This window comes from Cibotium barometz, chromosome 4, assembly GCF_041138505.1.
Source record: "Cibotium barometz isolate CiBa-2024 chromosome 4, ASM4113850v1, whole genome shotgun sequence".
Taxonomy (NCBI): domain Eukaryota; kingdom Viridiplantae; phylum Streptophyta; class Polypodiopsida; order Cyatheales; family Cibotiaceae; genus Cibotium; species Cibotium barometz.
In genome coordinates this window covers 12,755,624-12,827,712 of record NC_141049.1, presented here as the reverse complement: position 1 = coordinate 12,827,712, position 72,089 = coordinate 12,755,624, and the positions used below count along the sequence as shown (strand labels likewise).

At 40.1% G+C, this 72,089-nt stretch overlaps 2 protein-coding genes across 4 annotated transcripts; one reads left to right on the top strand and one right to left on the bottom strand.

Annotated features, from left to right (window-relative positions):
- Positions 1-2,128: 2,128 nt before the first annotated feature.
- LOC147638922 (pentatricopeptide repeat-containing protein At3g16610-like) lies at positions 2,129-7,220 on the top strand. 3 transcript variants are annotated; one of them, XM_086785638.1, is made up of 2 exons: positions 2,129-2,264; positions 2,538-7,220. In XM_086785638.1, the coding sequence occupies exon 2, from the start codon at positions 3,275-3,277 to the stop codon at positions 6,719-6,721; it is 3,447 nt and encodes a 1,148-aa protein (XP_086641764.1). In that variant the 5' UTR covers positions 2,129-2,264; positions 2,538-3,274; the 3' UTR covers positions 6,722-7,220. The 3 variants fall into 3 exon arrangements, with proteins under 3 accessions (XP_086641764.1, XP_086641758.1, XP_086641772.1); XM_086785632.1 differs by having other exon boundaries at positions 2,183-2,264; positions 2,408-7,220; XM_086785646.1 differs by having other exon boundaries at positions 2,193-2,264; positions 2,715-7,220.
- Positions 7,221-27,311: 20,091 nt separating this feature from the next.
- NAP7 (non-intrinsic ABC protein 7) lies at positions 27,312-43,826 on the bottom strand. The gene is made up of 6 exons (XM_086785623.1): positions 43,446-43,826; positions 43,304-43,354; positions 42,932-43,153; positions 42,685-42,807; positions 27,758-27,934; positions 27,312-27,646 (listed from the first exon to the last, which is right to left on the bottom strand). The coding sequence occupies exons 1-6, from the start codon at positions 43,749-43,751 to the stop codon at positions 27,557-27,559; spliced, it is 969 nt and encodes a 322-aa protein (XP_086641749.1). The 5' UTR covers positions 43,752-43,826; the 3' UTR covers positions 27,312-27,556.
- Between the last annotated feature and the right edge of the window lie 28,263 nt (positions 43,827-72,089).

Here is a 72,089-nt window from a genome sequence, read left to right as displayed (position 1 = left end):
CGTCCACAAAAGCCTATGTGAATTTCTCAAAGAACTCCACCAAGTCAACAAGTGTGGATACCAAAAAAATTACTGCAAGCACAAGGGTACTACCAAAGTAATACCAAAGCTTGGATTCCCAAGCACATCAAAAAGTCTCCTAAGCATGTTCAAAGAAACAAACCTCAGCACCAAAGGCATCAGCCACCAATTTATAATGTTCATCAAAGATGGGTGCCTGTGAACGTACTTCAACAACAAGGATACTATGATGGTAATCCCATCATATGGTTGCCAAAATTGAACAAAGTGAAGAAAGCCTCACCCCCACCGACTTTCACCCTAACAACTTCACTTAAAGTTTGACAAGAATGGAGACCCAAGCAACACCAAGCAACCACTCTCATGTATTCAGCACTTACACAAGAGCTTGTGTGTTAAAGCAACCCCAATGGTAACCAACCAGCAATCTTACCTACCACCTCAACAACATTTGAGCCAAAAATTTAAGAATCAATTCTCACGTCTACAATGGAGACTTATGAACGCATCAAAGACAAACTCACAATGCTCTTTTGACCCCTCTGGATATGAAGTGTAAGTGCAGAAGCTACGCGACAAACATAAGAACTTATTCTCTCAAAAAGGAGAGTAGCCACAAGAACTTGTTACTCGCAAGGTGGTAACCAAAAACAAAAAAAAAAAAAGCACACAAACACAAGGAAGTCGCACATATGGCTATGGCCTACTAAACAACTCCCAACAAGGATCTTAAATAGCCATTCCATTTTTGTTAAGCTTATAGCTTACTATTCTTTTGGCTAAGTTAATGTAGTAGCTGCTCCATGAGTACATATCCATACTCATGCACTGGAGGATATTTTGCACCAAAGCCTTACCGTTCAACAACTTTCCAAGTATATCTTTAGATGGAGAGGCCATGGTGAGCGAAAGCCTGGTCAATGGTATAACCCATCGCCTGGAATTTTCCTTCAAATTACAAACCTTTCCAAACGATTCTACCACCTTCACAAATCAATGATCTCCAATCCTTAGTGAAGATATCTATATTAGCCTCGCAAGTCAACGTAACTCTTTCAATCCTCACCAACAAGTGGCTTCTTTAATGCAAAGCAGTTCAATAAGAGTCTATCTGACTCACTTCTTGTACTTCATGTTATATATCTGCTTCATAAGAGCACTTAAATATACATAAAACCATAAAAAGCACATGGGAACAAGCATGCAGGAACAGGTCCTACTCAACAACATTTGACAAGAATCATGTTACACAAAGGGACATTATTGAAGGTCAATTTCTTCAAATGATGAATGTCGCTTTAATGAATCAAATGAGGAACTGAGAAACACAGTCTTGTTCTGATGATTATGTCTACGTTTCTCTAGATTCTTCCTTCTTTTCTTCCTAGTTTATTAACATCTCTTAGCGTTTGGTTTTTTGCTCACTTTGTTTTTGACAATCATAAGCAAGGTTACATGTGATTTGTGTTATTGGAAAAAAAAAACATACTCACATAAATATAAAAATGCAATCATTTGTAAAAAACCCCACCCACCCACTCGTTATCAGGAATTCTCAAAAAACCACTAACCTTTTCATTTACTAACTAGCCCTTCTCATTCCTTCAACTATTGAACATCAATCAATATCAAAGCCATCTACAAGCTTGTCAAATTTTTCCAGACAAAGGTCTTCAACGTGATCACGAGGACGCGATCCCCATCAGGAAGGAAGAAATGTTAACCCATTCCTAGGGTTAACAAGAGCTACTACCATTAGCTTATATCAAGGAGTCAAGGTAGATACACCAAAAGGTCATACATTCAAGATGTGAAGCAATGGTGTCCCAAGCTACAACTTGGACAGGCGCCCGGTGTGACAACGCTCGCGAGAGGCGCGATAGAATTGCTTCTCACAAAAGGAGTTGTAGAGCTTGGAGACCTCAAGAGTTACAAGCTCGGCCATTGGAAAGATCCTCATGACAGTTGTGATTCATGAGGTAATCTCTTGTTGGATGAGTTAAGGTGAGCCATAACATATATTAAGGTGAGCAATAACACACATATGTATGAACCCAGGCAAATATTATAATTTTGAAAGGAATGGCTAAAGAAATAAATAAAATTTACGAAATAAGAACTTAACAAATGGCAGTGCTAACATCGATTTATTTTGGCTGGTAAACGAGACTAATCAAAGTGAAATCTCAAACGCAGAGCACTAGTCGATTGGCGCCTGTACTGGTCGCTTGCATGAGCATTCGGTAAGAAGTTGTTCTTTCGTTTTCAATTTTGCTATTTTATGTAGTGCTAGAAAAACCTGTTCAAGTTGAAAATTCTTGGAAGAGATTTACCCTAAATAGGTTGCCCTGAGGCGGCATGGTCTATAATTGTGGTTGTAATACAGCCCAGATGCAGGAACTCCCCTTCTGAGTCACAAACCCACACCCTAGGCTCCTTATCCATTTGCTTTCATGTAATTTAGTCATAATAAATAATGTGATAAATTAGCTTCCTTGGCTCTCTTTTGTTTACAGTAAAGACAGGCAACCTTTGAGGATTGCCTTTGTTTTTACTTTGTTCAAGGCAGTGTTCATAGAAAACCTGCAAACTTTGTACAATGGACCTACAATATATATATTTGCATTTTAACATGCAAACTTAGTTTAAAGATATTTTACTTGAAATTTACCTCAAAATTTTTCTAAATGTAGTTGCAAGTTTTAGGATGTGTTGAGAAAAATATTTTCCGCGAACACTGGTTCAAGGAAGAAAAAATTAGGCCATTGCTGACCACAGTTGTGCAAGCACCCTGGCCCTGGCACTGGAGATGCTGCAAGGTTAGCTGTCTGACCATGACACTCACACAAGATGCTGGCAGGCCAGCTTTCTGACCGTGACACTCAGAGCATTTATACTGGTATCCCAAAGAAAGGGAGAGATCTCTCCCACCCATTCTTCATGGACTGGGAGTCTGCCAATTTTAATCCAGGGATTATTTGACGGTGGATTTTAGCTTTCGACCGACCCATTACTTCAATGCCTGGGAACAGCACTCAATCTGTGTTTCCATTTCTATAAGCGACAAATTGCTGTCGCCGCTCCCCGTTTTCCAAAACAGCATGGTAACTTGCACCAAGCATCATGGCCTCTGTTCACCTTGCCCCATGACAAACACATGATGTAAAGATCCTAGGATGTTTGGGACCAAAAGGTAAGGGCACAGGTGCCCTATGTACATGATGCTTATCAAGAATTACAGTGGTTGTGGAAAATGCTCAGCCTGGAGGAGGCACTCACTGCCTTGGAACAATCTCCTGAGCTGCCTTCAGTGGACACCTTCATTCACATCTTACAACAGTGCAGGAAAAAACAAAAGGTGGCATGCTCCAAGCGTGTGCATGCGCTCATCCACAAAAGTGGATTGGAAGCTCACAAAGCAGTGGGAAACCACCTTGTCCCGGTGCTTGTGGAATGTGGCAGTGTCTCTGCTGCCCAACAGGTTTTCTACAGGTTGACTCATCGAAATGAGCATTCTTGGACTTCTCTCATACAAGGGTTTAGTGAGTGTGAAGAAACCCAGCATGCTCTCAGCTTGTTCCAGAGAATGCAGGAGGATTCTGCAGATGCTACCAGCTACACGTTTTTAACCGTTATAAAAGTTTGCATGAGCTTGAGCACGGTGGAAAGAGGCCAAGAGGTACATAATGAGATTGCCAAAGAGGGATATGAAAGAGACCCTTATGTTGGCAGTACCTTAGTAGACATGTATGCCCGATTTGGCTCACTTGCAGAAGCCCGGGAAGTTTTTGATGATCTTGCAGTTCGTGATGTTGTTCTATGGACCTTACTGATCACACAGTACGTTGAACATGGCTTTCCTGAGGAAGCATTGAAGTGTTTGGCAGAAATGCAACTTGATGGTATTCTCATGGATGCTGTCACGTGTGTTTGCAGCTTGAAAGCTTGTGGCAGCATAGGAGCTATAGACGAGGGGCATGAAATACATGCTGTGATTGCCAAAGAGGGTTTCGAAGGAGACCCTTTTGTTGGCAATACTTTGGTTGATATGTATGCCAGGTGTGGTTTTTTTGTAGAAGCATGGGAGATGCTTGATGAGCTGCCAGTTCGAGATGTGGTCTCGTGGAATGCACTAATTGCAAGGTATTCTGAACATGGGCTTGGTGAGGAGGTACTGATGTGTTTGGAAAGGATGAGGATGGAGGGCTTGTCTCCAAATTCTGTGACGTTTGTTTGTACCTTGCAAGCTTTTGGTAGCATGAGAGATAGAGAGATTGTTCACGCAATGCACATGGAGATTATCAAAGAGGGAAATGAAAGAGATTCCTTTATTGGCAACAGTTTGGTGGATTCATATTCCAAGTGTGGCTCACTTGCAGAAGCACAGAGAGTTTTTGAACAGATCCCAGTTCGAGATGTAGTTTCATGGACTGCATTGATTGCAGGGTTTGCTGAACATGGGTTCTATGAAAAAGCATTAGATTGCTTGGAACGAATGCAATTTGAGGATGTATGCTTGGATGCAGTCACTCTTGTTTGCATCCTGAAAGCTTGTTCTAGCATAGGAGCCTTAGACAGGGGCCGAGAGTTACATGCCAATATTGCCAAGGAGGGATTTGAAAATGATCCAGTCATTGGAAACACTCTGGTGGACATGTACGCAAAATGTAGCTCACTTGCAGAAGCACAAGAAGTGTTTGATGAGCTGCAAGTTCTCTGTGTAGTCTCATGGAACGCACTGCTAGCAGGGTATGCTGAACAAGGGTTGGGTGAGGAGGCCCTGGACTGCTTGGAAAAGCTGCAGATGGAGGGGGTGTCTCCTAATGCTATCACGTATGTTTGCAGCTTGAAAGGTTGTGGCAACATAGGAGCCTTAGGCAGGGGCCAAGAATTACATGTTGAGATTGCCAAAAAGGGTCTTGAAAGTGAGCTTTTGGTTGGAAGTACTATGGTGGATTTTTATGCCAAATGTGGGGCGCTTATAGAAGCAGATAAAGTTTTTGACGGACTGCCAGAGAAAAATGTAGTTTCATGGGCTGCATTGTTGGCAGGATATGTTGAGCATGGACTTTGTGTGGAAGCTCTGGAATGTCTTGAACAGATGCAACTGTATGGTGTGTTTCCAAATGCTGTGACATTTATTTGCAGTTTGAAAGCATGTGGCAAACTAGGAGCCATAGGCAAGGGTCAAGCAACACATGCTGACATTGTTAGAGAGGAATTTGACAGAGATCAATGTGTTGGCATTACTTTGGTGAATATGTATGCCAAATGTGGCTCAATCATAGAAGCACAAGAAATGCTTGATGTCCTACCCACTCGAGATATAGTTTCATGGAATGCACTTATCACAGGGTATGCTGAACATGGGCTCAATGATGTAGTGCTTGAGTGTTTCATGAAGATGGAATGTGAAGGAGTCTTTCCAGATGCCGTCACATTTGTTTGCTGCTTGAAAGCTTGTGGCAGGACAGGTTCACTAGGGTGTGGACAATCATTGCACTCTGAGATTGTAAAAGATGGCTTTGACGGAGATGCCTTTGTTGGCAATGCTTTGGTGGATATGTATGCAAAGTTTGGCTTATTTCAAGACATTGAGGAAGTGTTTGGTGAGTTGCTAGTTCAAAATACAGTCTCATGGAACGCACTACTTACAGGGTATGATGAGCATGGGTTAAGTGAAGAAGTGCTGCAGTGTTTTGAACAGATGCAATTAATGGGCGTGTCCCCAAATGCTAGCACATATGCCTGCAGCTTGAGAGCTTGTGGTAGGATAGGAACCATAGGCAGGGGCCAAGTATTATATGCTGAGCTTGTCAAAGAGGGATATGAAAGAGATTCTTGTGTTGTTCATACTTTGGTGGACATGTATGCAAAATGTGGCTCGTTTGGAGAAGCTCAAGACATATTTGATGAACAGCCAGCAGTCCAAGACACAGTCTTGTGGAATGCACTATTGGCAGGATACACTAAACAAGGATTTGGTGAGGAAGTACTCAACATCTTGGAAAAAATGCATTGTGAGGGTGTCTCTCCGGATGTGGTCACATTCATTTGCAGCTTGAAAGCTTGTGCCAACATAGGAGCCATAAACAAAGGCAGAGAAATACATGCTAGCATTGCCAAAGAGGAATTAGAAAGAGAGAGTATTGTAGGCAATACTCTGGTGGATATGTATGCAAAATGTGGCTTTCTTGTGGAAGCTCAAGAAGTGTTCGATGACCTTCTGGTTCAAGATGTGGTCTCATGGAGTGCACTGATTTCAGGATATGCCTGTCAAGGAGATAATGTACGCGTCTTCCATATGTTTCAGAGGATGAGAAAGGAAGGTATTCAACCAGACAAGGTCACATTTCTGAGGGTTCTTTCAGCATGTAGTCATGCTGGTCTTGTGGACAGGGGCCAGAACTATTTTGAGAGATTCAGTAAAGAGTGTGGCATAATTACGACCGTTGAGCATTTTAATTGCATGATGGATCTTCTAAGCCGTGCAGGCCAACTGGACGAGGCTGTTGCAATGTTGGAAAAAATGCATTGTCTGCCAGATTTGGTGACATGGACTACCATGTTGGGCGCTTGTCGAAAGTGGGGTAATCTAGAGCTTGGCAGACAAGCTTTTGAGGGTGCTGCGAGGTTGGATGAGAAACATGCTGCATCATTCATATTAATGTCCAACATCTATGCAGGTGCTCGTATGTGACATGTTAGAAAGAATTGATCACATCCGAATTGGCCTGCACTCTATGGTATGAGAGCCAGGCTAAAAAATACCCGCATGTGAGAGCGCTCACCCCTCATGGAAGTTAAGAAAATGATCCAAATCCCACATTCGTGGGTTCTTCTTCGTAGGCTACTGTGACCATTCTGATCATTTCCCATATGTGGACGGGCTTTGGAGGACACCAGGATGCCTGACAGGTTATGATGTACAAACTTTGGGAATGGGAGATTATACAGGAACAGAAGGCCGGGCACTTTTGGCTTGATTGAGGGTGCTTGTAAAATGACAATCTACTTTTGCAAGCCACCGGGAAGTGCCTGGACAAGGACCATGTGAACAAGGTTATTATACTTCACTTAACAAAAAGATCCTAATATAAATAGATAATGATGACTCATGGCTCATAAAACAAAGTTTCAGTGGCGGCTAATACGCGCATATGTATTGGAATATCTATATCAAGATACGGTGTTTTGGGCATGTCAAGAGGCCCAAATATGGCACCAAAATGTTTTTTGCATTTCCACTAAATATTTTCTGTGAGATTCTCAAGAAAGAGTGTTTTTCTAAGGTTTCATTTTAGTATGTTATGAGTAATGCTTGAAAAAGTCAATGAAATGATTGATCCTCCATATACTCTCTATTCAAGGCAATGAAATGATGATCCCCCATATACTTTTTATTTGCATGCATTCACCCCTTCATATCCTCCCTATTTAAGGCAATGGAATGATGATCTCCTATATGCTTTCTATTTGCATGCATTCACCCATATCCTTTCTATTTAAGGTCTCACAATTCTCTATAAAGGGCCTCAAAGGGCATTCAACGAGTAGAGGGAGGGAGAGAGAGGAGGAGGAGAGGGAAGGGTTGGGGGAACTCATGTACTAAGGTTGTATTAATTAATACACCTACAATAAAAGTTCTGAATATACACCTACAATAAAAGAAAGGATATATACACCTACAATAAGTTCTGAATATACACCTATTGTTGTAACATAGGTTATTGTATTTTAATAATTTGGTGTTTCTTTGGTCAAGGAGAGAGGAGGACTGTAGGTTTGTACATATTTCTCCTTGGTAATAAAATATTCCAAGGGGGATTAGTCCACTCCGACCATAGTTACCAAGTGTTTCAGAAATGCTTGGTTTGAAACAGGTTTCAGAAACATTTCAAAAGCTTCATATTTTTTTGAAACGCCAAAAAAATGTTTCATACAAAAACTGCACAAAAAAAAATATATTTTTAGTATAGAATATACAACAAATTATGTATTTAGGCCTCGGCCTATTCTTGCAAGCAGGATACTTGAAAACATGAGAATTCAATGTAAAAGATGATACAATGCTAAAAAACATTATCCATATCTATCAATAATCAATGATCAACCTCATATAGATTCCAATCTCTAGCATCCATAGGCAGCAAGAGTATTATACTTCACTTAACAAAAAGATCCTAATATAAATAGATAATGATGACTGATTACTCATAAAACAAAGTTTCAATGGTGCCTAATACTCTCAAAAAAGTACATACTACATGGTTACTATATAGCTAAATGACGACATCCTCCTGCTCATCATCCTCTCCTCATGATTATCCTCACTTTCACTACCATTGGCTAAGTCTTCATGATCTACCGGTGTTGCACTGGTACTAGCCTGTGTTTGGGATCGTGTACCACGAGATGGATTTATCATCTCCTTATACAACATGGAATTGATGTCTTTCTCCTCCTGAAGGATGTGAATCTTCTTGCACTTTGTGATACCAATCTTGTTAGGATTGACTTGGCAAGGCTCAATGGGGTTGCCTTTCTGTTCTATCAATCGTAAGTTGCAATGGCAAAATACAAGCCTCTCCAACTATGCATTTGAGAGCCTATTCCTCTTCTTGGTGTGGAAAATTACCCATGTACTCTTGTTTCTCTCACAAGGTCCTGAACTAAGAGAACTCTCATGGTAGTGTGTCTCTGCAAATAAAAACCAACAAGTTTCATCATTAAATAGAAGTGCAAGCTATGATCACGATTCACAATTCACACCGGACTTTCAATATTCTTAGTACCTCTACTACTTAATAACCTACCAAGTTTGGAGTACCAAACTTGGTAGGTTATTAAGTAGTAGAGGTACTAAGAATATTGACATCCCACCAAGACACAGGCTCCAACTGTGTGTGTCTCAGTTTTGATGTTGGTCGTCCAAACATTTCTCCCACCAAGACACAGGCTCCAACTGTGTGTGTCTCAATTTTGATGTTGGTCGTCCAAACATGTTGCTATTGTTTTGATATATGAGAAACTCATCCTCTAGATTTCTCACATAAGCTCCACTAGCCTGGAAATGTAAGAGTTCCATCCCTTCTCCAACTCTTCATTTAGGTACTGCTTCTCACTTATCCAAAGAGGATATAAAATGTGTGCAACTGCGTGGATTGGCCTATGAAACCAATCCCAGCAGTGGTTCCATATCTCCCTGATATCTTGAACTCAACATATGAGTTCAAAGTTGTAACTGGAAACACAAAAAGTAAGTATACACTTCATCCCGACTTCCAACTTCAAGAGTAAGAGTAAGAGTAAGAGTCAAGATTTCATTGTACCTCTCAGGAGACAATATTGTACAAGCATCAAATCTTGTCCATGAACTCATATAGAGGAGCCCAATGGCACTCCCCTCCATGTCTATGAGTCGAAGAACACTCTACATGGGTTGAAGTGTATTCACAAGTGCATGTGCATCATGGCCACCAACTTTCCCTCATAACCATACGATCAAATGGCACTGACTTTAGTGCATCTCTGTCATCCCATGTTGTCCACTCATGGCATACTACTGTACGCAATAAGCCATGGTGCCTATCCACCACAATGAACATGTAGGCAAAGCGGGTTTTGGATGGCTTTAAGAGCTTAAGATCACTATTGGCTCTAAACGTACTCATCACTTTGGGCCTCTTGGTGACAAACTTCACCATACTAGAGGCTATAGAGAAAATGTTGCTCACCCAATCGAGCTTTCCTACATCTTCTATCATCAAATTAAGGCTATGGTGGTAGCACAAGGTGTCCACACAATCTTTGGAAACTCTTCTTTGAGCATCCTTCCCATGGAAACACAATTTGATTCATTGTCTATTATGACCTGCACAATGTTGTCTAGGCCAATCTCTTGTACAACATGGTGTATATGGCTAAAGATGAACTCCCCTATCACCATAGTCCCCGCGATGGTGGAGGCATCTAATGCACGAATGAACATGGTGCCTTATACATTCTTTCTCACATCAGACTAGCCACCCCATTACACATCAACGTATAACCATACTTTGCCCAAGTCAGCTTTGAGGCTCCATCTTTGTCTCCACTACTAGCATCTCTTCCTAAAGCTCTGTAGTACGCATGGCCTCTTATGAGGGACCATCCCACTCACAACCTATGCATGAGATTGCCTTGATTGGTGTCCTCCATCATGGAGTCCACAAAATATTGAAGGACGCAATGACTCATATGAGGGACCATCCCACTCACAACCTATGCGTGAGATTGCCCTGATTGTTGTCCTCTATCAAGGAGTCCAGAAAATGTTGAAGGACAATGCACATTGAACAAACAACTTTGTTATCTCCCTTATTGCCTCCCTCATAGTGGCAACCTTTTGAAACCAGCTAAAAGAGAAGCTTTGTAGCTAAGTGCATCTATGACCACATTCTCTTTCCCACGTGTGTATTTGATTCATCGGTATGAGAGTAGAGGATTCCTTTCTCTACACGGAGGAAGGAAGTCCTCCTCTTGGGAAAACACTGACTATTAGTGTAGTTAAGCATGGCCAACCCATTTATTGATTTGGACCCAAACATGCATCAAGAGCATGTGCAAAAACAACAACCTAGTAAGAATAATCTATGGAGAGTTGTTTTCAAACAAGCAAGGTTTTGGAGTATTTCAATTTGTGATTGCTCAAGTTTATATGGTGGCTCTATCTTAAAGATTTGTACATTGGGATATCCAAGATTAGGATATAGAATATGGATTTTTAATTATTTGGCTATGCTAAGGAAACTTGTGTTTTTTGACTCAAAGAGGACTTTGGTTGATTATTGTAAAGCTAAGTATACAAAGTTGTTGTAGTTGTTATCTTTGTGAGTTAAGTGTTTTTGAACACCTAGATTTTGTATATTTGTATAAAGAGAATATTATATGTTTTCTTGAGTTATTCAAGAAAATAATTTGGTTGTAGTCCAAGAATAGCTTCTATGGATATTTTTGGTATGAGAATTGAGTGGTCGTACCTATAACTATGATTTTTCCATTGGTGGTTGTTATATGTAGACATTATCTTTTTTTATTTGGGCAACATAGGATCATGGCCATATGGATTACATATCGTGACTCTTTCCATTCTTGGATGAAACTTCTTGGTATAGTTTAGAGGAGGTTTTGGCCCTTATGGTGGCACGGCTTATGGTTCAAGAGTCAAGAGGATACATTGCCTTGCCTGTGGGGGACGAGGATGAGCTATTTGGTGGATCCGTTTGGTATATTTCATCATGAGGAGGTTTTGGCCCTCATGGTGGTAGGGCCTACAATGGTTTAAAAGGTAAGAAGAGACACTAGCTTGCCCGTGTGGGGTGTGGAACTCTTGGGTGGATTCTTTTGGTATAATTCATTCGTGAGAGGAGGTTTTGGACCTCATAGGTGATAGGGCCTACAGTTCAAGAGGAAGATACATCACCTTATTCATGGAGGAGGATGTGAAAACTAGGTTTTTATATGATGAGATTGTTCTTGGGCCTCAGATCTCAAACAAATATTCACAATCCCAAGTTCTGTCATATCAAACTCTTAGCTCAACATCTCCTGTGTCTATCGAATTTTCTCTTTGTGGTTCCTTGCCGTGATGATGAGGTCGCGTCCACATAAAGGACAATGATCATGTACCTATCCTAATCAAAGAAAATATACAAATTTTCATTTGATGGGCTTTTGGAAAGATGAATACTTACAAAGAAAGCATCTATCCATTGGTACCATGCTCGAGAGGCCTATTATCTCTTAAAAGTTAAACCCTTCGACCTGTGCAAAAACCTTCGCCAAGAATTACCTTGTACTTATCCAATATACCACCATCAGAATTGTACTTGGCCTTCCAAACCCACTTGGTGCCAATAATCTTTCGTTTTGTAGTACGATCCACAAGATCCCAAGTGTAGTTTCTCAAAATTAAGTCAACCTCTGATTCCATGGCCTCCCTCAATTTTGGATCTACTAATGCTCCCTCTAAGCTAGGTAGCTCTTGAAATTTCATTATCTCATCCACCAAGTCCATATTGATAATGTGAGCAGAGGCCCTCTTCTGCTTCTCTATGCTCTTGGATGTGCAAACAGCTACCAATTGCTGGTCTATGATTGCTGGCAGAGCTTTCCCATCCAAGAGTTACTTCACCCATTTAGGACATGGCCCCACATGAGGTGTTATAGGCTTCTCTCCATCATCTGATAAATCCACCTCTTGTGGAGTTGGTACTTCCTTGAACACCACATCATGGTTGACAATTATCTTCTTTTCCTCTAGGTTGCATAGTTTGGTAAACCCTTTGACTCGCTACCATACTATAAGAAGATACACCATGTGTGCTTGAAATCCCTCTTGGTTCTAGGTGAGCGTGGAACATGCACAAAAAAGTCACATCCAAATGTTATGAAATATGTAACTAAGGGTTTCTTGCCTAAATAATCTTCTTGAGGTGTCATGCCCTTTACAGCCTTTGTGTAACTTCCGTTAAGGATATGCACTGCAGTGTTAAAACTACCTCGCCCCTAAAAGAATTTTGTAATTATTTTCCTTTGAGCATACTTCATGCCATCTCCACCACTGTCTGATTCTTGCGCTTTTTACAGCATGAGCAACTATCAATTCTCTCTTGATCCCATGCTCCTTCGCGTAGGCATTGAACTCACTTGATGTGAATTATCCTCCTTGATCTGTTCAAAATTTCTTCAACCTCTTTAGTGTCTCATTCTCTACCAAGTTATGCCATATTTTGAACTTTCTAAAAGCTTCAGTCTTTTCTCGAAGAAAATACACTATCGAGCTTGGTTAGGTTTTCTAGGAACACGTGTGATTGACTTACCACTTTTGTTAAAAGATATGCATTTACACTTGTGATGTGACTTAGCACTTTTGTTAGAAGATATGGATTTACTACCTTGTTTTGATGTTATTTATGTTGATCTCCTTGTGAATATAAGATGCCCAATTGTTGTTAGCAGGTTTCATATGAATGTTTTGCAGTTTGTGGGGATCTATCTTATTGTACCACCGATCGATTAGATTTACCTGCATTATCATGGAGATTTCTCTCCCGATAAAGCTCATATGCCTTCTCTTTAATATTCTCATATTCAACCTTGTTAATGTTGAATTGTCTCTCTTCAATCATGGTGTCAAATAGGAGATCCTCTACCATGTGGGTTTGCGTTGTTGGTGGGCAGCTACATGGCTTGTTGGGCAGAAGTCATTCTCTTTTATCATCATGACACTTTTCTTGGTTCCATCCTAGAAGGTTACCTTTCCTATCTTTGTCCTTTTTGCCATAATAATTTATGAATTTCACACACATACTTGCATTGGTTATGTAGGGAAGCTACTTTTTATACTTATTGAACCCTATTGCCTCTAACTTTGCCTTTACGATCTCCAGGAACAATAACAAGCACTCAAGAAAATGGTATTAGAAATTGGTCTTGCCTTTAAATGTCAATGCCTCTATTTGGAACGATGCAATCGTTGATATTTTTAAGGTATGGTCCTAAAATATCAACGATGCAATCGTTGATATTTTTAAGGTATGGTCCTAAATATGCTAGCTTTTATGCCTTTAATCTTTTTCTCCTTCCTTGGTGATAGGGACCCTTGGTCTTCTTAGGATTCCTAGTCGGTTGTGGCATACTCAAACTCATATTGCTCCTCCATTTCCTTAAAAGTAGTCCTGTAAAACAGCCATCAAATGTTAGCCTAAATATAGAATCATCCCCTGATTATTTTTCTTCCTAGATGATTTTGATGTGAATTGTGAAGTTAATTAATAGTTATTGGTTAGTCCTATGTGCAATTGTTAGCGTGTAATGTAGTGATTTGCACACCTCTAGAGTAATCTAGGAAGGTGCAGCATGAAAAACCAAGGCTTTTTCACTATGTGAGTACCTTGAGATATTCAAGTGTGAAATACTTGATGGTTTTAACTTTATCCATGCATGTTAGTACTACATGTAACCTATATGATGGGTGGATGTTAGTAGAACAGGTAATTTAGATGTTTGAAATGATGTGAATAACTCGCACATGGAATATTCACATGTGCATTTCTCGAGATATTCATGTCTAACGGAGGTTAGTATTTTGAGCCAGAATGATGTTAGAATGGTTTACAAATGAAAAAGAAGGTGTAACATGTGAAAAGTGCATTTTCTAAATGTTCATAAGGGCATCCAACTCAAACCGGGTTTTCATGACGTGTGAACTTTATACAAGACAGTGTGTGGAGCACAAAAATGTTTCAAGAGGGTAAATCTGTGAAGGAATGTTCTTTTATCTACAAATAGATAAGTTTTTTAGGGCGTGAAAAACCAATCTAGTTTTTCACGTGGCGAATAAGAAGTCAGCAAGTTTTTTTGTTTTTTGAAGTTTGTGGAGTAGTATGAGTTATGTAAAGGTAGAAATGCTAGTGATTTCTAGCAAACTCTTGGCATGAATATGTAGATCCATGTTGGTTTTAGGTTTTATGATAGACTGTTGTTTTGATAAGTATGACTAGCCTTGACACATGATAGAGAGAGGATTCATATTTTGGATAGATCACAAACAATAACCCACATATCATTAAGAGGTTTTCACAAATCTAGATCAAGATGCAAATGGATCATATAGATCAAGATGTAAGTAGATCATACAAACAACATATACCCATGAGAGAAGAGGCTGTCGAGGTCCCCCTACCTACTGATGGCTCAGATGCTGATGATTCATAAGAAACAATCATGGAGAATGTTTATGATAATGCATGCAGTGTATGCAGATGCAATCAAGACGATGAATACAAAAGTGATGAGAGAAGGACAAAGAAAACAACATATATTCATGCAATCATGTAGTGAGAAGGGGCAGCCAACTCAATAAAAGGACACAAGACTAGCTATTTTTTTAGATAGTCATGCTATGGAATTTCTTGTTTAAACTTTTTGACCAAATCTTAGTTATTGTTGTACCTTGGGGAAGTCCTTTGTCACATTGATAGATTTGAAGCTCTTTTTGGACTGAATAACTTGAGATATTCATGGTGTGAAGATCTCCTCTGAGTTTTCACATTGTTAACGAAGTGTTCCTACTCCCTCTTTGAGTGTTGCATCTCCTCCTCCATCGATTTAATGAATCTAGTTTCTAGGTCCATGATGGATTTGGGTTTTGGCATTTACTACACCTTACTCTTTCAATTGTCAATAGAGAGGTTGATCATTGATGCTTTTCTTCATGTTCTGTTTGGTGCTTGTTTTTCTCTGTGCCTATCGAATAAAATGCATGTTATACTTTCTTTTTCCAAACTAGTGGAGGCTCTCATGTGTTTTTATCTAAAATCATCATTATCTTATGAGGTCTACTTTCTGCCCTCTGCTCTATTGCTTGATGTTGTTGGAAAAATTGACATTAATGGTCAAAGAAAAAGTTGAGGGCCATATGGTACAAAGGCTAAAAACAAATATCACCAACAAAGAGTAAATATGAAAAAGATCTCATCCTGTTAGGTGAAAGGAACTCGAGGAGCATCTTCTAGGTTGAGAAATTATGGAGCTTGATTATAGGAGATACTTGCTTACTTTATGGAGCTACATCTGAGGAAAGATTCTAGGGACTTTGATTATCACCTAATCATGGATTAGGAACTCATAATGTGATGTACCTTTGCCTACTTAAAGAGGCACTCATCTAATGCAAGTGCAACTCTTATTGCCCATATCATTATGTTGTCATTATGCTAAGTCTCTGCTAAGTAGAGGTGATTAACACTAATCTTCTATCTATGAGTTTCATTAGGCATAACTAATCATGTTAATCCTTGTGTTTAGTCCACCATAGCTCCTCTGAATTGGTATTAGAGCCTAGGTTTAGCATAGGTAGTGATTCTAGTTACACTTGTTAGTAGGATTAGTGCCTAATATTAGCATTAAATTATCATTTTTACTGATAAGTATATAATCTCTACATGAAATCGGGTCTGCAGAGGAGGCGCCTATTTTTTCTGCAAAACCAACAAAATCGACCTATTCACTCCAAATTGAGCTGCAAGGAGATAACCCCAGGGGGTTTTCAAGGGTGCTAAACTCGATCATGGTGTCCATTTTGCTCGAAATCGCTTCTCAGATTCAGTTCACGATTGTGACAACACCACACATACTCTAGTAATTACATCACGAATCCTTGCTTAATCTAGTGATTAACATCTCTAATCTCAGTACTTGGCTATTCAAAGCCGTGTTTCCACACCCTAACTTATTTGCCATTGAAGCTTAGAAACTCTTTGTAAGCTGATCATAAAGCTTGCTCTTGAAGCTTTTGAGGCTCCAAGAGAGATTATTTTTATGTGCAAAGGGCAAGGAGGTGAAAATTAGGGTTTGTTTCAACAATGCCTTCATCATGTGAATCAAACAACAAAAATTATCTCAAGGCCAAGAAGAAAATTAAGAAAACAAAACCCATAATAACCTCAACATCATATTACTATCCATATGCTAAAGGATTTGGATTGTCAAATTTTCTATGTCATAACATGTATTTGTATGGTGAAGGTAATATCTAGTGAGTTGAGTCTAGGCAAAATCATCTTTAAAGGGATTAGACACTCCCTTATCAAAGGTAAGACCTTCCCTCATGATGACCACTCAAATCAAGATAGATAAATTTAAAGGAAGTAAATTTCATGCATGGTAGACAAAGATAAAATTTTCCTTAATGAAGAAAGGTTTGTGGAACACTATCAATGGAAAGGAAAAGAAACCCTCACCTAGAGATGCTAGGGCTACATGGTTAGCAAAAGATGAGAAGGCACTTTCCATCATAGCATTGGGAGGATTAAGTGACAATTATATCCATCACATTGATGGAAAAGAGACCTCATTTAAATCTTGGGAAGAGTTAGCTAAAGTCTTTGGTGCTCAAGCAAAGAGCTCTAAGATTAGTCTCCTCATCAAGTACTTCAAACTCAAAATGAACCAAGGAGATTCTCTTCCTGTACATTGGAACTACATGAAAATCTTAACTACCCAAATTGCAAGTATTAAAGTGGATATCGAGGAAGATATTAACATTGCAGTTCTACTAAACAGTCTTCCACAAGAAGATTATGGCACTGTGGGCACAATTCTGATCAACCTGTCTTCACCAAAGCTTGTGGACATTGAATCTTCTCTTCTAGAAGAAGAGAGAAAGATCAAACAAATATATGGAGACTACATCATGGATGGAGCTCTATACACAAAGAATACATTTAAGGGATCGTCTCATCAAAGGTAAACTTCTAGGCCAAGGACAACAGAAAACGCCACTTTTGTGGAAAACCAGGTCATTATGAGAAAGACTGCTACACAAAGAAGAAGATTTCAGCCAACCTTGTAGAAGAAAACGAAGAAGAAGAAGAACCCTTAAAAGATGTTGAGGCCTCTCATCAACAAGGCCAACTTTGTTGATGATGATTGGGATTTTTAGTTTTTTTTACTCACCTATTGTGTGTCACAATGTTCAACTTAGATCTCACTATTTTGTAAACTAGATAGTCTAAAACTCGAGAGAGTACAAGGATGGCAGCATAGGTGTTGACACTAGGAGGTACCTTCCCTTTGGCTAATGCCAAAGATGAGGCTCATCAATTTGAGGGAGGGGTTTTTGGACAAATTGACTTTAATAGTTAGAGCAAAAGCGAAGGGTCATATGGTAGAAAGGTTAAAAATATCTAATTCTGTTACACCTACTACTAATCATGGATTAGATACTCATAATGTGATGTACCTTTGCCTATTTAAAGAGGCACTCATCTAATGCAAGTACAACTCTTATTGTCTATATCATTATGTTGTCATTATGCTAAGTAAAGGTGATTAACACAAATCTTCTATTTATGAGTTTCATTAAGCATAACTAATCATGCTAATCCTCGTGTTTAATCCACCATAGCTCCTCTCAGACGTTATCTGGTCATGTTTCCTTGGCCTTCATCTCCTCTAGCTTCTCTCTTTGGTATCCATATCTTGGTGGCACCTGAGTAGTATCCTTATCCTATCAAAGTGGCTTTTGGTACCCAGCAAGCACACCCTCCTTTGTTGTAGTTCATTTCCCCATGGTTGGATGAGGTTGTTAGCAATGTAGGTTCTTTGGAGTCTTAGCTACGGATTTCTTCATCACTCTACGCTTAGGTATCCACACTAGTTTCTTACCTTCATAATAGTCTTGTGTCTTCAAGAGGCTTTTAGGGACCCCTAGTCCGCCAACTCCAAGGTTGGCACCAGGAGGGGTTACCACACTAGCGTGCTCGCTTTTATGTTGTCCTTATCCTTTCTTTGTTCTATCTATGGTTTTGGAAGGTTCCAGCATTGGAAAAATAAGGACCTTCCACATTAGTCGAATTTCAGAGCGGTAATGCTACATTACACCTGTCTTTTTGTATCTCCTATCTCTCTATTGAAGGAAGAAGTGGATTACAGGCTAAACCATGATCTTCCTAGCAACACATGTTCTTCCATAACTCCTGCAAGCATAACATGAACTTTTCCAGCCAAAGGTTATTTATGATAATGAGATGCATTTTCAAACTTCCTTCAACCTTTACCATACTTAATTGGAATATTCAGACCTTAGCAATTATACATTCTAGTTTTGGTTGACCCAATAAGCCAGTCCACTTCTTCCCTCTTTTCCCACAAGCATATATACACACTCTTATGAGTGCATGTAAGTGACCTTGCCATGTCACTTCACTTGTACTTTACTCATTCTCATCAATCTATGTGCTTCTCTCTATCTCTCCTTGCTTGTTACATCTATGTGTGTGTTGCTACCTTGGTCTCCATTTTAAAAAATTAGCAACAGGAGCAAGTTCTAATGGCCCTTGCCCCCTTGTCATTTTCTCCTTGAGTTTCTCTTTTGATTGTCTTAAATTAAGCTATCCTCTTAGGTGGAGAAGGTATATCTTATAGTGTGTTAACTATGTTAACAACCATATTTTTATTGATATAGTCAGCCACATTTTTTCATATATTTCTAGGTATTTTGGATGTGTTTTGGGGCTCATTTGCATGCTGTAAGGTTTTGTAGACATCATGGGGAGTGTCGATTTGAACTGCATTTGTTTGAATTTGGGTTTTCTACATAAAGAAGTATTTGGTGCACAAATAGGGTAGTCCTCATCATCAACATCGTATCTTCAGCTCATCATCAAACAACTTTGACATCATTATCATCATCGTCATCAATTTCTACATTCTTGCTAGTAACATTTCTACACTTTACACTGCCATTTTTCATACACTTTATAGGTTTCCTTCGTCATCACTAGTAGGCATCTTGGTTGCATTCAATGGACATTGATAAGTGAATATTTGTATTTTACGTGAGAGATTCAATATTTGTAGGCTTAAATGGTAGACAATAATGTATTTGTTGGGATGCTTTTTGCTAAAGATAAACTTGACATGACTAACTACCCATCATTGTGTGGTCCTATAAGATACCTCATGTATTAGCTATCAGAGGGCTTTAGAATAAAATTTTATTGGCATTAAGCCATGCTCTATCTCATTAGCACATGATAGTGTAGGTACTTTGGATGTTGACACTAGTTTAGATGTAATTACGGCATCTGCCTCTCTCAACACCTCCCCATACTAAAACAAGCCAGCTGGGATGGCAAGGATGCACAGGCACATGAGTTAGTGACACTTTCTGTGAAAAGGAGCATTATTCCTCATATTCACTCATGTAGAATTACAAAGCAGTCTTGGGATGCACTTTTTGTGTTTTACCGAGTGCGTATGAGGAGGCACGAGTGGCCTACATGCTTAAGAAGTTAAAGTGTGAGCATATGAATGAGGGAGATTTATTAATGGATGAGTTCCTCAAAAGGAGTACAGATCTCAAGAGGAGCTTGCATGTATTGATGTGGCCTATTTAGATAGTTCATACCAGGGTTTTGTATCCATAGTTCGGGTAAATCCCAATTCCCTTACCTTTGATGAGTTGGGTTGCATTACTCTTGCAAGAATGGCAAAACCAAACTATTATATGTGAGGGAGATCATGCATTCACTACTAGTCAAAAAGGTAAAGGCAAATCCTTTTCTTAGGGTGGCTATAAGCCAAAGGTAGAATCAACCTAGTCTTCTGGAAAGGATGTCAAGAAGGGGGGTGATAAGCGTACGAAGAAGGAAAAATGTAACTACTATCGAAAGCCATGATGCTATTACATCAATGAATGTAGAAACTAGTGTAGCGAAGGAGAAGAATAAAGAATCAATCCATGGTGTTGTTATATGAATGAATGTAGAAACTAGTGTAGAGAAGGAGAAGAATAAAGAATCAAGCATGGATGTGGCTTATGCATCAGCACCATGTGTTAACAAGAAGAAGTCAGAGCAAACTATGCACAGGATGATTGGGCATTAATTATGCACTGTAGCTATGACCATTCTATCCATGATTAATACATATCAGTACATGTCTTTGATAGTGATGCTAACAAGCACATTACTTCTCAGCATATTTTGTTTGTTTCCTTTGAGTTTGGTCCTCAAGGAGGCATAGTCACATGTTTAAATTACTCCTCATATCTAGTGAAAGGAGTTGCTAAGTGTGTTCTCCTTACAAAAAATGGTGGGACAATCACTCTCTCAAAAGTCACATGTTTAAATTACTCCTCATATCTAGTGAAAGGAGTTGCTAAGTGTGTTCTCCTTACAAAAAATGGTGGGACAATCACTCTCTCAAAAGTCTTATTTGTGCCATGCATTAAAAAGAATTTGATGTCAGTTTTGCCATTGATAAGGTAGGCTTAGTGGTCAGATTTGTTAATGTCAAGTGTACAGTTCATGACCAAACTGGAGACATCACTGTGGTATCCACCTGATACTCTAGGCTTTACAAGTAGGACAAGTATGAGAGACTAGCATATAATGCTTGTTCCATTACGGCCACATGTGCTATGAGTGACACCAAACTATGGCATGCCCACTTTGATCACTTTTGGTAGTTTGTTGTACCTTAAAGGGTAAGAGCTAGTGGCAGAGTTACCACAGCTTGAGGCCCCTATCAAACATGTATGTGATGGGTGCATTTTGGCGAAGATGCAAAGGGCATCATTCCCAAAATATGGATCAGTAAATAAGAGCTATCCAAAAATTATAGATCTTATACATAGTGATGTAGGTGGTCCTATGAGGACACCATTGATCAGTGGGATATATCTACTTTGTGACTTTTACTCCAAGCACAACCATGTGTTGACAAGAAGAAGTCAAAGCAAACTATGCACAGGATGATTGGGCATTAATTATGCACTGTAGCTATGACCATTCTATCCATGATTAATACATATCAGTTATAGATCAACATGTCTTATATTTGATAGTGATGCTAGCAAGCACATTACTTCTCAGCATATTTTGTTTGTTTCCTTTGAGTTTGGTCCTCAAGGAGGCATAGTCACATGTTTAAATTACTCCTCATATCTAGTGAAAGGAGTTGCTAAGTGTGTTCTCCTTACAAAAAATGGTGGGAAAATCACTCTCTCAAAAGTCTTATTTGTGCCATGCATTAAAAAGAATTTAATGTCAGTTTTGCCATTGATAAGGTAGGCTTAGTGGTCAGATTTGTTAATGGCAAGTGTACAGTTCATGACCAAACTGGAGACATCACTGTGGTATCCACCTAATACTCTAGGCTTTACAAGTAGGACAAGTATGAGAGACTAGCATATAATGCTTGTTCCATTACGGCCACATGTGCTATGAGTGACACCAAAATATGGCATGCCCACTTTGGGCTTGTCTCTTCACTTTTTTCTCTTCCTTCTTCTCTTTACTTTTTCTATGGATTTGGACAAGCATGTCTAGGGTTGATAGTAATTGTTTAGCTTTTACTCCCATTGATGTACCTATCATCGGTCTCCGTGCTATCAAGGGCTTCAATCCTTCTAGACCCTTGTGGAGTGATCTCTGTGATCTTGAATGGTCCCATACCCCAAAATTTTAACTTTTTCTTTTAATTGCTTCATGTTCCAAATATTCTTGTCCTTAATGTTATGTTTGTACCATTCTTTTTGTCGAAACTTCTCACCGTCATACACCATGCATGCCCAATAGTCTAGTTTCTTCCAATTTCTTGAGTTCAAACAATCGCTCAGCCATAGAATTCCCAATCACTCTCTCATTGATTGTAATCCTCAAGCTTGGTACTATATACTCCATAGGCATCACAGCATCAACTCCATGGGTCAACCAAAATGGTCTATAACCAGCTGCCACATTGTAAGATGTTTGATAAGCCCAAAGCACGCCCAAAGTGTAGCTATAGGCTTGTGCTCCCAATTGATTCAAAATCAATTTAGCTAGCCTAATAGTTTTGATTAAATGTCAGGTAAAGTCTTGTCGGTGCTCTCTTCCTTGCCATTAGCCTATGGATAGTATAGCAACTTTCAGTGTACTATCCATGAAGTCCTTCATGAGTCATTCAATCGCCTCATTGACAAAATATGACCCTTGGTCACTCACAAGTTCCAATGGGCACCCAAATCTAGAAATAACTTGCTCATAGAAGAATTTGGTAATAGTACAAGCATCAGCTTTCCTGGTTAGCCACTTCGTAAAGTAGTCTATGGCTACTATAATTTAGTAGCCTTGATTTTTATGCCCAATAAGACTAATGAGTCCTATGAAATGTGTCTCTTGGACACTCACGAGTTCCATAACTGGCCCAATAAGACTAATGAGTCCTATGAAATGTGTCTCTTGGACACTCACAAGTTCCATAACTTGCTCATACAAGAATTTGACAGTCAACTTTCCTGGTAGTCCATGGCTACTATGCTGTAGCAGCCTTGGGTTTTATGCACGACAGGAGAATCAATCCCCCATTTTTCAAAAGGTTGTTGGAATATTACAAGAGTGAGTAGCATCATGTCCTTGTTGCAATACATCAAATCTTTGACATCTTTAAAATTCTATGGCATCATCAAAGAACGTTGGCCACCATAACCCTACTTAGAGAACCTTTCATGCCCCTACTTCTCCAACAAAGTGTCCTCCTATAATTCCAGAGTGTGCATCCTCCAGAACATGTATGAATACATCCTCTCAGACACACCTTCACAAAACACACCTTTGCAAAACATCTTCTTTACCAAACTTTACCAAGCTTATACAATTGTTCCACTATCAATTGTGGTAACACCACATCTTATCCTTGTTCAACTATTGATCTTGTGGAAAACCATAAGCAAGGTATTGAGAGGAAGAGCAACCATCAATATATACACACGAAGATTAAGTCCCAGTTTGGAGGTCTCAAGACAGGTGCACTTGCCAAGGCCTTCTTCGATTCATCATATGCCCATTGACACTCTTTTATCCATTCAAAGGGTTGGTAGAGGTAATTCCAAAAATTAGTTGTACCTTTCTCTCATCCATGGAAATATCATTTTTGGACATGATGTGTCTCAATATAACACCATGCTTCACCCAAAATTGGCATTTTAATGGATTTAAAGATATTCGATCCTTAGAAATACTCTTCTTAAGAAAGCTCGGTGATCTTTCCATTTGGAATGAGTACACAAATCATCAATGAATACTTCCAACCATTTTTGTGGGTAGTCCTTGAATGTAGTCCTTGAATGGTATGCACATACGCCATTGAAATGCTACAGGGGCATTGCTTAGTCCAAAGGGCATAACCCGATATGTGAACATGCCTCCCATGTTGGTGAATGTGATGTTGTATTGGTCTTCAAGTGCGATTGATACTTGATTATAGCCTGAGAAACCATCCAAGAATCTATAGGCTTCCTCACCGGCAACTCTCTTCAGAATGTGTTCAATATATATGATATGCGGCAAAGTGGTTCCTGGATAATGAATCTTGCAGCAATGAGTTTATCAATTTCTCCTTTTACAATTGTTGCTAAATATTTGGGATCTATTTGGTAAGGCCTTTTCCTAGTTGGTCTTGATCCATCAATGATAGGGATCATGTGTTGTACCACCTCTGGTGGTATTCCCTTCAAGTCTGTAATCCTAAAATTCTTTCGACAGATCCACTTGTTCCTAGCGATGCTCTTGATAACTATAAATTATTATATCCTTAAGCTTAGTTTGAGTCAAATTTGTAATTAATTATGATTATGATTGAGTATTTAGAATCTCAATAAGTTTTTTAAAAGCTGTAAATTTTCTTAAGTACCAAACCATTGAATTGAACATTTGTTTTGAGCCTCCTTAGATCCAAGGTTTTAACTAAAGTCACATGCAACCAAACCCTCCTCAATTTGTTCAAAATTATTGGTTGAGGGCTCACTAAATTAGTAATATAGTCTATCATGTCTAAGAAGGCATCACAATTCTCCTCTATCACCAAATCGTCATTTAGGCTCCTTGTAAAGAAGCTAAGCAACTCATCCTCTTGTGATTATAGGCATGTGATGTCCTCAAATGAACTCATGAAATACAAGCTTAGTAAACTCCAGGATAATATATGACATAAAAAGAGAGAGAAATAAATGCTCAAGCTTGGCTTTTGACAGGAGTTTTGAACATTTTTGGGTATTCTGGACGTAAAAAACTTGCAAAAATACTTCTCAACCATCTTAAATTTTATGTAAATGGTGAAATACTTGCAAGTTTCATCGCTTTCCCATCAAATTTGATGGGCAAGGGTGTCTATCTCAGAAACAACCCTGGGCACGCTTGATATCCTATTCATACAAGCCCGTCACAACCTCAATCATCACAAGTAATTAGAGCCTATTGAAACGTGTCCTTTGTGGGACATCATTAGAGGCCTTTTCGAGGTCTAAAAATTGCAAAGACTTTCTCATGACCTTGAGGGTAAAGATGTGATCCTAGATAAGCTCGCTTGAAAACTAGCCTTTTTCATGTTATTGCCTTTAGCAAAGCTACTCACAAGGGACTCCATAACAAGGCCATAGATCCTCTGGTTACGTGACTCCATCACATTTCTAATGACAATTGTTTTGGAGGGTTCAAGTTTAGGAAAAGCCTTGGTGAACTACCAAATTGAAAAACTTTCAAAGAACATTTGTAGTGATCTACCACACAAAAAAGTCTGATTTAGACCATGATGATCCTTAGCCTTCCCATTATTAATTTGTTAGTGGCATCCCTCATATTTGAAGTGGGATGTATTTATTTATTTATTTATTTAATATTTATATTTATATATGAGGAGTCACGAGAAAGCTACTTAGGGACATCCAGGAGTGTTCATATATAATTATTTTAAATTTGAGAGTCTATGAAAGGGTGTTGTTTTGGAAAATAGTTTCTAGCCATCTATGAGTTCATTGCCAAAGAAAAGGTTAATAATATGCTCCAATGTTTGATTTAAAAGCCCTTTTTTTTCTGTCGAGTAACAGTCGTGTGTTTTCATGGGTGAAAGTGCCCCTAGCGACTCCAATTTCAACGGCTTAGGATTTGCTTATACTCATCGTCATATGACTAGTTTTCACGGGTATGCCCTTTGGTTGCTTTACAAGATCTACTGACATGGAGGGACGATAGCTTCATGCATGCTTCATGAGCAAGTCACCCCATCCTTACCTATGACTAATGCATAGAAAACTCTAAAGATGATCATAATTAATGTCTTGGAGGGTGCGGTCAAAGTGAGAGCTTGTGTACAAAATGGTAGCTACTACCTTTCTCTAGCTATACCAAATTGTGCAAGGTTCACACATAGGGTGTTAGGGTATCATGCTCATATTCCAACTACCTGCACTATAACATTGATGTTGGTTACGCACAATGGAACCTCTCCATCAAAACCAAAGATCAAGACAGTGACCAGGAGTAAGAAATACATGAGGGTACATTTTCTAGCGGTATTCAAGAAGGGGCTTTCCAACACACACACAGCGGCTTCATGCAAGACTAGGGTATAGAGTACCTTTCTCATATGGCCTCAGTGAGATGGGCTTTTGGGTGCAGTCACCTAACAAACACGGTGGGTACCTCTAATGCGGGAGAGAAGAGTTCCTTTTTCTTCTCTACATGTAGTGTGTGCACATCTTAGCTTCGAGTATAGCTAAAAGGAAGATGGATTCATCTGGTCTTGTTTGTTTGGTTCATTATGTAACTCACTCCAACAGGCGTTGATAGCTTCTGTAACTTGTCCTTTTTATTGTTGCATATATATATCTATATCTATATTTCCAAATTAAACACATTGATGTTAGTTGTCCAAGGTGGGAAATAATATGCCACAATAAAATTGCTTGGGTAGCTCCCTCCTTGATCTCCACCCGCTTGTATTGTACATTTACATCCTCCTTCACCATGAATATCATTTAGAAAGGAGTGACAAGACTCCCCCTCCTTAGTCTGTACTCCTACGTGTCTCTTGTATATTAATAATCGAAGAACCAACTGCAACTTGTAGTGGGGGTAGTGTCCTCTTCCTAAGTAGAAAAGGACCTCTCTCCCAAGTGTCTCACTGAATTTCCAAATTCCAAGCTCCAAGTACAAATCCCATTGGACAATGCCACATGCACTATACCGACAATGTACCGTCATTTAATCCTCTCGACTCCAAACCCCAACTGCATATTTATCCTTATCTTGGACTTCTAGTATCGTCATCATTAGGACTTTCCTTTCTTCCACCTTTAGTTGGGTAATTTATGTAGGCATGCGTGCATCTATTCCAGAAATCTCAAGACGTGCTTCTATTGTTTTGCATATGATGATAGAAGGTTTCTCCTCGTTTGAATCTTTCAGTACTCTCCATACACTTTCCACCTCCTTTATGGTGAATTCCATCTTTCTATCTTCTTCAAGGGCGCACATGTTTTTAGACTAGGTATTCCCATCTCGTCACTTTCAATGCTTGCATCTTCTTCTTACCATAAGTTAAAAGGGTTCCACTTTTCATGGCTACCCAAAAGGATTCTTTGTAACTACCAGAATTTTTTTGTTAAGGCGTGTCTTCCATTTCTCATGTTGCTAGTTATCCCAACCTTGAGGAGATTCCAAAATCCCTATGGCACTTTCCTTTGTCTGCAGGGTTCAAACAAAAATTCGCCAATAGGAAGTACATGATTAATTTTGGACTGAAATAGCCCCCCAAAAAAAAAACAACAACCAGATGTATGCATTCAAGGCAGGGCAAGAGAAGGCCGCTCTACAAATGTGGAATATTACAATGAAACCTAACCTCAAATTATCATGTGTAGAAGTCAGCTCGTAAATCATTGCAACACATCAGCATGTAAACCAGTACTTTTCACAATGTTAACCTCTTCAAAATACCACTTAACCCATGCAAGGCCTAGTGGATTAGTTTTTATTTCTATTTTCTTGCACATAAACAAAATTTGTTGTTATACAAAAGAAGGAACAGCTTCAATAGTAGCGTTGTGACTACAATTGCAGGGGATGGGACACGAACAATGGGGCAATGCTGCTCTCTGCTGCATGACCATATTAGCCTGCAGCACATCTAGGTTTGCATCTAGACAACCACGCATCCCCCAGTTTTACAGCTCACCCCGAATGGCTTTATATCCACCGACCTCTAGCTGCTTGGCAAGAAGAGCATCTCCTGTCTTGATTATCCGCCCATTTTCCTGATCCACCAAGTCAATGGAGAGCTTTAGTGACATACCAGAATCATCACAACTTTACTCGTTAGTTGCAATAAAAGGGCTTTTTACTATACGATAAGAACAAGAGCTAACCATGATATGAACAAATGTAGGTTTAATGTAATCTAGCAGCCGCTGATAATGGGTAATCATTAAGATGGCATTGCTGGATTTCTGTAGCCCATTCACAGCATTGGCCACATCACCAAGTGCATCCACATCAAGCCCAGAATCAATTTCATCCAGTATAGCTAGATCAGCCTCAAGCACCTGTATTATGAGCACACAGTCATTGGAAAAAAAAAACTCAAATTGATTTTAGCGAATTTTACTCGAGCATGTACCCGAAGGTCATAATTAAACAGGCATCCATATGAAAAAGGACAAATGCTCTAATAGAGACAATTAGGGCTAAACTTGATTGATGAGTTAGTTGACTAATTAACAGGGGATTCCAACACGTGGAAGGACCCAGATCAGGCCTTGGCTTTGTTCACTTGTGTTGGGATTTGTGGTGATGCACCCTGTTTAGATCAAGGGCAGTAATTGTGTGGTCTGGTTTTATGCGTGAAACATCAGATGTGTTGTCTGATGGTTAAAAGAGAGGATGAATGTAAAAGGTGAAAGTTGCACTATGTAAAAGTGAGGATGAATGTAAAAGGTGAAAGATGTACTATGTAAGAGATGCTGTCAGTGGCCACATACAGGGGCTGTTAAGGGTCGGTGAGGTGTCAACAAGGAGATGAATAAACTGATGTCCTTGAAGATCACTTTTGAGAAAAAATACTGCAATAAGTTGCATGTTTGGAGTCTTCTTTCTCTTACCGTTCACTTTATAAAAACTCATTTCCATGTTAGATCTTCATTTTCAAAGTTTTTGTTTTTGGTACTTTGATCCCCCAAAACTTCTAAAATAGTACTTTGATCCCATTTCTGTGCACCATCCCCTGCCCTCCACCGGCTTCTTTGGGCATTGTACAGCCTCTTTCCACCCCCCCCCCCCTTTTCTCTAATCTTCACGTAGACCCTCTTCTCTGCCACCTCTCCTTCTCACGACCGCTCCCTGCCCCGTTTTTTCTTTTTCTCCTACCAACCCCCCTTCTCTGTCACCTCTTCTCCTCACCTCTTCCACCTGCTCCCACCCCCCCCCAACCCCCCTTCACACACACCCTGCCCCCCCTTTAGTTCCATTCTCTGCCCCTTCACGTCCCACCTCTGGGTGTCCCTGTTTCCACTTCATGCCTCTGTCCCTTCCTCCCTCTCTGACCACCCTGCCTTTGTCGGAATGCACAGCGAAGATGAGGCAAACTGCTGAGAGCACACCGTAGCAAGACACCAACATGAAGATGAGCAAACGCAAGAGATCCACCAGCCTGGAAAACACTGAATTGTGTGTGGAAGAGAAAACGCAGAAGAGAGAGAGTGAAGCTGTGTGAACGCTGCACTATATGCAAGATCCGGTACACAATACCCAATACAATGGAGTGTGAGGGGCAGCCCCACTATATATATATGGTCCAGGACTGCTGGTTGGCCAGTCCAAAACAGGCCAGCAGCAGTCCCAACTGCTCACAACCAGAAAAATGAGAGTCGGCCAGATAAAATCCAGTTGGCCAAAACTGAGCATAGTCGGCCAGCATCTACTGCCCCACGACCACAGAAAACAGGGAAAAAATACGGGGAGATGGGGAAAAATGAAAGGTACAGGGCGGGCACACCCACAACAAAGGCCCTCTGTGAGATAATGTACCGACAGGAGATGATTGCTAACAACCCCTCTCAGCTCCTGGATGTAGAACCAACCCCAGTGAGCTAGAGTGCTGCTGGAGCGTAGCCTGAGGTAGAGACTTCGTGAAGGGGTCTGCCGCATTGTCCTTCGTCAAACAAAACTCTAGCAAGATGTCATCAGCAAAAAACTTCTCACGAACAAAGTGACTCTAGATGACCGTGGGCTCCTGTGGAAACCCAATCTCACCAAGTAACCTCTGCAACCGCACCACCTCGCAAACAGCACCACAAGCAGCCCGGTACTCTGCCTCTGTAGACGACAAGGCAATAGTTGGCTGCCTCTTGAACAGGGTCCATAAGGCACCAATTTTGGTCAAAAAGCAAGAAAAAGCAAAAAGTCAAACAAGGTTGATCGCGAGCCAAGGGGACCATTGGAAAGAGGAGACTGAGCCGAACCAAAAAGCTAAAAGCCGCTTTTTCAAAAAGCAACTCCAAGGCCAAAAAGCAAGGCCCTAAAGCTAGAAAAACAAATCAAGAACTTTTAACTAAAATTGAGTAATTAAAAAGACCAAAAGCAAAGTAAAAGGCAAAAGCATCACTTTTTGGAGGCTTCCCCGAGTATAAAAGAAGCATGAGCCTCTCTTTTGAACATCAAGTTGAAGAAGAACCTCTTCATCGCGTTGCCATCTAAGTTGAAGCATGGAGATCATCTTCTCCATCATCATCTACTTGATCATGAACCAAACCATGGAGTTTTTCATCGTTGCCCACTGATTTCAGATTGCCTCCATCGGCTATAGTGCCACGCCATCACATGTCTGTACAATTGTACAGATCTGTACAGCCATGCGGAGCTGTACGGACAAAATTTCAGAAACCTTAAAACTGCTCCAAAAACCCTAAAATTTGCTTTTTGGAGGTTTTTATCGCCCGAAAATCATTAAAACAGGTTTTATATCCGTTTTCTTGCGAGAAAGAGCTTTTCCATGGTTTCTTTCATCGACAAGGCTATAGGAGTTGTGGAGATTATTCATGGGATAAGCAAGTGATACTTGAACTTGAACTTGGATTGGAACTTGGACTTGGATTTGGATTGAAACTAGAACTTGGATCTGGAACTTGGACTTGGACTTGGATTTGGAACTTGGACTCGGACTTGGATTGGAACTAGAACTTGGATCTAGAACTTGGACTTGGACTTGGATTTGGAACTCGGACTCGGACTCGGATCTAGAACTTGGAACTGGATTTGGATTTGCATTTGCATTTGCATTTGGATCTAGACTTGGACTTGGATTTGGATCTGGATATTGAATCTAGTACTAGCCTAGTGAGAGATTCTTGTGGGTCATCCTCGTCGTGTGCTCGGCATCAGAGATCTCGTGCCTCGACACCGACTTCAACTTAGGGATTCTACGTCGGCATATTTGTTTACTTTTGTATTCATTGATTATATTGATCCTGGCCAACGTGCCCGTGGATTGTTCCTGAATAAATTCCTGAAAGGGGACGGGGCCTATTCCCCTGGGTGTGGTATACTATACAAGATCCCTATTCCCTTCTCTCTCTCCCCTCTCTATATCGTTATCTCTTGGACACGTGGTTGAGTCTGTCTACACGCCTCGATGGGCTTACAAAGCGCAACTTCAGCTCTAATCATAGTCACAGGGGACGGAAGGGACGAGTGCTTGGAACGGAGGGACGCCGAAACGGGACGGACCGGCGACAGGAATGACAGGGGGCGGACGGACGTCCCCTAAGAAGCGTGTCTCACAGGGGACGACGACGGGGACGCCGGTGGGGGACGGTTCTGTAAGGGGACGGCAGAGAGCCGTTTGCGCGTTTTTTTGCTGTTGCGCCCGCCGTTTATAGCCGTTGCAGTCGCCGTTTCCAGCCGCTGCTTGCTTGGGCCTTGGCCCTTGAGCCTTTGAGGCTTGGCCCTCTCTCTCTCTCTCTCTCTCTCTCTCTTGCCCTTGAGGCTTGCCTCTCTCTCTTGCCTATCTATATAAGAACAAGCCTCTACAAGGCTACAAGCACACACAACTTTCAAGCTTTCAAGCTTCTTCTAACTTCCAACTTCCAAGTTCCAAGCCTCTCACACAAGGCCCGCGGGCCGCCACCCTACTATCTAGACTCTCTCTCTCTCTCTCTCTCTCTCTCTCTCTCTCTCTCTCCTCAAGGCTCAAGAGTCAAGCCATCTTCAACCATGGCATCCTCCTCACGTGCCGGGGCTTCCCGTAGAAGGACAACGGGATGGACATGGTGGGAGGAGGTAAACTACACCCTATCCGCTCATGGAGGCGGTTCTCGGCCATGGGTATGCAAGCTTTGCCTGTACCGGCGAACGGGTGGCGCCGACAAAGTGCGAGCCCACCTCTTGCATGAGAATGGGCATGAGGTGAGGTTTTGCACGAATGTCATGAAATGACCTGTACATCAAAAGCTGGTCCCTGATCTTGCGCCTAACCGATGCTCAGGCACCAACTTTGGAGCGGTCAACCTGTGCATCATGACAACCATAGGAGCCATGAAATGACCTGTACATCGAAAGCTGGTCCCTGATCTTGCGCCTAACCAATGCATCAGGCACAAGACGATCCAAGATGATCCTCATCCAGCGCTCACCTCCCGGTCGCTCTCCTGCTTGTTGCCTTGGAATTCTGGGTCCACCACATAAGCTGCTGCATGCAATGGAGAGTAGTAGGAATTCCACCTTCCTAGACACAAGGCATGGATCTCCTCGTATCTGTCTTCGTCAGGCACGAAGTCTTTCAACTTCTCTATCATGCGATCCATGGCCTCGTAGACCTTGCCTATGCATGGTTGCATAGCGTCTACAATCCTCAATAGGTGGACTATGGGCATCACCATAGCATTTGTGGCCTTCACATGCTCCCACCAAGAGGCGTCATCCGCTCGTAGCCTACACTCTTGGCCAGTGTTTGTATAGGACTCTTGCATGGCGACAAACTCGTCCCTAAGGAAAAGCCCCCTCAAAGCACCGCTACAATCCTTCAACCGGCCCAACATGAGAAAGTTGTAGGCAAACCGGGTGTCGGAATATTTGAGGAGAGAAAGACAAGACCTCTTGTTGAACTCATGCCGAAGTCTTTGGTGGTTGAGGACAAAGGAGACCATGGTGTTGGCCTCCTCAATGAGCGGGCTGATCCATGGTAATGCCCCGATGTCCTTGAGGAGGTTGTTTAGGCAATGAGCCATACAAAAGGACACCGTGACATGTCCATAGCTCCTACCGCCCTATTGAAAGGCTCCCCATTCGCAACAAAGCCCACTACATGCTCGGGGCCAACGATCTCCATGGTGGTAGCCCACTCCGCCGCAAGCACATCCACGCTCTTCCCAGTGCCGGATGCATCATGAGATGAGATGAAGTACATCTCTCCGCGGGAATATGCAACCATGCCGTGAATACTCCTCTTGCGGGTGTCACTCCATCCATCCACAATGAGGGAGACTCCGTTCCTCTCCCATTGCCACTTTGTGTTGTCGGCCACTTACTCTACAATGCGCTTCTCCTTCTCGAGCAATGTAGTGCACAAGCTCTCGGATGAGGGGGACGTATAGGTTGAGCCATACTCCCGAATCTTCTTAACCATGACCTTGAAGTATTCCGACCTATTCAAGAAAGTAATTTACTATTGAGAAGGGGACTAGGATGATGAAAACATGAATGATGAATTGGCAATGATCGATTGCACTTACCTAGCCACTTGAAAGGCAATGTGGTCGTGGAAGAAGAAGCGGGCCACCGCCATGTCCACCTCCTCCAACTTGGGGTTCCAATTCTCCCCAAGTGTAGATTGTCGTCGTGGGCCACGTAATGGTTGAGAGGCTGTGGAGATGGAGGGTGCCGGCGTCGTGGATGGAGTAACATTGCGACTTGATGGTGAAGGTGATGGTGTGCATGATCCCGATCCACCACATGACTCCATTGTAGAGGCTTGAGTTCCTCTCCGCATCGTCGCGGGATCCACGGCCACTCGTGGTGTCGTCCTTGTCGCTTCGCTCGCCTCGTAGACGCTAAGCTTGTCAAGAAGTTCCCGTCTCTTCTCGGGCGTGACATTCGTGCAAAACCTCACCTCATGCCGACTCTCATGCAAGAGGTGGGCTCGCACTTTGTCGGCGCCACCCGTTCGCCGGTACGGGCAAAGCTTGCATACCCATGGCCGAGAACCGCCTCCATGAGCGGATGGGGTGTAGTTAACCTCCTCCCACCATGTCCATCCCATTGTCCTTCTACGGGAAGCCCCGGCACGTGAGGAGGATGCCATGGTTGAAGATGGCTTGACTCTTGAGCCTTGAGGAATGAGAGAGAGAGAGAGAGAGAGAGAGAGAGAGAGAGAGAGAGAGAGAGGCCTAGAGCCTAGAGGCTTGAAAGTTGGAAGACTCAAGACTCAAGAGGCTTGAGGGAGAGAGAGAGAGAGAGAGAGAGAGTCTAGATAGTAGGGCGGCGGCCCGCGGGCCTTGTGTGAGAGGCTTGGAACTTGGAAGTTGGAAGCTAGAAGAAGCTTGAAAGCTTGAAAGTTGTGTGTGCTTGTAGCCTTGTAGGAAGGCTTGTTCTTATATAGATAGGCAAGAGAGAGAGGCAAGCCTCAAGGGCAAGAGAGAGAGAGAGAGAGAGAGAGGGCCAAGCCTCAAAGGCTCAAGGGCCAAGGCCCAAGCAAGCGGCGACTGGAAACGGCTGGAAACGGCAACTGCAACGGCTATAAACGGCGGGCGCAACGGCAGAAAAACGCGCAAATGGCTCCCTGCCGTCCCCTCACAGAACCGTCCCCCACCGGCGTCCCCGTCGCCGTCCCCTGTGAGAAATGCTTCTTAGGGGACGCCCGTCCGTTCCCTGCCGTTCCCGTCGCCGGTCCGTCCCGTTTCGGCGTCCCTCCGTTCCAAGCACCCGTCCCTTCCGTCCCCTGTGACTATGAGGTACAATATGTCTTCCAACAGGTGTACTTGCAGGTACAGTAGGGTTTCAGCAAGTACTGCAGATACAGTAGGGTTTCCAGCCGGTATTACAAGTACAATAGGGTTTCCAACAGATGTATTTGCAGGTACAGTAGAGTTTCAACAAGTGTAGTTGCAGGTACAGTAGGGTTTCAGCAGGTACTGCAGATACAGAAGAGTTTTCCAGCAGGTGTACTTGCAGGTACAGTAGGGTTTCCAGAAGGTGTACTTGCAGGCACAGTAGGGTTTCCAGCCTGTTCAGCAGGTACAGTACGGTTTTCAGCAAAGTACAGCAGTCGGGTACAGCATGTACAGCAGCACCAGTGCAGTTCAGTTCAGCAGTTGGGTACAACAGGTACAGTACAGTTCAACAGTCGGGTACAACAGTACTGCAGCAAGTACAACAGCTGGTACAGAAGGTGCTGTCAGGTACAGCCAGTATAGAAGGTGCAGCTGTACGGCAACAATGAGATCCCTTGAGTGATGGTTGACTGCAGATTTTAGTGAGACAGATGATGTGCCAACTTCCAAACGGGTGAAAGAGAGAGCCGCAATCGTGGGAGAGGTTGGTGGAAGAGGTGGAAAAGGGGGTCCATTCACCTTGTGCCATGCTGCACAGCCCAAATTTAATGGTGGGCACCTCCTTTTAGTGCCCACACACTAATATGTGTTTACATGGACGAGGGTGCCCAATGGTTGGGCTGCCCATACATGGGTCCCTTGGGCCCACGGCACTGGCCTGGGGCCGGTGCTGCCCAACTTTAATGAGTGGGAACAGCTAAGGTTATAAAACCTTTATAATAATAAAAAAAGGTTTAGATTAATACTTACCACACGTTCACATGCCACAAACCATGTCAAAATATAGGGCACTCGTGCAGATCACGGGTGGGCATCCCTGCCCATGAACTAGACACGTCATAACAGGCAGTCACACGAAAACAAGTCATGCAAAATCAGTTTCAAGCAAGCAAAGATGTGTGCACATGCATTATTCAATGGATATATCTCCCGTTTCCTAGAACCTATAAATAGCAGGTCTTCCCGAGAACGGAATTGACTCAGTGGGAAGCCTAAACTGAGATCCCTGATAGTGGGTTCCACATCCTAGCCACACTACAGGTGACACGAGGCCCGACCTCAATAGTACGGGCGACACGAAGCTCCCTGGCCTCCCGTACCTTGGCACGAAATAGGGGGCCAAATGGTGACAAACACTTGCTTAGGTGTGAACACCCCCTCATGTCTGGATAAGATAAGTTGCCACATGTCACTAGATTTCTATGTGTATGACATGTGTCCTATGTATGTTTCAAAAGGTAAGGCTACTTTCTTGGCCTACAAAAAGCATTGTACTTTTGTAAAGTTTAGCACATCAATACAAGCATTACATTGTACATGCAATTACTTGTTTCTCTCTTGCCACTGTCAACTCTCCTCCTCTCTCGACAGTTCACACCTCTCTCTTTTTTTTTTTTCGTGAAATGGTGTTTTATATTATATGTAAAAATGTACATCAGCCACATGGCTCACACAGAACCTATGGCCCCAAAAAAAACCCCACAAAAGATCCTCTAAAGGATCATGACCATGCAAACCTGTACACTAATAAGAAAGCCTCCTAGCCAAATAAGCATCCCAGACAAAAGCATGAAAGATGAGCCAGCCGAGCCACCGTAGACCATAACGAAATAACATCTGCATCCAGTAGCTGAGCTGAGAGAAGAGAAGAAAACTGCCAAAGCAGCAAACCGCGGATACGTAGAATGTGCCCATGTATTCCAGACAAGGAATCAAAGATGAATCCATTCCGTGTAGTCCAAATATGCCAAAGTCCTGTCCATCTAAGGAAATGGAATATCACAAGGTGACTGTCCGAAGTAATGACTTGAGGACAAATCCCAAATATTCACTGATGAGCCGAAACAGTAGACCTCTCTACTGCCTCCCAAACGCGAGAGACAAAAGACCAAATCTGACGGGCCACTGGACAACTCATGAACATATGCATAACTGTTTCAGTGCATGTCGTGCGGAAGAAGCAAGAGACCAATGTAATTTTACGACGGCTGAGCTGATCCCGTGTAGGTAATCCTCCCACCAACATTCTCCAAATGAAAACCTTACCTTGGTAAGGGAGTTTAGACTGCCAACCACGCATAAGAGTTTTCTGCCACCATGATTTAGACTTGTGCAATCCCCACACCTTATTGGCCTTGGCTGAAACCCAATCTTTCTCTGATACGAGCTTATGATAGACCTGGTTAGCTGAAAGTGATATCAAGTCACCAGATTTACATAGTGCCCAATCAAGCCAAGGCTGATCTGCAAATGGCCGAGGCAATGGAGTAAAAGGCTCAACTACATGCATGATGTCAACCCATAGTGGCTGAAATGTCCGAGGAACTGCCGAATACGACGAAACGAATATGGCCTGTCACGACCAGGTATCACAGCACCTCGGATTCTAACCAAGCCTAACCTGACCATGCGGTTGAATCGTATGCGTGAAGCATCTCTGTCTGGCCAAACAATGACACGCGACTCCACAAATGTTTCGAACTGCAAAGAGTTCAAAAGTAGTCTTTCATGACCAGGATCCCACCGAGTCAATAGTAGAACTTCATGCCAAGAAAGGAGAATATGTGATAAAATGTGAGATGAGCGAATACGGATAGGATGAGCCGCATTCACAATGTCCCACCATGAAGCCTGCACACGTGTCCGTCCATGTGACAATCCCTCCAACTCAATCAACTCACGAGCCATGAATACCCAAGGCTGCTCCTGCAAACACAGCCCCACCCATTCTTTTGGGCGTCGTAATGTGATTCCAAGCTATCCATGTTTGACCCATAATATTTCCTTGTCTCTTCCACAGCATAAAAAGAATGGAAGCAACCAAACGGAGAAGAGATTTGTGCATCCAAGGTAGCAAAGGCAAAAAATAAGAAATCATGCTAAGCATAATAACCTGAGCTACCTTAACCCTCACGTGCATAGGCCACCCTTGAGCTTTCCAATACACAAATTTATCCGAGATCCGAGCACAAATCCAAGCAAGAAGCGCTTGGGGGTCCACATCCACACCCACCGGATACCCAAGATGACGAACAATGTCTCCTGTATGCACCACACGGCCTTGCCACCCTAATGCCTCAAGATCAAATTCCGTGCATACAATGAGGACTGATTTTGTTGAATTTATTTTCAGCCCAAAAGCCAATGCAAAATTATTCCAAGCTTCCATTGCTTGATCTATATTGGCTTTTTCGGCCCTGAGAAACATAAGTGTCATCCACAAGGGCTTCAGCAACCAATTGCTTGCCATGAGGGAGATGCAAACCAACCACTTCACCATGCAATGCCATAGCATCTAGGCGAGATAACATAGGATGAGTGGCAATGGCAAAGAAAAGAGGGCTAAGAGGACAGCCCTGCCGGAGAGAACGGGTGAGAGAAATACCATCCGAAAGCCCTCCATTGAGCATAATCCGCGTGATATAGCCAGAGCCAAGTAAATGCACCAAATAAGCCATTTTGGGACCAAAGCCCATGGCTGTCATTAACTGAGAAAGAAAAGACCAGCGGACATGATCAAAAGCTTTTTCAAGATCCAGCTGCACCATCACAATCTCTTGCTTCTTTGCCTTGGCATAATCCACTCCAATTTGAACATTAAGAATATTATGCAAAATATTCCTGCCATGCGCAAATCCATATTGATATGGATGAATAAGAGTAGGAAGCACCTTCTGCAAGTGATTGGTAAAAATCTTTGTAAAGATTTTATACATAATACCCATAAGTGAGATCGGGTGCCATTGAGCCAAAGAAGTAGGCGAAGGGACTTTCGGCAACAAACGAAGTATGCCCAACTTCCAATCAGCAGGCATATATCCCTCATCCCAAACCCTTTGACAAATAAGTGTCAAAGGCTCTGCAAGCTGATCAGCATATTTTCAGAAAAACTCATTTGTCAAACCATCCCAACCAGGGCTCTTTCCCATGGGAAGTTTGGAGAGAACAGCTTTCACTTCCCCTTGAGTAACAGGAGCATCAAGCTGAACCGCCACATCAGGGTCAACTTGATATCGTACTTCAACAAACAATGACTCCCTTGCAGCTAGGATAGCCGGCGAGACATCCTCTCGAGGGGCAAGCAAATCTTCATAAAACCTGATGCAATGCTGAACAACCTTAGAAGGTTGAGTAACAAGGTTGCCTTGGGCATCCATCAACCTAACAATATTCTCACGCATATGTTTTTGATGCAACTTATCATAGAAGCGATGAGATTGACAGTTAGCATCCCGCAAAGCATCAAGACGTGCAAATAGTTTAAAGCGAACATATTGTGCTTCCTGCACCCTAGATAGCTCCTTTTTCAGCCATTCTATGGCATCCACAACTTCAGCATCCATAGAGTCAGTAAACATGAACGCTTGCAAACCCTTTAAAAGCGACTCAAGAAGAGCCACATGCTGTTTTTGTATAGAGGCATTAGCAAGACCATAATGCCGCGCTGATTTCCAAGTGTTGGTAAGAAACACTGGCCAAGCATGATAATCAGCCATATACACTCTTGTGGAGAGCCCCGAAACTGTTGTGAGGCATAAGTGTAACCCCTTTTATCTCGATGCAACCAAGACCACATGTCTTGTTTTAGCGACCTTGTTGCAAAAGCTTCCCACGCCATTCTCTCCGGGCCATCCATTACAGAAAGAGGCGACGTGGCTTGCTCCCTGGAGACACACATATTAAAGTCTCCCATCACAAAGCCAAGATGAGAGATTGAAAGAGCACACAAGTCATTCCACAGCAAACGGCGTGCACGAGCAATATTTGGAGCATACACCCCTAACAACCATAAAGGCATATCATCCCAAACAATCTGAATCACTAAAATCTTCCATGAACATCTTGAATCACAAGAGAAGGCTGAAACTGCGAACGAACAGCAAACATAACACCTGACTGCGAAGCAGGATGTCTGCGGTAGAAAACATGAAACGCCTTATATACATAGGCTTTGCCAACCAACTTATGATGCTTATGTTCAACTGCACACAAAACATCCCAACCATGACAAAAAGTTGTACGCCAAAGCCTGAACTGCTTTTGGCGCAAAGAAATACCCTTTACATTCCATTGTACAATTTTCATAAGCCTTCCTAGAAAAGGAATCAACAAGGCCGTGTACTAGGCCCAGGACAATCTGCCAAATCACGAACCTTTTGAAGCATTGCATTTTTAGACATGGTATTTGTGATCTCAGACTGCCCTTGGAGTTCCCGAGCACGTGCCGAAGGGTAATGACCATCCCATGGCGAGATAACCTCACCCTTCGAACCAAACACAAGAGGCAATTGTTGTTGTGCTGCTTTTGTTAGGCGACTTCTAATAGGATAGCGTTCTACTCTATCCACCCCAAGAGCCCCTGTACCCTGAGAAAGTTGGCCTCCCGGCCTCTCAATTCTGCTTTATTGCTGGGCACCTGAGCCCAAAGGGCGACGAGCATATGTATGTAAGGACCCCTGATGAGTACGCAAAGGCCCCTGCCAAACAGCATCTGAGAAATCTCTCCGCGGGGCAACAAATCGTGTCTTTTTACCACGTACTTCCACCCATGGCTGCTCAACCTCATTCTGAACATCCACATGTACATCCATGTGCTCGGCATCATGTAAAGGAACATCATGCTCATCTTCCACGGGCAACTGCCCATCAATGATATCCTTGGTAGCAACTTGTTCTTTCTTAGGACATTCGGAGACAAAGTGGCCCATCTCACCACATTTGAAACAGTGGCCAGCAAATGTATCCCACCTCAATTCATACATTAAAGGTTGCAGCCCAGCCATATTGACACGCAAATGTGTCGGCCTAGGTCTCCCAGTATCCCACAACATGCATAGACGATTTCGATTTCTAGATGTCATTCGAGGCACCACCAAGACATCACCGATACCTCGCATGAGACTTGGTAAAACACGCCAAAACATTGGTGGGAATTGTTTCACTTCAACCCAAACTGGGCAAGCCTGGCGCAACATATCTTGGTACTCTGCCATAGGCTTCCACGGAACCACATGAACCAACTGCCCATCCAAAAAGAGTGGCACCTGCTCCAAGACTGCCCTACGGGCTTCCGAAGTGCGAAAAGGTATTTCATTAAGGCCTCTCGGACCATCATAACTCTCCTCAAGTGCCTCAAGCGACACCAAGCGGCCCAACCATGCTCTAAGACGAGGCAACAACGGAATACGCCCAGTAAAGAAGAAGATAGCAGCACGATCATGAAAATCTGCTAGATGTTGTAGCAACAAAGGAGTCTCCATGCATACATCAGCCACACCACCATTATCTACTGTAGCCATTTGCACGCTATTTGCTTTCACATTTTCTTGCAGAAGCTCACCAGTGATCTGCAGCAAACGTGCAAACTCCGAAGAAGGTACCTGAGAACTTTCCTCTACATTCTCTCCAACATTCACCGGAGTGTAGCTTGCATCAACACCAAGCCTTTGACGTTTTTGTTGCTCCGAGGCATCTGAAGCATAACCCATATCCTTCTCAATCATCTCCTCAATAAGATCCATGTTAAGGCTATTGGCAGCCATGCCACCAACAGCAGCAGCCGGGTCATCCAAATCCATGTACAAAAGCAAAGAAAACCCGTTCTCTCAAACCCTAATTCAGCACCTGCAAACCCTAATTCAGCACTTGCAAATCCTTCAAGATATCTTACCCCTCTCCCTCTCTCTCTCTCTCTCTCTCTCTCTCTCACACACACACACACACACTGAGAAGGTGATGTACAAGGAGGAGAAACACAAGGCAGAAATCAACGGGATACAAGAAGCAGACGCAAAGCACAGGAAGCAAACAAACAGGTGCATTGATGCCGTTTGGATTGACCAATGCATTGACATCATTCAACAAATTGATGATGCGAGTCCTCAAGCTGTTATAGGGAAGTGTCTTTGCATTTCTTGATGACAGCGTGATCTTGTCCAAGAAAGAGCACTCGCAGCAAGTCTCGCAGTCGCCACACGGATGTATCCTAGAACACGATGATATAGCATTGGAATTTGGACCCTATGACCGTCAACGATATTGTAAAGTGGCCAGTTCACTAAGAAATTCGCGAACTCTGCCAATTTCTAGATTTGACCCAAGCATACAGAGGTCATGTGGATAAAATCTCCAACGTTGCAACTCCATTGTCAGATATCTTTAGAAAGGCTATGACACACTAGGATGAGCTATTTGAGGTCATTTGTGATGCCAGCAATTCAAATGCGTGTGCCATCACAATTGAGGCCATGTACATGGTGGTTGGAGCAGACTTGTGAGATTAAGAGTTTGCACATGGTAGAGTAGCTGCATGCATGATGGGTTGATCAATGCCATAAGGTAGAAGGACTATGAGAATGAGCAAGCCAGGAACATGAAAGCATTGTCCTATTTTCATGTTTCAGCCCATGCTCTTTGGCCAATGCAAGGAGAAGAACTTCTCATTGTCCTGCTGAATGTGTCAGAAACAGAGCTAGCTTACCTTGACAATGTCTCCTAGCCTTCACAACTTGGTACATCTCAAATGTGTAACCAGTATTTCCTTGCAAAACATAATGGAAACTTGATCCCTTGCATTATTTGTCTTTCACTTGTCATTTTTTGGCAACATGGACCCTCATCTAAAACAGACTCCCTCCTTCACATCAGAAAGTTGTTTGCTATGAGGATCCATGTTAAGACAAAACTGAGGCTCATTGTTAGGTGCTTTTAGCTTTGTCTCCTTTGGGAATGGAGCCTGTTTTTCCTGCTGTTTTTTTACTCTTCTCTGAGTGCCAGCCTCTTAGGCAGGCACAACCCTTATGATGCTTACTTCTTCAATGTGTACCACCCTTACTTCTTCAATGCGTGCCCATTTCTGCATCTTTTGTGAGCCATCGTAATTCTCCACGTGAATTAAAGATGCTTCCATCAAAAGCAACCTTTGGGATTCAATGTTGCACAAATATTTTATACACGTTGCTTACAAAAATCTGAGACACTTTGACACCAAAAGCTCTCTCAAAAGTTGTTTTCTACCACAATTCCGTTTCATTAGCAGAGGGTCAAAGACTATCTCAAAGGTATCTTTTCACCACAATGATGCTTCATTAGGCTTGTACAAGAATGCTTACAAGGATCACATGTGTAAAAAGTAACAAAAATACTTACTACAAGGCCTAACTCATAAATGAGAGAGAGAGAGAGAGAGAGGAAAACACGTTTAAAATAGCACAAAGTTGTACATATGAAAGGAGAGGAAGGAAGCCTCTCACCGCAAGCTGGAGGATCTCATTCCTCTTCTTCTCACCACCACTAAACCCTTCATTTACATTGCGATCTAGAAAGGTTGGATCCATGTTTAGGGCTGAAAGCTTTGGGGAAAGGAATCCATAAAACTGTAACACCAAAAATTTAGACATATTCCCTAAGAAAACCCTTTATTCCTAAGAAGTGCCGACACAAAATCAAGCCACTACTGCATAGTGGTTGAGCTAGTAGTGTCAAAAAAAAACTAATAACCTCCAGAGGACCCAGCTCGGGAAGACCAAGTGCGCCACGCCGGGCATTGCAAGCCATGCGCAGGAAGTCCATATTGCTGACACCAGGCACCTCAACTGGAGACTGGAAGCTCATGAAAAGACCTGCATGGCTCCTTTCTTCGGGTTCCTTCTCAAACAGGTTTTCACCCTTGAAGGTTGCTGTGCCACCTGTTACTTGATAGTCTGGGTGCCCCACGAGGACCTGTTCAGACAGTTAACTAATCTTAGTATTTCAAGCATACGAGAGAGAGACAGAAAAAAAGAAAACCTTGCTAGAATCATCATCATCAACAGAAACAACATCATCATCATCATCGTCGTCATCGACAGCATCATCGTTGGTGATCCTTACCTTAGAAAAAGTGCTCTTGCCAGAGCCATTCTTCCCCATTATAGCATGGACCTGTTTGGAGGGAGATGTAAAGAGTTTGCAATGTCTACACGGAATTCTTAAGTTACAAAGAAATCACACAGCACTATCGGTTCAGTCCTACCTCCCCTTCGCGAATGATAAGGTCCATTCCTTGCAGTATTTCCTTCCCCGTGTCCGCCACAACAGCGGTGAGCCCTTGGACCTGTAGCAGAATTTTGGCCGGGCCATCGTGGGAGGAGGGGGAGGACGAGTCCTGCTGCTGCTGCTGCGGGTGTGTTGCCACAGACGACGCCGCTGCTGCTGTTGAAGCGCGGACGCGGAAGAGGTGGAGGGGTTGGGAGGAGCGCCTAACGCTCAGCAGGGACACTGACGAGGGCCGAGCGGCCACTGTGGGGGAGTAAACAGAAGCGGCTTGGAGGCAAGCCATCGTATTGCAGAATTAGACGCAGGTATAACTTGCAAAGTCTTAATAAGATACCATGCTCGGCTTCTTCTTCGTGCAAAATTATATACCGGTTTCTCGTGTGCATTTAAAATATACATATGAGAGAGATGGCAAAGTTACCTTCACTAAAAACGTCTTCAAATCTTTCTTTCCCTTGGGTAGGCTGCATAATTACCCTTCAAAACTAAGAGATTTGAGATAGGAAATTGTGAGGTGGCCCAGCAACAATTAACTAGACTAATAGTAGACTTGCCGAAGCATCGTGCACTAAGCAGCACAACGAGGTGGAAATGCAAAAGAGCCCTCTCTACCTAAGGTACATGTATCTTTACCACAACAATTAGTATATGCATATTTGCTTCTAGTAGCCTCATTCTAACATGTACGACCAAAGTCCCTTCTAAAAGTGATCTCTTAGAGAAACACGTTTTTCATGCTAAAACAACATCACAAATATTAGGGCTTTTTCCAATGTTTTGATGTTGCATTCGCAAGCTGTGTATCTCAACTACTAGGGAAAACCCTTGATTTCTAGGATGGTCTCCTTCTAGTAGGATGGAGAGATAAGTATTGTTATGTATGGCATTGCCAGATCAGATAAAGTCTCGATGAGATATCTTGCTCAAGATACCATTTCCACTTTCTTCAAGGAGTCTTCTTGGCTTAAGGGCTGGCTTTGGGTTGGTGATGCTCCTCTTATTAGTCCTCGATCCAAGAGTCTGTACCTTCAAATGGTGAAATCAGATATATATATTATATATATTAGCAGGGTTTGGAGACTTAAGTAGGATGTGGATATGAGGAGATGGTCTATGATTTGGAGACTTAAGTAGGATGTGGATATGAGGAGATGGTCTATGCTTTAGAATCTACCTATCCACTTGACAGTCAAAGTTTTCTTATAGAAAGTAATGTTGTGTACTCTCTCTCTTGGTCAGAAACTGCACTAAAGAAACATTGCCTCTGACAAATGCTCTAGGTGTAAAACTGCTAGAGAAGACATTTGGCATGCATTTTAGAGCTACCTTGCCCTTAGATCTAAGTGAACACAATTGAACAGATGGATTATGCCCTTTTGCTTAAGTGAAGAGTATCATGGTCATACTAGCTATTGGGGAAGTCAATAAGACATTCAAAGGAATGTATTATATTGTTTGGTATGATTCGATACTCCTACCTTTGGAAAATATGATCCTTAAGAAATGAACTAATGTATGAAGGAGGGGGCACCCATACATTAGATATACTCCATGTCGATGCTAAATGCAAAGCCAATTGCTAATTCTCTAGTTATCACTAAATTGTTGGTATAATGCAAACTATGATGTGCTTTTGGACATGTTCCTTTCATGTTTAGGTAAAGTTACATATATAGCTCAGGTAATGTTAAATGTTTTTCCAAGACAAACACCCCAGGTTCTCATTTGAAGGATTTCACTTACAATCCAGTTGTTGGCAAGGTAGAGTTTTTCATGTCTAAAAATTGCAAGAACTTTATCGATGTGGTGCCTTAGAGCCAATATATATCAACATCATCCTTGGTGTCCACTGCAAGAGGACTAGAATTCTCAATTTGTGATTGCAAAGCCTAACTGTATATATAAGCTTGTATTTATATGATAGTGGAAATAATTCTTATATATGTGTGGCTCTAGCTCATTGATTTTCTTCAAAGCAATATGATGGAGGCATAATTATTCTGGTAAGATGGGCCTACTGGGGTGTCCAGATAGACAAACTAGACTTCGTCTCCTTCTCTTTAGTAGACCTACTTGTGGAGCTTCCAAATAGACAAACTAGACTTCTTCTCCTTGCCTTCTCTCAATTGAGGCTACTTGAGCCAGCTCATAAATTGGGAAGATATTTGAGTTATTTTGAGCTTCAACTGGGATGTCTAGATGCATATATATGTTTTTTATGGTTTTGTACAAAAGATAAGGACAAACTTAGTATGAGAAGGTTGTAATACTCTCTCTCTCTCTCTCTCTCTCTCTCTCTCTCTCTCTCTCTCTCTCTCTCTCCCTTTTAAAAAATGACATGCTAGCTAGCTTTAATTTTAGCCTAAGCATGTAGAGTATTAATTAGTCAATCATTCATTCTCGTTTGTTACTACATAGAAAGACAACTAATTCTTGAAATGGCATGGGATTCATGCAAACCAAAGCCTGCATAACACTAATATGTTGATGATTCATTCTCATTGTTTCTACAAAGAAATATAGATGACTTTATGGAGTAAGACTACAATAAAAAAACTTGATTCCAATTGCTCATCAACATGAAAGCAAGGATGCTATTAGTTTATTAGAATCTTAAGGGTAAATTGTTGTCAGGAGAATGAGACGAGTACTCCCATTGTTAAATATAGAAGAAGCCTCTCATAGAATCTTTGCACATCAACATGTTAATCGGATGATGTCAATCATTGATAACGCTAATTGGTATTACTATGGAAACACTTCATTGATAAAGCTAATTGGTATTAACTATGGCAACACTTCATTGATAAAGTTAATTGGTATTAACTATGGCAACACTTTTTTTGTGCATGTGCATGTGAGTGAAAAAAGAAGAAGAAAAAGACCATACATAAGGTATGGCATGAAGGTGGCATAAGCCTCCCCTTAAAACTAAAAGTGCCATTCTCCCATTTGGATAAGAACTTTTATTGATGAAAGTAAAGGATATTAAATTGTTAAAGAGCCATTTAACATGTGACAATGTTACTTATGTGGTTGTTACTTACATGGGCACATATTTCGAAATCATTAAAGAGCCATGTAGCATGTGACAATGTTACTTATCTGGTTGTAACTTACATGGGCACTTAATTTGAGATCGTTTTGGAGCATTACAATTATGTGGGGTGAGCAATTGCTTCAAGATCAATTTAGAGCATTATTACTAAGTGAGTGGGCAAACTATTTTGAGATCATTTTGGAGCATTACACTTACGTGGGGTGGGCAATTGATTCGAGATCATTTTGGAGCATTATTGATATCTATTTTGCTAAGTTGGTGATGATAATATTTTATGTTGTGCATATTCAATAATGATAAGAAAATTAAATGTATCCTTTAAAAAATACATGACATTAAGAGACATTAATTAAACCCTTAATGAGAAAAAGTTGATTGATATATATAAGAAGGAATATGGATCCCAAGAGGTAAATCTAGCATATAAATAGATAAGAAGGAATATGACTTCCAAAAGGTAAATCTATGAGAAACAATAAAATGAACAATTAGAAAAGCTTTTGATTTTTGTTATAAGCCCTTACCTCATTCAACACAAAGCCATAAACCTCTACAAGGTGCTAAAGACTCTCATTCCTTTTGCAACATCAAATATCTTTTGATAAGGAGGCCCTTCAAACACAAAGCCATAGACTTCTCCAACATTCCTTTTTGCAATATCAAATATCTTGCTGATAAGGAGGCCCTTTCAACAAAGCCATAAACTTATCTAACATTCCTTTTGCAATATCAAATATCTTGCTGATAAGGAGGCCCTTTCAACACAAAGCCATAAACTTATCTAACATTCCTTTTGCAATATCAAATACCTTACTGACAAGGAGGTCCTTCTAAAGAGATTAGTTGAGTTAAGGCAGTGATAATGATAAGAAATAAGTCCAATAATAAAGACATAATACAATTGAGAAGAATGTGGGGGAGAGGATGAGCTTGAGCTCCTTGCAAGAAACACACACACACACACACAAGAGTAGACAAGCACACAAGAGATGGATGGCTAAAGTTTGAGCTCCTTGCAACACACACACACACACACACAAGAGTAGACAACCATTAACGTAAAGAGATAAGGATACAACCTAAACGGGAAAGTATTCTACTATAACATTCAAAGGTAGGTCCATAGTGTGAACCTGACTATATGAGCTAGTGTTATAACTATGCCAGAGTCTAGTAATCCAAATGTGGTTGTCACAAAGCCTCTTATCCCACTGGTGGTGTATCAAACATAATCTCACCAACCATGCTAATGGCATAAGTACAGAGCTATCATCCTAGCGTCGTGTCACCAATATCTGTGCTAAGCTCAAAACATGCTCTAGGTGCGTGTTTCAAGTCATACAAGGTTTTACACAAACTGCAAACAAACTCTGAGTGTGCATGGTCCCCATATCTTGGTGGTTGCACCGTGTAAACCTTCTCTTGAAATTATCATGTAGAAATGCATTCTTTATATCCATCTAATGTAAAGACAATTTCTTAGCTCTGCAACCATAGTAATGACTATTCTCACGATTTCCATCCTAGCAACCGACCTGAAGGTCTCCTCAATCAATGCCATAGGTTTGTGCATATTCCTTGGCTACTTATCTTGCCTTATACCTTTAGTTTGATTGCCATCCTAGAAACTGGATTGAAGGTCTCCTCGTAATTAATGCCACAAGTCTATGTATATCCCTTAGCTACCGATATTTCTTTGTACTTGTTCACAGACCCATTTGAATTTTGCTTTACTTTATATACCCACTTACATTCAATTTCCTTCTTCTCCTTACTTTATATACCCACTTACATTCAATTGCCTTCTTCTCCTTACTCCCTTATCTCATTTGCATTCAATGCAGCCATCTCTTCATCCATAGAATCTTCCTAATGTTTATGTACAAGTGCCTCCTCAAAGCAAGTGGTCTCTATCTGTTATAATTCTTTGACCATTTATATATATAAGCATAATGATGGGTTGTATACCCATCATATCTTAACTTGTCCACTGGATATCTACCACCTACACACACTTGGATCACTATGAGGTGTTCTCAACATTGCTTTGGCTCTTTGTTTAGTGTAACAATAGCCAGGAGCCTAAACTCCTTATTAAGGCTTTGTTATGAGCCACTATCCCCATCAATAAATCAGTGGCTTGCTAAAACATTGGGCATTATAGATAGTTGATCCACCTTCTCTTTTCCCTTATGTGATACATGTGAATTTACTGAATTTTTAGCACTTGTAGTGCCATCGAATGATGTGTTAGAATTCCTGGCATTTTGCCTCAACCTTCTTGACCAAGGTCAAACAATAGACCCACTACTAGAGGACTCTGCAGGTCCACTAAGCACATGTCATTATAATTAGTGGACCTAGAGAATTTGATGAATTTTCAGTACTTGTAGTGCCACCAAATGGCGTGTCAAAATTCCTAGAACTTTGCCTCAACCTTCTTGATCAAGGTCTAATAATAGACCCACTACTAGAGGACTCTCCAGCTCCACTAAGCACATGTCTCAACCTTCTTGATCAAGGTCTAATAATAGACCCACTACTAGAGGACTCTCCAGCTCCACTAAGCAAATGTCATTGTTGCTCTCCATTTGCTTGCTTCTCTCAAATAGCTCCTCTTGTGCAATTGTTAGGGCTCTATGCGCTAACAATTGGGTGCATTGGTCTTTACTGGGTTGAGCAATGTGATGTGGAGCTTCTTGCACATAGCTCCTTTTCGCAATTGTTAGTGATCTATGCCCCTCATGTAGCTCCTTTTATGCAATGTCAGCACTCTATACACCTTGTGTCACTCTCTTACAACCTACGACTTCTTGCTATGATGTTTATCACTTTACTGCTAGACGATCTGCTGAAAGGCAACATCCACACCTTGGATACCAATGATGAATACAAGAGAGAGTGACTTGAAAGATTTTTCTTGCATGCTTTATTATGCGGTTGGCAAACCTATATATACATAATATTAAAAGCAAATTGCTCTAAAAACAAAAAATAAAAAACATATTTTTCTCTAATTTCTTTTTTTAAATATCAATCTATAACAAATATCTCTAAGTAAGAGCTTATTCCTATGCCTTCTAGCTTTTCTTAATCTTGAACTCTTCAACACTTCATAACCATAGCCATTAGATAGCCTTGCATAGCATGCACACCTGTAAATTTGGAAGGGTTGGCAAGGAAGCTTTGAGAAGCATTCTCTTAATATACAGTGTCCTTGTGAGCATGGGAAGGTGTGAGAAGGTCTTACTATGGTTGTCATAAGCTATGAGAAGAACGATGTGAGTTACTTAAAGTAGTGCACAAGTGAGCATGGGAAGGTGTGAGGAGATCTTTCTATGGTTATCACAAGCATTGTAATAGATTAAAGTGACTACATTGGAATTCGAAGGTGGAGGAGGCATTTTAGATTGCTCACACTGATGTATGAGTTACTCTTTATCTCATTTATGTTTTGTACTCATTTATGTACGAATCCATACTTGGGCATGATTGATCTAGATATCTTACTTGAGGAAGGATGGAAAGATATTGAAGATTAACTTGAATATATAGAAAACACATCCCATAGGTGGAGGATTGTTTGGAGAAGACTTTGATACAATAAACACAACAACCTCTATGCAAGTTTATCAGTCTCGTCCATGAAAGGAGATAAATTTTTGATGAAGAGGAGCCACTGCTTTTATGATTTCTGTGAGCTGGATGTCTCTATTTTCAACAATTCATGTTATGTCAAAGGTTAATAACAAGTACATAGATGTGGAAAGAGAAGTGCCATGTGTTTTGGTGAATGTGATGGGCCTCAAAATGACTTATGATGCCAATAAAGATCACAACACTTATATCAGTTCCTCAAACAGTGAATCATTTGCTTCATCATCAACGAGTTCAATGAAATTCAATAATGAAAATTAAGAATTGGGTGAAGCACAAGCATTGAGTTAAACGAAATGATCATTTGAGAAACAAAGTGAGATGAATGCTCAATGGTTAAAAAGTGAATGGAAATGTGAGAGTAGAGGCTGAAGTTACAACAATAATCAAAATGTGTGAGAGTATTTAGCAAAGATGATGATGGGCACCTCGATGCAATTTCAAATCCTTCGACTTTCATTTTGTTATCCTTTTATTTTGCCTATAATAAGGGTTTCCTCTTTTTTTCCTATGATAAGAGATAACTTTTTGTTGCCATAATCCAAGATATACTTCTTCGACGTTAAGTAATGAAAACTATCTTTGGCTTTAATCTTGTGCAAGATTTGTTGTCTTTCATCTCCCAATGTTTCTAAGAGCTATGCAATAGAGCTCTATGTTTTTATAATGTTGTAAATGTTGTATTTTTCATACATTTCCTAAAGTCACAAATCTTGATGAATATCCAGAGGAACCAAGAATATCCAAAATCTAAGCAAAGATATTGCACAAAAAAAAGAAGCAAAGAAGATTTAGAGTGAAAAGAGAATGAATAAGAACTGATGATAATTCCAAGTCTTATACCATTAATGAGAGAGCTCTCATTCGACTTACAGCTCAGCGCCCAATGGAAGGTTAGGAAGAAGTGTCATATGATGGACAAAAAAGGTTAAAGAAGTTAATATTACATAATCTTGAGAGGATCCCATACTGGTTTTCATTACTAAGGAATTGACTCCAAAGAAGGAAAAAGTTGATTTTACATATCCTTAACAGGATCCCAACTAGTTTTCATTACTAAGGACCTGACTCCAAAGAAGGAAAAAGATTTGATTGATCTTTTAAAGAAATTTCAGGATTGTTTTTCTTGGAAGTATAGGGATACAAAAGGAGTTAGCTCTAAATTTATTCAGCAGACCATTCCAATTGAAGGATCATGTCGAGTAAGATAGTGTTCTTGTTAGATGAATTCAAATTATTCCACAATTGTTAAGAAGGAGATGAATAAACTTGCTGCTATTCTATGGGATTATGCACCACCAGCTACTACGAGCACCAAAAGAAGCCAAAATAATATTCTAAGATACCATTGGCATTGGGATAAAAGAATTGATTAAAATATGAGATACCGACACGGTATTGCCAAAATTATCGTTATAAAAAAATAATGGAAAGCTTAGAGTATATTTGGATTTAAAGAAAGACAATACCGCTATGCATGCAGAGAGATAGCTATCCACTTCTATATATTCAACGCATGTGCTAGGAAAATAAGCCTATAGCTTTTTAGATGGATTCTCTTTGGATACAATCAAGTGTCCACCATTGCCCCAAAGATTAGCACAAGATAGCATTCACTATAATTTGGGGAACTTATGCATGCAAGGTTATGCCTTTTAGCTTAACCAATGCACATCATCCACTTTCGAGACTGACAAGTATAGCTTTCAAAGACTATCTTTACAAGTGGCTTGAAATTTTTATTTAATGATGTTTGTATCCACTTGTAATGGTGGCAAGATCATTTATCTTGCAGAAGAAAGGTGTTATAAGAAAGGTGATTCTAAGATATAATCGTATCAAGTATCATTAAATCCTTTGAAATGCCAAAAGCACGATGTAATTCTTGGTCACATTATGTGTATAAGAATGGTATTTTCATAATGAGAGCAAAGTTATTATGTGTCTAAGAATGGTATTTCCAATGATGAGAGCAAAGTTAAATTATTTTTAAAATGAGACCATTCTTGGACAGATTATGTGTTCAAGAATGACATTTCCAGTGATGAGAGCAAAGTTAAATTATTTTTAAAAATATCACTGCCAATAAAATACAAAGGAGTAGAATGCTTTATGGGACATGTTGGAAACAAAGATGTGTTGTGTTCTATGGTGAAACTACTAGATTATTATATGCTACTTGTAGTTTTTGAATAGACTAAATAATTTATAAAAGCTAGATTTATCCTCATAGCTAGATTTGTTGACATTTGGTAAACCATCTTTTACTCTCATAATGTCAACAAATTTGGCTATGAGAGTAAAAGATGGTTTACCAAATGTTCTTTTATTCAGACTTGATTCAATTACTAAATGGAGTGAGGCAATCTATACTTCTTATTCCCAACAATCAATAAATCATTAAACAAAGATCGCACAAGATGCTTGATCAAACAAAGGTGTATCTTATTGTTAACCCCACTTTGGGTTAACAACTACTACACATGAGGACAAATTACAAGGCACTGTAAAACTTGTAATCTTTATGAGAAAGGTGGCCATTTCCATGATCACTTAGTTAATTTATGAGCTTTGGATGCATGTGTGAATAAGGGCCAGATGTATATAAACTCATTTCTCATAATGCAAAAACACAATCCCCCTTTTATGGCAATAGATTTCTCTTACTTTTTACTTGCTCGTCTCTATGTGTGTGTGAGATAGAGTTGAGAGTATAAGCTAGAATGATTCTTGGTGTATATTTTTTTTATTATTTGTGTGAGAGAGTAGAGACACAGGAGAGTTGTTGCCAGTTCTCTTAGAACAATACCATCTATATATAAATGATTTCATTACTATTTATTTATAGATGGGTTCAATACCACATATAGAAACGATACCATTTATTTTTAAATGAGTTCAATACCAACACCCTAATGAACATGTGTTAATTTGTGACATACCCTTAGATGATGTGTACACACATGCGTGTACATAAACAAGATTGAGTTGTGTGCACCATTCTTGAATTAGAGGATGTGGTGGATTAGATGCAACTACTTGTTTATGTACACACATGCGTGTACATAAACAAGATTGAGTTGTGTGCACCATTCTTCAATTAGAGGATGTGGTGGATTAGATGCAACTACTTGTGACAATAGATTTGTGTTAATTTTTTTAATACCAACACCCTAATGAACATGTGTTAAATTTGTGACATACCCTTAGATAATGTGTACACACACAAGATTGAGTTGTGTGCACCATTCCATGACTTAGAGGATGTGGTGGATTAGATGCAGCTACTTGCGACAATGATTTCTCCATTGTTAAAGGAACTCATTTTGTGGATTACACAATGAGTGATCCTCAAAGAAAAAGAGAGATAAAGACCTTCCAACTCATAAGGTGGTGTGGCTTGGGTTTATAATTGAAAAGGAGATATAGAAAAATTAATCTCTGATCCATGTGGATTTAGATTATAAACTTATGAGTTTGGATTCTTGAAAATCTCTAAATCAACAACCAACACTTACTATGATGAATTATTATGTTAACATGCCCTATGAAATGAAGGTTCTCTTTGTTTATTGTTGAATAGTTTGAGCAAAAAGTATTAAATGGTAATAACCTCATGGAGTATGGATTGTTTGTGTTTGATGTAGGCGACTCCAAGGCAAAGTGATCCTTGGATTAAAGTGGTAATAACCTCATGGAGTATGGATTGTTTGTGTTTGATGTAGGCGACTCCAAGGCAAAGTGATCCTTGGATTAAAGTGGATCAAGATTCGGGGCTATCTAATATACCATCTGCTGACATGAGCACTTATAGCACAAAGATTCTTAACAACGCCAACCTTTAATTGCCACCTAAAAGTAAAAGCCTCATCCTCAACTATATCCTCTACATTGGAGTTATTGAATAATGAAGCCTCTACATTGGAGTTATAGAATAATGAAGCCTCTACTTCTTGAACACCTCAACACCAAACTTTTCCATCACTATCTATCTAAGCTTTAATGTCATGTGAGGATTTGAACCAATGGCCTTGCCATCCTACTCAAAAGATAAAATGTTGGTAGCACATTTCATGCCAACTTCAAACTTCTACTTCTAGCATCCCTTATCCTTAAAAATAGGCCTCTCCACTTTGAAATGCAAAACTTGTGGTAGATTAATTAAGTGTTGAGTTGGAGTGATTAGTATGGTGAAAGTGTGATTAGAGTAAGAGTTTTATATGATTTTTTGCTAACTTTAACCATCTTATTTTCTTGCTACATGAAAACTCAGAACATGAAACAAGCATTAGAGGAAGTATGGAAAGCCTCTCCTAAGACGACATTGCTAAGGCAGTGATCAAAGGGCTAGAAGAAGTGTGGAAACCCTCTCCTAAGGAGATAGGCCATACACATTTAGCTCCAATATAGGAAATGAATTAGTGTACTATACCACACAATCCATGAGTGCCCACTCTTGAGAGCAAGAGGAAACTAGTGGTGTGGGTATTGCAAAAAAGGTATTGCAATCATGAATCATCTAACAGCTACCACACAAAATGAATGTGACAAAGAATGACAGGAGTGCCTACTTTACCGATAGCTCCTTAGCCATTAGCTTTACTAGGCCCACCAATAGCTAGACTTGATGCTACTTGTAAGATTCCTCCTCAGCCTGAATAATGAATAAGCTTTTACTTCAATCCCCTGTAATCATTCCCTGTTTGTGAATGCAAGAAAATATTATTTTTTCTCGTTTTTACCTAGAGATGAAAATTTTTAGAGAGAGGTAATTTAATATTGAGATATTTTTGGATATAAAAATTTTACAAATATCAAAAATATATTTTTCTGAAATAAAAGTTCAAAATAAATTCTCCAAGGTGCATTAGGAATCAATTAAAAATGATTTAAAAGACCTTAGCCTAAGGGTCGAGATTTTTAAAAAAATTTGAATTATGATCCAATTAAGGTTCCTATGGACCAATAGGATTAATCCAAGTGTTGAGATGAGATAAATCCAATGAATAGAAGAAAATATCCAAAAATGAGTAAATACTCACATAAGATGAAGAGTTGACTGAGTACAAGGTTTATTAGTTAAAAATTAAGAAAGATTACTAAAAAAATGAGATATTTTGGAGGAATGATGAATTTTTGACACCTTGGTAAGGAGAGAGGGACCTTTGAGATAGGTGCCTCCTTTATGTTTTTAATTCAAAAATATTAAGATATTTTTATCTCTTGGATTAAAATGGGAGCTAAATTGGTCCAAATCTTGTCCAAATTTAGCCAAACTGAAGCTAGAAAATTCTAGAGCTTAGTTGGACTCAGTTAGTGGCCTCCTTCACCTATAAATAGACCCTCATTCTTTTGTATTCTCATCAGGCACCTTCTTCACAAGTGTGGGAGGATTTTTAATTCAAAAATATTAAGATATTTTTATCTCTTGGATCAAAATGAGAGCTAAACTGGTCCAAATCTTGTCCAAATTTAGCCAAACTGAAGCTAAAAAATTCTAGAACTTAGTTGGACTCAGTTAGTGACCTCCTTCACCTATAAATAGACCCTAATCTTTTGTATTCTCATCTATGAATTATACCATGCTAGTATTATATTAAAATATTCATATTTTCTATTATCCTTTAAAAATCATCTACTTTTGGAGAGATTGGAGCTTTCTTCTCAACATACTAAACCAATTGATTGGTTGGGGACTTCCTTCTAAGATAAAGAAGCAAGCAAAATCTAGAGGTAAGAAGTAATTTCATGGTTTTCATTAATATTCTCAAAAGATTTCATTTCTCAACCCCTCTCAAGCTTGAGAAGTTTCAAATTAATTGTTTTCAATGCAAATCGCTTTCTATAAGAATGCAAATCAAGCTTTCAAATTAATTATTTTCAATGCAAATCAAGCTTTCTATAAGAATTTTAATGATTAATCACAAAAAAGTTAATCTTTATGCTTAATTAAGATGCTTTTTATGTATATCTCTCTCTCCCAAAAGAATAGTCATTCCTATGACTAATTCTTTATTCAAATAGATGCTTCTCATTGATAAATTTTCAAAAATCAAACTCTATGCTAGTTAAGCTAGAGGTTAAGAAAATAGTTTTTTTATGCTTTTATGCTAATAAAATTATGATAAACTTATGATTTAATTTCATAAATTGGATTTAAGTCTAAGGATAGTTATTCTATCATAATTATATTACAAAGTCTTATTCTTTCTAAAAATATTAAAAATTATTAGTAATAACAGCGAAGCTATGGTAACATTTTTAAAAATTAATACATAACTCATTTTTATGTATAATGTGAAAAGAGGACTTCCTACCATATTCTAGGATGAGTCATCCTATGCTAAAAGAATGATTTTTATCACATTTATGAGAAAAACTAATTTTTAGTATTTATGCTTAAATAATTAATTAAAAAAAAGATAAATTTTGATATTTTTTTATTTTTATACAAAAAGAGAAATTTCCATGATAATGGAGATCCATGTAATTAAATGAAAAGAGAGAAAATTTTATATATTAAAATAATAAATAATTTTATTTAAATTTAAAAAATTTTTTAGATAAATTTCTTTTATGCATGAGAAAATTGAAATAATAAAAGAAGAATTCCCATGACATTTGGAATTCAATCATTTAAATGGTAAAAGTGAAATTCTTGACATAATTGAATTAATAGATATTTTTGTTTAAATTTAAATAAAAATTTCAGATAAACTTATTTTTATACATGAGATAATTTAAATGATAAAAGAAGAATTCTCATGACATTTGAAATTCAATCATTTAAATGGTAAAAGTGAAATTCTTAGCATATTTGAATTAATAGATATTTTTATTTAATTTACATAAAATTTTTAGATAAATTTATTTTATGATAAAAGAAATTCCCATGATAATTAAAATCCAATCATTAAATGAGAAAAAGAGAAATTTTAAGCTTGTTCAAAAAAATAAATATTTGTATTTAGTTAAAAGAAAATATTTTATGAGAAAGATTTGAATTAATTTTTGGTGACAAAAGAGAAATTTTCACCATAATTCCACCTAGAGAATTAGAGTTGATAAATTAAAGTGGTAGAAAGAATATCTTTAGATATTTTGTGTGGATAAATCACCAAAGTGATATTTATCCAAAATTAGAATAAATGAAAGGAGTATTTTCATAAAAATTCGATATTCTCATATAAAACCATTTCTTAATCTATTATTGTTAAGAAGAAATGAAATTCATAAAGTTAAAATTTTCTTACGGTTAGAAGTTTAGTAGATGTTATCTAAAGAAAATCCTTAGAATCAAAGCTAGAACTAAATCGAATAATTTTGGTTAGACCACGACTGTGAGAGGGATGGTCAGTTAACTACTTGTCCATCTCTCGATCTGAATCAAGCAAAAACCTTGTGACCAATTTCAGTTCTTAAATATAAAGAATATTCTACCGTTGAATTAACCTAGTTTTCCCAGATCGAAATCACCAAGAATCTAGTTGGACATTCAGTCAAATGATGGGTAGATTACCCTGATGAGAGATCAATGATTCTCATTATGAAATTATGGATTAAGAAAAAAGGATTTTGTGGAACCAATCTCAAACCAGAAATTTTACTTACATAGAACCTCTGTTTTCTTTTAAAGGACTATTTTACGCCAGAATGTAGAAGGAAGCATTTGATATGTGTTTAACTAAGAAGAGGTTCGTTTGCAATAGCTCTGTTGTTGCTGGCGGAGAGTCGTCGAGGGACGTCGCTCGTCGCGACAAAGCCTGCCGAGGTCTTAACCAGCCTCGGTATGGTTAAAATGGTGCGCTTCCGGTACGATAGGCGAGGACCGACAAAGCGGTCCCTGAGTGAAGTGCTAGGACACCTAAGTAGGATCCTAGAGGGTTCTGACCAGGTGATGCACCGGCTCGCGGTTGCTAGGACACCCATACGTGCATCGAGGAAGATTCGGATGGACTAAAAAGAATGACTTTTGTGAATCAAATTTTGATATTGGATCTCGTTGGTTGGCCAGATGATCTTCAACGAAGAGTCTAGATAACATATTTTGTAATATAATGGACTCAATATTTTGGAGGATTATGATCAATAATACTATGATTTTCATTGAAGGATTGTTTTAAAGATAACTGACTATGTTATAATGGCAATTTCATATTGGGTGTGTACGTAGTATGCCTACCTTAATTTTTGCACGAAACGCCGGCTAGGGGACCTAGGAATTCTTTTTCTCGGTACCCCAGCAAAACATAACCAAATTTTTATAATAAAGGAATCCCACCAATATAGTGATCGACGGCGGGCGGTTGGCTAACCCATGGGCCGGTTGGGCTGGATCAGGAGATTCTTACGATACAATTAAGTTACGATTAGTTACGTTAGTTAGATTAAGTCTTGAGAAGACCCTTGTTGTGTGTGAGGGAATCAACGACTGTGCTTCGTTAAAGGAGAAAAAAAGTGATGATTCTATGGACCAAGTACAAGTCTCTTCTTTGATCATCTGACCATGTGACTTCAGGTTTGGTCGAATTAGTTTGAATAGTTAAGACTTTGACCCATTAGATTAATTCTCCTGTTAGATCATTTCTTAGCGGGATCGCCAGTGCCTTCCGAGCGAGGAAAGTTTTTCTGGGTTTGGTTTTGGAGGAACCACCGGACTAGTCTCTTGTCCGGATATCCGTGGACGAGGCTCCGAGTGTGGATCCCTGTGCCTTGCGCGAGAGGCTGACGTTGCTTCTGCCGCCAGCGCCCTCGGAGGAGGGGACGAGGGTCTTACAGAGAGCTGGTATCAGAGCATTGTTGAAAGCTAATAAGAATAAATGAATTCTTATCAAGAATTGTTAATAAAAACTCAGAAAGAGCATTTACGCATTGTATTTTCATTCCTTAAACTTCATTAATGAAGAATTTTAATCAAAGAATCTGATTAAAATTCTTCATTAATGAAGAATTTTAATCAAAAATTTTAGTTTTATAGATGAAAGTTCCACACTTATCTGGTGTTCCTGACCTCACCCAGTCACTCACAAGACATGACTGCTTTCGTCTTCGAGCATCTCATCTCTTCTTTTGCTACAACTCAAACGAGTCGAGCCAAACTCGTAGGCCATTTTGAGGATTTATATTTCCCTGACCCAGCGGAGAGACGGTAGCACAAGTGGTTTGCAGGGCAGTATGTCCATGCCTCTTGCGACCAGTGTGCGATGTTGAGACAGAATATCTCATTGACCATGATTCTGATGAGGCTGAAAGTGATACATGTTATTTTATATCACCCAATGCCTCGAAATTTTAGACTTTCCTGCCATATCTATAGACTCCTTAGTCGCTTTATTCCTAAGGAGAAGATAGTAGCTCCCTTGGTAGTAAGAAAACATTTGTATCAGGGCATGTCTATAGTCCAGTATCATGCGTCTCCCAACAAGGAGATTTTGACTTCTGGAGCCGAGCTGCTCTATGTACATATTGCAACCTTTATATAAATAAAGAAATGTTTTGTGAAAATAAGGCTCTTCACAGAACTCAGCCAGGACCCTTCAAAGGTGAAGGGGAGAACTTGGGTGAGGCTGTGGAGAAGTGGGTTGAAGAAGCAATGGAGGAATATTTTGATGTCACCGGATACAACGAGAGGAGCAAAATGGCTCTCGCCAGGCCGAAAATTATGGAAACAACCAAGGTGGCATGGAGAAACCATTGCGATACCAACCATCTAGATAGGAATGCCCAGTCCTGGAATGATCTTAAAGCCTATCTAAGGAAGAGATTTTGTCCCCCCAGATTTTTAGAAACCAAGATGAATGAATTTTTAGAGCTAAATCAGGGGAGCAAAACCATTGAAGAATATCACCAGGCATTTGCTCTTCTTCTCAAGTATTCACCACCACTAGATAAAGAGCAACTCATGGCCAGGTTCATTCGGGGAATGAACGAACCCTTAGACACACTTGTCAAGAATGCCAAACCAATCTCCATGGCAGAAGCTATAAGAATGGCGAAGGACTTCGCCAAAGCTTTCATCGTAAAAGTCCCGCCAAAGCTAGCTCCCTCATCCTTCAAGAGATTCCACACCGGGAAGTTCTTCCAACCTTCCACCTCCAAAGAGACACCAAGGTCCCAACCAGAATCTGGAGTCGAAAAGTTTCAGGAATGAAGGAAGACCTTTCCCTCCAAGTACTTTCTAAGGAACTTCGGCTCTCTCAAGAATGCAAAGGGAGGAGCTTCGAAGTGAGAACAGGTACTTCGGATGTCAGGGGATTGGGCACCAGCTCAAGGATTGCCCATCTCCTTCTGTGGGCCAAGGAAGCAAGGGTCCCAGAATTTAGAGACAAACTCCTTTCCCCACGCCAAAATCGGGGCAACCCCAGAAGAGTGCCAGCTCATTCTGCAGCCTCCATGCAAAGCAGTCTCCGAACTCCCTCCCAGAATTGGGGTAACCAAAGAGGAAAAGTTCCACCTCAGACTGCAGCAGCTAGAGCCGTCTCACTATAGCTGAGGAAGTGGAGGAAGAAAAAGGACAAATCTATGCCGCAATAGAGCATCAGGGGAGTAACTGTCAATTTTCAGTCCTCTAGACTCCAGCAGAGTACCAGGGTAAGCAATTCAAGCTTTTGATTGATTCAGGCAGTACTCATTCTTTTATTTCCCCAGGATATCTGCGTAAGTTAGTCCTAAATAAAAAATCAGGGAAACCTATGCAAGTGAAATTGGCCAGTGAAAAGATTCTTTTCACACACCTTGAGACAAACCTTATTCAGTTTAGTCTAGATGGGAACGTAACAGAGTGCCAGTTCAGAGTCCTACCCTTGGGAGTCTATGATGGAATCCTTGGAATGGAGTGGCTCCACAAGAATCAAGCTAAAATTCATTGTCACAAAGGAACCATCTCTTTTCTCGACCTTCACGAGAATAAAGTTCAAAGAACTTGAATTTTCGGATCCCCAGTGCTGCAATTAGTCAAGGCTTCTAAATTGTTAAAAGGGCTCAGAAAGAGGCAAGTTGTTTATGTCATTAAGATGAATCCGATAGACATAAAATGCAAGGCTAAAGAACCAAAGTGGTTAAGTGAGTATGGAGATGTGTTCCCTGAAGAGCTCCGTCTCGCGAAGTAGATCATGATGCACCTTATTAATTATGCTTTAGAGCATAAAGGTTATAGATGCTATAACCCTACCACTCGTGGGATGCAAGTAAGCAGAGATGTTATCTTTGATGAGATGAGTAGATATACTAGTGAAGGTAAGTAAAGATGTAGATGTAAGAAGTAACGATGATATCTTAAATGTAGAGAGCAACAAAATCATAGGTGCTTAGTGTACCTAGAGAGTCCTCTAGCAGTGGATCCAATGTTAATCCATGGTCAGGTAGGTTGAGCACAGAGGAAAGGAATGTAGATGCATCATGTCGTGGTACTACAGGTGCTAGTACACATGTATCACTCAAAGGAAGGAAAAGGTAGATCAACATTTTATTCCTGATATGTCAGTAGGTTACTCTTATGTGGTTAGTGACACTAGTAGTAGGCGCAGAGCCTTGATGAGAGGAGCTTAGATTTCTATTAGCGGTTACTCATGATTCACAGAGAAACCAAGGCTGTTTTGAGGACATCTGGGAGTGATTCAAATTTACATAAGTCTACTCCAGTTAGATACCCCGTTGATAGGTTGAGATATGATGGATATATATAGCCTATCACTATGCTTGCATAGTTAAAGGAATATAGGAGATAGAGCACACTTGTTTTAAGCAAGCACTTAGAAATCATAAATGGGAAGATTCCATGGATGAGGAGATGGCATCATTGGATATAACTACGAGACGAAAATTAGTGTCTTTACTTAAGGATAAGAAGGAAATTGGATGTAAGTGGGTGTACAAGGTCAAGCATAACTCAGATGGATCTGTGAATAAGTATAAGGAAAGACTGGTTGTGCTAAGGGTTATGCAAAGACATATGGCATTAACTACAAGGAGACATTTAGCTTAGTTGCAAGAAAGGAAACCGTGATAGCTATAACTACTATGGTTGAAGCAAAGGGTCGATATTTACATTAGATGGATGTAAAGAATATGTTCTTGCATGGTGATTTGCAAGAAGAAGTTTACATGATGCATCTACTAGGTTATTACGAGTGATGCACATCTAGATTTCGTGTGTAGGTTACGCTTGGGGGGGTTCACTTAAAAATATTTGTCTACTACGTGTGATCATTAGAAGGGATTTCTCAAACCAAGATTTTGAGAAAAATTTACATAAGTCTACTTACATAAGGGGGTTTTAAATGGCATTTTGAATAAAACTCGTAAGTTTATAAAGAAAAAGGGTTCATTTTATTAAGTTAAAATTCACAGAAAAGGAATTTTTTAATAACCTTTGAATGCACGTTGTATGTAGGTCTTCCTAAAAGTACACCCTCTGAGAGGTTATGCAAATCCTAGTATGGCTTAAAGAAAGCACGCAGAGCATGGTCAAACAAGATCGGGGAGTAACTTGGTACCATTGGATTTTAGATACCCAATGTAGAATTTTTACTCTATGAAAAAGACCGATAGAGCAATCATGTTGTGAGTCATTATGTGGATGTCTTGATTTATCACCGGTGATAAATCAAGACCGATAGAGCGATCATGTTGTGAGTCATTTATGTGGATGTCTTGATTTATCACCGGTGATAGTGATGTTGACATACATGATGTTAGACTACTTTTGAAGTAGAAGTTAGAGATGAAAGATTTGGGTGAGCTGTGGTATTTTCTTGGTATAGAGGTGACGCAATCATTTGAAAGCATTTTGCTATATAAAGGAAGTATGGGTTAGACATATCATCCAAGTATGATATGATAGGATGTAAGCCTATTTTGGTGCCATTGGAGCATAACACTAAGCTTTCCATAGATACATGTGACCTTTGGAGGACCCCACTATGTACAGGAGCATAGTGAGTAGCTTGATTTATATCACTTACTAGGCCATATTTGAGCTATGTTACTGGACTTGTGAGCCAGTTTATGCAGGCCCCCACGAAGCCACACTTGGATGTGGCTAGATAGATTCTTAGTAGATATATAAAGTCCACTGTTGATTATGGACTCTTCTATGAGGTTGGCACAGTGATACAACTACATGGGTATAGAAATGATGATTGGACTGATAGTCTTGACAAATAAAAGATCTATAAGTAGCTTAATGTTCTCTTTCAGCAGTGATGATGTGAGTTAGATCAACAAGAAATAGCTAATAGTTTCCTTGTGTTGAGTACAAAGGTAGTGTATAGGGGCGTTGTTATGGTAGCTTGTAAGGTAGCTTGGTTTTAGAAGCTGCTTTTGTTGATATAGGTGAGCCCGTGGATAGGGTCATTATCATTTAGTATGACAACATGAGTAGTATATAGCTGAACCATAACCCAGTCTATTATGCTAGGACAGTTTTTAATGGATACTTGCTAGATAAGTTTTTTTATAGGTTTCCCCCTTGCATTAGCATCTTCTTCCCCTACTTTTTGTGAGAGAGAACCACCCACAAAAAATAAATCCATATTTGCATCCATGTAGGCAAAGCAAGCTCTTCCTTCACTTCCATTTTTTTGACATTAAGCAATATATAATCATTCCCTTGCAATAGAATACTTGTGAGGTCCCCTTCTCTATTATTGCTAATATGTATGCTATTGAATCTTGCTTTCTTTTTATGGATGCCAACGGGGCTAGATAAATATTCTAGCACTTGTGCCTCTTCTATGCTTGTATGTTGAATGCTTGTGTTGGAGAGTAAAAGAGAGAGACAGATTGCCTTATGTTAAGGTGCGAGCGACTCTACGGTGACAGCGTGGAGGTGGATCTTGGAGGATTGGAGCTTAATAAGTGAGATTGGAGGCCTCAAGGGACTCAAGTTTGAAGCATTGGTAAGTGCCCTACAACAGTTGTGTTCTATTGCTCTTCCCTTAGGTGAATGCATTGAGTTCCCTCTTGGAGGTGTGGGAGCTTGGTGGAGGCCTCAAGGGGCTTAAGTTTTAAGCATTGGTAAGTTCCCTATGACAGTTGTGTTCTATTGCTCTTCCCTTAGATGAATGCATTGAGTTCCTCCTTGGAGGTGTGGTAGCCCATAACATTTCTGGCATCGCTGTCGAGGAAACACCGTTGTTTCTTTCTTTCTCTTGGAGTTTTAGCTCCCATTACATAAGATTCATGATTGCCTTTGCATTCTGGTAGTGTATTGTGTAGAAAATGAATGGATAAGATTTATGTGGAAGTGAAAAATTATAAAAGATTGGTTGTGTTTGTTGAGTATTTGTGTGATGGAGTGGTCTTGGAAGAGAGCTTCACTATTTTTTCAGGTTAATTTTGATGTTTGCATCATCGAAATCATCAACGTGAATGAGCAGGTTGGTGTTCTATTTTTCTTTCTTTTCAAAAATTCACAAAAATCGAAAAAAATAAGGAGCCATTGACTATGTCTTAAACTTATCTTACACTCCTTAGGTATGGCACAATCATTTTGGAAATAGTTGGATAAGTATTTTGCACCCAAAATCACCTTAGACGACACGGGAAGTTCCCACATGAAACTGTAGAAAAATCATTCACGACATGAATCATTTTCTGCAACTTCATGCCATGAACTGCTCTCGGCATCAACGCCACGATTAATGCTATAATTCACAGAATTATCTTGTCCAAAAATAGGTAGTCTTATCCTAACACCTCTGACACCACGAGATCTGACAAAATTAAGAATTATAAATGTGTAGAAAATCATTCATGACGTGAACTATTTCAGAGCACTTCACAGCGTGAAACATTTTCATTCCACAACGTGAACCATTTTAGAACCCTTCACGGCGTGAATCATTTTTAGTTCACGACGTGAAACCTTCTCTCTTCACGACATGAACTTTTTCTGCAATTTCATTGCTTAATTAATTCCAACTCACAAACTTGGTATTATCGGATTAAGGCCAAGGAAGACTTGAAAACATTGAAAAACATAACAAGGTAACGTGAAATTCTGAGTCTAAAGCAAAATTTTTAAACACTTGTGGTTGGGAAGGTGTTTGTCATGCCTGCAGGTTCCATGGAAGAAGAAATGATCCTAGGACGATCCTGGATTTGTGCCAGCAACTGTAATATCCAATGGGAGAAGAGGACAGCACTGCTGAATAAGGGCAACAATGTCATATCTATACCCTTATGGAGCTCAATAAACACAGGGAAGCAGGCCATGATTGAGGAGATAGAAACACCAAGAATGATGACATCAACTCATGAAGCAAAAAAGGCAACAATCTTGCAATCCCTACGCAAAAAGCAACTCAAGTCATAGGGTACACAACATTGGGTGCCTAAGGGTCAATTAAAAACTAGCTCCACAAGGAGGAGAGGGGGGTCAATAAGAAATTAACAAGGGTTCAAAAGGGAGACAAGGAATAGAAATGGTCATCTCATAGCAGGTAAGTTAGCAGTACTCCTCCACACAAATCAACACTCCACAAAGCATTCGTAAGCAATGGGTCCGAAAAGACTTGCTAATTACACAAGGTTACTACCAAGGCAATACAACGATATGGGTGCCCAAACCCCACCCAGTGGCCACCCTTGTAAACACCCTCGAATACAAAAGAAAAGATAGTAAAGGCATTTAGAACCAACTCCCAACTAAAACCAATGCTAAAAGTGCACAAACATTGGTGTGGAGGAAGAAGCCAACCCAATAAGATGGATTAAATGTGGCCAAACCAATACTTGTAACCACCTCGATCAAGGAGCTGGACAAGGACCATGAAGGGAGAAAAAAGCATGTTCAACAAATGGACACTAATACTAGCCCCAATCCACAAGACTCAATAGAAAAACTGTTCAGTTGGGTGAAGGGAAGAATCAAACTCACACAAAGTTAAAACGCCTGCAACAACACTTACCAGAATTGCCAAAGTGCCACCTTAGTTTCCATGGCAATAAAATGTTGAAGGTATACAAAATGGATACAAGGTAAAACTGGGTATCATTCACTCCTTTAAATGCATGTTTGAATGTGTCTGCATGAAGAGAAATAGAAGATATCAATCTTGCACATACATGATCCGAAAAAGTTCACGCCGTCAACTGGTACAAAAAGGTTCACGCCGTGAACTGATCCAAAACAACTCACACCGTAGTCTGGTCCAAAGTGCTTCATGCCGTGAAACGGTTACTTCTTTCAGACCAATCATATGACAACATGTGGTATTCTTCATTAAGGCAGCTGCCCGATCTGATGCCTATGCCATAAATTCAAAATTCTTTACTTTTTTCATCATTTTGAAATCGCCTTTCATCGTGTGCTCAAACGCAATCATACTTTCTTTGCATCGCATCTCTCCTCACTTGTTCGAGTTCAAATCGTGACATACAGCCAAACCGGAGAAAGGAATTCCTAACAATTTCAGAATACAGCCATGAATATATGTGTGCACTACCAACTCAACGAGTTAATCCCTTGTACATTTCACTAAAGAGGAGATGGACACCTCTGGAATTTCAAGAGACCAAGCAACGAGATCGCATGTCTATTATAACTTCCCAATCTTCATGCCAACTACATTTACAGACATAAGGGAACAAAGAAAACAAATTCTAAATTGAATACAAGCAGGGCGCCGTATCCCGGACCCAACAATAGTGGCCATTGTTAGACTCTTAAAATTGCTCGTGGTCCTGATCAATCAACCCAAGGAACGATATGATGGATATGAGGCTGAGCAACTCCAATTTGACATGAATCAATGTCCCTCTGACAAAGGCATGATGCTGTACTATCATCGCCGAAGGTGTCTTCCTACCTACATGCATTTCACATTCAAGGACATGATCGACACCAGGTTCTAGAGATCACACTCAGCATTCAGAAGAACCCTCAAAAAGCTTTAATCACGTCAAAACTTCTACTGTCATGAGTTCGGCGACCATGTATTTCGACCTTGGTAACAAGTTCTGAGGATAGAGCCTACATTAGGTATGGGGGATGTTAATCCCATTTTGGATTAACAAGTATGCTCCTCCAATTGAGGACATTAATAAGTGTCATGCAAAGGTAATATAAAAGTTATACATTATGAGATATCAGCCACCCAAAGCCTTAGTTAAATAAGTTTTGGGCACCCAAGTGTGAATAAGAGCCAAATGTATATAAGGCATTTTCTCATAATGAATAGACACAATTCCCTTTGTGCTATTGAGAGCTCTTCTTTGTGTCTTGAAAGAGATTGAGAGAGAGCATTCTAGCACTTGTGCCTCTTCTATGCTTGTATATTGCATGCTTGTGTTGGAGAGTGAGAGAGATATTGCCTTATGTTATGGTGCGAGTAAATCTACGATGATAGCGTGGAGATTGTTAGATTTGATAACTAAGCTATGAAGATTGATCAAAACATCTTCAAGGTGGATCAAAGATTGTACAAGACATCATGAATATGAGGGACAAAAATTGATATATGCAAAAAATTGATATGAGATTAACACAATAAGACTCTAATTGTCATTAGACATGAACCAAACTTACATAATCACTTGATCACGACTTGTACCTTATTTAGAGACTCCTCTATCCTATTTTTAGTTGCATGAGTTGCATGAACAACATGCACCAACCATTTGTAGGCTTTACACACCAACCACTGACCACTAGCCTATCAACCACATTTAAGTTGGACTAAGGAGTTGGGATTACATTTATCCAACAATCCCCCCTTAAGACCAACTTCTTACAAAACATGAATCAAGTCTAACAAACCTCCTTGACACAATGAGTAAGAGTCCCCCCTGAATAACAACATAGGGTAGTGTACTCTTCTCTACAACTCGTCAAGTTGGAACAACATAAGTCTTGACTCAACCACATACATGACATAATTTAAAAAGCATATTCCTCATCTACATCTTTTATACTGAGACTAGAACAAAGATTTGTTTCTTCTTGTTGGTTGACTTCTTCAACCACATGTGCCTTTGCTTGTTTTTGATCTTTTTGGTAGCACTTTGAGGATGGATGATTCGTCTTTCCACAATACTCACAAGGATGTTTGGAGAAACAATCCTTAGTAAGATGATTTGTACGACCACAAATAGTACACTTCTTTGCCAATGTCGTAGTAACAGTATATGCATAAGGATCTATCACATTCTTTGTAATCTTCTTGTCTTCTTCTTGCAAAGAATTTATGATACTTTCCAAAGAAAGGACTGGCTCCTTCTCTTTAAGTACCGTCACAATTTGTCTAAAGCTTGAAGGTAAGCTTTTGAGCAGGATAACAAAAGCATCTTCTTCAGGAATAGGAGATTTAACATAAACCAACTGTGTCATTAAGCTCTTCAACCTGTTAATCAAAGCTGCTAAATTTTCATTGCTCTCCATGATTAGATCAAAGAGTTGCATCTTTAAACTAATCTTGGAATGCTTTGCCTTTGCACCAAAAGTACGTTCTAATAATTTCCAAGCTTCCATTGGCTGACTCAACATCATCAATATAATGAATAAAATCATCTTCTAAAGCAGTAATGATAATACCAAGTGCTTGCTCATCTTTTGGTTGAAGTGCAACCGTTGTAGCTCTTGTAACTGCAGCAGAAATACCAGCTTCATCTTCAGTAAGTGGCTTGACCATACTCCACAGATTTTTCTTCATGAGGTAGCCCTTCACCTTGATTTGCCAGGTATAAAACTCGGTTCCATTGAATTTGTCGGGAAACTTTGAACCCATGATGATAAAATATGACCCTTGATGTTGAAAAATTGCTCACATAGATGATTTAGACCCAAATAATAAGAATATCTTCAATAAAGATCAAAATAATCATCACCATGTTGAGGGAGCAGAAACTGCAGAAAAGGAGCGACTGAAAATTTGCTCCGTGCAGCTGCTACAGTGCACCAAATTGCACAAGATTTGAGATGCACAATCTTCACTTGATTTTCTTGCTACAGCTTAAAGGAATTGGCGCAATTCGTACGGACGACGGCGAATTGATTCAATGAACAGAAAACGGGCGTTTTGACTAGCGATGCAAAATTCACCTAGTTGCGATGAAATTGAGCAAAGAGCTTCGTTGTAGAGGATGCGTGGGACCAAGACAAGAAGGCTATATCATAATATTAGGGTTTCATCCACTCAAGTGCACACATGGAATTAATCTACAACAAGGGGTTCAAAACAGAAAAACTAGCTATGGTAATTAAAAAAGCAATTAGGATTTTTTTTAATAATCTAATCCTAAATTGATCATGCTCTGATACCAAATGTTAGATTTGATAACTAAGCTATGAAGATTGATCAAAACATCCTCAAGGTGGATCAAAGATTGTACAAGACATCATGAATATGAGAGACAAAAATTGGTATATGCAAAAAATTGATATGAGATTAACACAATAAGACTCTAATTGTGATTAGACATGAACCAAACTTACATAATCACTTGATCACGACTTATTCCTTATTTAGAGACTCCTCTGCCCTATTTTTAGTTGCATGAGTTGCATGAACAACATGCACCAACCATTTGTAGGCTTTACACACCAACCACTGACCACTAGCCTATCAACCACATTTAAATTGAACTAAGGAGTTGGGATTACATTTATCCAACAGAGGTGGAGCTTAACAAGTGAGTGTGAAGGCCTCAAGGGACTCAAGTTTGAAGCATTAGTAAGTGCCCTACGACAGTTAGGTTCTATTGCGCTTCCCTTAGATGAATGCATTGAGTTCCCTCTTGGAGGTATGGTAGCCCATAACACTCAGCATCAATCATAAGTTCTGCATGCATTTGAATGGGCATGACATCTCTATGACTCTTGAGATCCCACCTTTGTTGTGCTAGCTTGTGTGCCTCTGAGTTTGCATGCTTGTCAAGGGCGTGTCATTGATTGTTGTGTTGCCTCCCTTACCAAAAGGGTTATCCATTCCAAACTCACTACATAACTTGCATCTAATCCGCAACTTCCTATTTGGGCCATTGATGGCATAAGCCCATGTGTGGTCAAGTCTTGAAAATCCATTCGGTCTCCTTCGTTTTCTTCTCATCGATCTCTTAAAAAGGTTTAGCCTCAATGTCAATGATATCATCTTTAGTGATCTCATTCAAGTTTTTATGGCTCTTAGATTGGGCAAATTTTCAACCATACCAAAAGCAGCAAATAATGTTTTTTGTTTGGCATCTTTTCGAGGCCTTTCAAGCCTATATGCAATCTTCTCATCAATCTCTTAAAAAGGTTTATCCTCAATGTTAATGATATCATCTTTAGTGATCTCATTCAAGTTTATGACTCTTAGATTGGGCAAATTTTCAACCATACCAAAAGCAACAAATAATGTTTTTTGTTTGGCATCTTTTCGAGGCCTTTCAAGCCTACATGCAATCTTCTCATCGATCTCTTAAAAAGGTTTATCCTCAATGTCCATGATATCATCTTTAGTGATCTCATTCAAGTTTATGGCTCTCTTAGATTGGGCAAATTTTCAACCATACCAAAAGCAACAAATAATGTTTTTTGTTTGGCATCTTTTCGAGGCCTTTCAAGCCTACATGCAATCTTACTAGAAGTGCCTTCCTCCATAACAACCTGAAATTCAAATGTTTTTTTAACCCAGCTTGCAATTCAAAACCTTTTTGCAAGAACAATGTAAATGCATAGGCCACAATTTTACAGCAAGATAGATACTATTAAAGAGATAAGCATGGCAACAAAAAAAAAAACATACATTTTTTTTAAAAGAAAACGATGTAGCAACTTGTTTTTGTGTGAAATTGTCTCAAAATGAAATATAACCTATAAACTGTAGTCTTGATCTTGGAGAAGGACAACTGACACGATAGTAGCAAGGCAAGCACAACATGGGCAGACTCTAGCCTCCAGTCGTGTCTAGCGCAAAAAAGGAGCGATTGCCTACACATTGCACAATCTATTGAGCCTTGAAAGTTGATGAGCCTTGTGCAGTGGTATGTAGGTTGTTGTTGCCTACGCATACATAGATGATAACATTGCTGTTGCAATGGATCAATCATCACATGGAGAAAATACAAGACAAGACTCTTGAGATTGGCTAAGACAGTAGTGAGTGGAGAAAACACAAGACTCTGGAAATGCAAGTTGTTGGAGCCTAGAGGGCTGGGCCCTTGCCTAGTGGCCTAGTGGCCATTGGCCAGTGCTAAGTGGCGTGTCTCATGCTTTAGCCTTTAGTTTTGGACTCTGAACTCTTAATTTATCAATTACGAGATAGCGGCTAGAACATTAAACATAGTTTACTACACACTGCAGTGCTGCATAGTGCACACTTGTCACACCACTTGGCACTGACCAGTCTGCCAAGTGCCAACTTCCAACTTGCCATGCCTATTTGGCGCCCCCCTGTAACAAAGGTGTCACATAATCTCACTTTTTCCCTTCAGCTACTTGTGTTCAATGCCTCATAAGGATCTCCATAACCGTCAATCAAGTAGATAAAGAATCACATCTAAGATAGCATCTACATATCATCACATAGCATCATAATGCAATCCAAAACACCACAACCACTTAAGCATCACCACATAGCTCTCTACTCACACACCCCGTAGAGCCACAACTCCACCAGCATAACCATAATCAAACATAGAAGCCAAAACCACTACAACATGTGAGGGCAAAAGAGACCAAAGGACGAATATATAAGAGATAAGAGCAAATCACACAACATGCAATGGGGATGTATATATAAATGATGAAATCAAGTAGAGGAGCTCTATGTGAGACTTCGAAGGAGTAGAGAGTACTGTTGTCCCAAAAACGCAGATAACAGTGCCGTAGTAAGCCTCATGTAAACGTCGATATATGCCTGATGTAGGGCTGATGTAAGCGCAAAAGTATTCGTGATGTAGAAACGCTGAGATCAGTCTTGA

Coding starts and splice junctions, on each gene's coding strand:
- LOC147638922 (XM_086785638.1), top strand. CDS start 3,275: ATGCTCAGCCTGGAGGAGGCACTCACTGCCTTGGAACAATCTCCTGAG.
- NAP7 (XM_086785623.1), bottom strand. CDS start 43,751: ATGGCTTGCCTCCAAGCCGCTTCTGTTTACTCCCCCACAGTGGCCGCT. Junction 42,808..42,931: donor CCGAGCTGGGTCCTCTGGAG/GTTATTAGTTTT, acceptor TTGGTGTTACAG/TTTTATGGATTCCTTTCCCC. Junction 27,647..27,757: donor CTACATTTGTTCATATCATG/GTTAGCTCTTGT, acceptor TTGGTGGATCAG/GAAAATGGGCGGATAATCAA.